This window comes from Cryptomeria japonica, chromosome 1 (genome assembly GCF_030272615.1).
Source record: "Cryptomeria japonica chromosome 1, Sugi_1.0, whole genome shotgun sequence".
NCBI classification, from domain to species: domain Eukaryota; kingdom Viridiplantae; phylum Streptophyta; class Pinopsida; order Cupressales; family Cupressaceae; genus Cryptomeria; species Cryptomeria japonica.
Genome location: NC_081405.1, coordinates 577,091,667 through 577,163,755, shown reverse-complemented (window position 1 = coordinate 577,163,755; position 72,089 = coordinate 577,091,667).

The following is a 72,089-nucleotide window of genomic DNA, read 5'->3' as shown; positions in this document are numbered from 1 at the left end:
TATTCTTTATCAAATAAAGATTACAATAGACTTAACTACATATTCCTTGTCTCTTTTTCTTTGCTACTAAGTAAATATGACTTGAAATATAGGGGTGAAGATGGACTAAATCAAAGGGGCGATCTACCATAGAAATGAGAAACAAATACATCCATAGCATTAACCATTAAATTTCATCATAAATAACAATCTCTCTCTCTCTCTCTCTCTCTCTCTCTCTCTCTCTCTCTCTCTCTCTCTCTCTCTCTCTCTCTCTCTCTCTCTCTCTCTCTCTCTCTCTCTCTCTCTCTCTCTCTCTCTCTCTCTCTCTCTCTCTCTCTCTCTCTCTCTCTCTCTCTCTCTCTCTCTCTCTCTCTCTCCCTCTCTCCCTTTTCTTTCCTTTGACTTGGTCTCTCATGACCCAAATCAAAACCCCTTATGACCCACAAAGGAAAATATGCCAATCCCTCCTTATTGCCCCCAAATTTATAAAAATAATAACAAAATGCAGCAAGGATCCCAGATCCAAGTTTCTCTCTCTTCCCCGAACAAAGATCTACACCCTAAGACTATCAAACTCCCTTCACCCCAAGACTACTTTGCCCTCCCAAGGGTGAGTGTGGTCTTAACTCCCATTTATATACAACCATATGAAATGAATACAAAAATATGCAAGAACACATCAAAATCACAATAACTCAAACTCATGAATCACACACAAAAACACTTTCAAACTTCAAGATTTAGACATAAAACAACAAGAAAACACACTTAATTTTTAAGATGACATGCATGAACCTCAACTCCTACAAATGGAATGTGGTGATGAATATTTGATGAAGACCTTCCAACCCAAGAAAATCAAACATCCTACCAACTACAAGCTTCCTTCCCTTAGCTAAATTTTTCTTCTAAAATTCAAATCCTTCAAAACTCTTGATCTCCAAGATTGGAGAGTTGGTAATGAATCTAAGTTAAGAATTCTTCCCCTCCCAAGTAGGACTCTACTCACATTTTCTAATTTCCCTAGAAGAAGATGGTCCAAGTTCATTGGTTGGTCTTCCCAATTTTCTTACAAACTTACTATAAGAGGATCAGGTTCATGATAAGATTGATGATAAAATAATTTAGATAACTCCCTTAGGCAGTGTCATGTGGTAGGAGGCACCTAGGAGATTTGAGAAGCAAAACAAAAATTTCATGTATGACATTGGTACCAATCAAATTGTTTTTATCTATGAAGTTGTTATTGTATTTGTCTCAGTGTAGGTATCAGGAATATTAGATTCGAAAGGGCATAAATTATCCTTTGACAGGTCCAAATACCTTAGCAAGAGAATGGGCAAACCAAGAGTATAGATGAGACAGAATGTTGGTGCAGGATCAAGAGTTGGTGCATGCTTTTAGTAAATAGCTCATTGGAAAGGTACACCAAATGAGTGAAAAATTTGGAGATCAGAGATGGAAAATATAAAACATTATCTTGTTTCACATCCTCACTCAAGGGACTTGAGTTTCATTTCCATGGGGAGTATGGTGCATGACCACCTAGTCACTCTTATGCCTCATGAAAGATTTATCATAATTATTTCTTTAAATGTGTCTTGTGGAAACATAATAAGATCATAAGGACCAATTTTAATACATAAAATTTCATTTTTAAGGTCATACAATTCAATTTGTAAGGCTTTCAAGCCAATCATCATATGTAGACCAACAAGGGCCAAATGTGGTCAATCATGGTCAAAGTACTCCAAGTGATGGAATTGATGTAATAAGTCCTTTTAAGTCTATTTTAATATGTCTAGGGTGAGTATAGGTGGGTTTGAGTCATTTTTTTGAGTTTGAACAAAGTTGTCAACTTTTTGCAAAAGTTGCATAGCAACTTTCACAAAATTGCCATATTAATGAGAATTTCTTTGTAACCAACAGTCACCTATTAAAAAATAAGTTAGGGACAATTGGAAATGGTTGTAAAAAAGTTTAAATAGCCTCTTTTGGGTCAAGGAATAGTTGTTAGGGAGTTTTGGTTGAAGACAAGAAGAATAATACAAAAACAAAGCCTTGTTTCCAGATTGTTTTGTGGTTTTTAGCTGCTATAACGTTCATAACTCTCTTGTAAAATTGAATCAGGATGTTAGACTAGTGCCATCTGAAATCTAGTTGAATCACCTTTCTATAGAAACCAGTTTAATAATATTTCATTAAGATTTAAGTATTTTGTGTATATTTTTCTAAAATCTGTCCTAAAACCCTACCTCCAAGGGTTTGATCGAAGAAATGAGATGGCCTTAACCCTTACATAATAGCCAACCAGGTAGACAAGCCAAAGGAGCTGATGAGAAATGAGACCCCCAAAATAAAAAGGGTAAACCTTTTTTCAAGGAGGGGATTTTGATTGGAGCAACCAATAGGTAGGACAAGGGTTTTGAAATCTCCAAAAACATGATATTTTCATAACTAAAGGGCTTAGGGAGGAATCCCTAACCATCTTCCAAAAAAAAACCCTTACACAAGAAACAAATTAGTTAAGAAAACAATAAACAAATAGCAGATTTTGAAAGGCTTTCTACAACCTTTTGTCTAAGGGCATTTTACAGAGATATTCTTAGACAACGAAGGAAACCACAAAGCTCTAAAAAATAACTAGTTTTGGAAGTTACCTAGAAACCTTATAGTAGAATAATAACCTAGTCATTTTAGACAAACACTAAATAGGATAGCTAAGGAATGGACTAGAACAAAACAACCCAAAGGGTTTCAAAAGGCACCCCTAAAATGTTTACCTATAGTGATTCATATAGATAGAACATATTGGACTATCTCAATAGGTCCATTGTCTACAGTATCACTAGCCACATTGAGATAGGAAAACATAATGACAGTGTCATCAACCTCTAAATATATGACCAAAGGATGGTCTAGAATAAAAAAGTTCAAAGGGTTTTTAAAGGCATCTCTAAACATTATACTAGTACAAATCCCTACAAACAAACATCACAGCCAACCTCAATAGGTCTATCGTTAGTAGTAACACTAAAAAATAAGAAGAAAACAACACTCTCCAAAGGAAGCTAGTGACCATAATAGAAGTAGGGACAAGGGAAGTAGATACCCCTCTAATTAATTCTCTAAATGGTAAATAGCGCACAAAATGCAACAAAAGCCAACCCACAACCGCTAGTGAAGATCCAACTCTAAAAAGAAAGTTGTCTTTCATAGAAGAATGTATATTCATAGAAATACAAAAACTCTCATTAACAATAGATAGATAAAGGGTTGAAACCATAGCTACCAAGAAGGGAAGGTTGAAAAAACAAACCCCTTAGCCCAAACAATAAAACCACCACCCATATAGGTGGTGTCCAATACGAAGGAGAATCAATAATGATAAGGGGAAGAAGAGGCAATTGATTTGAGAGGTAGAGGAACCACTACAATAGAAAGCACTAGACTTGATGCATGCTAGAGAGAAAATAGAAGAAGCTACACTAGAGGCTTTCTTGGAGGCACACAGGGGAAGAGAGCAACCACAACAACAAAGAGGAATGCCATTGTAGAGTACCCAATTTAGAAAATAATATATCTAAGGCCAAGGAAGCAATGCCAAAAAAAATCTAGTCCAAACAAGATAACCTTACAAAATGCCAGAGAGTACATGAAAACAATACTTTGAGATAGCTCCCAAATAAAGACTAGGGAGGGACTCCAGGTTGAGATCACTCATCTCACAAAAGCCCACCAACAAACTCTTCCCAAATCCTCCAAATGAATAAATATGAAAATACATACAACAACCAAAGATGGAGGGGCATCGATAAGGAAAAATACAACAAACTCAAACATCCACCCAAAATAGGATAGGATGATCAACATCGAACCAAAGGAAAGGGATAGGGGGTGTAAAACCACAACCATAGAAAAAATAACAACAACTAGAAACCCCAAAGGAACCCGTGTTTTTAAGAGAATAACTATGAGAACAGGGATGAGTAACTTAATAGCCATAACCAAGAAAGAAGAGGAAAGGCCCTCCTAGAGAATGATACCCTAGTAGGCAGTGTCTCCACCAACACCAGAAGAAAAAATATGGAAAATAAAAACCCCACTACTAACCACATAGTAGAGCCCTCTTCATCTACCTCTCCTAAAACCACTAAAATCCTACCACAACCTCCTCTGCTGCTCATTTTGTTTTTCAAATGCTATTCCTTTCTAAACATAGCTTATCAACCACACCTATTTAGGATGTGTTGCAATATTTTAAATGGAATAGTTGTTTCTATAAATGAAATCTCTTATGCTTGACCACTTGGGCTAGCTATTAAAATACTCTTGATAATTATTTTGATTTGGTCAACCTCTCTTTCTAAATTTGGTTTGATAGTTAAAGTTTATGAGAGGTATTCTCTATGTTATGCAATTTTTTTAATTTGAAATATAATATTTATGTTAGAGTGTTTATGATTTCACAATATATCTATGAGCTAAATTTTCATAATAAATTTATCTCCAATACAACATATGGTCCCATTCTCATAAGACACATATTGTAACCTTAAAGCCACAATAACGAGCTCTCTTAATTTCAGATCCTAGATATTAAATCTCTTAGATGCCACCATAGATAGGTATGCCTAGATTCCACACTTGTCCATCTCTAGATGTTTTAAATCTTTATAACAAATCATCTCTAGTCTAACTTTAACATCATCTAGAAAAGGTTGTATGACATCAACATGGTTGAGGGATTGTGCTAATCATTTCCCTAAGTTTACTGTCTTATTTTCTATTAATTTATCCCACTCCCACAATTGTACTAATCATAATTTTGGCATCTACTCAATGTATCCTTCTTCCCCCTCTTCCATTTTTAAGTCGTTAGGGCAAGATAAATTCAAGTAGTTGTCATTTCTATTAAAACCATTGTCATTAACTTTTGTTATGGCATCCTCTCATGTACCATCCCTCCATTCTATGAAGGTAGCATGTCCACATCTACTCCAACATCCTCCCCTAGCCCTCCTTACTACCACCACCCTTGCTACACACCCTACCCATCTACCTCTTAGTCTCTTAGAACCCTCCATCATTGCATCACACATCCTTCCCACAAAAGGTTGCTCCTAATCCTATAGTGAACCATTAATGGTAGTTTTTCTCCCAAACTATAATCTATACCCATTTGTAACTCTACATACCAAACCACTCTATGTATGTCATATACTATCTCATCTAAGTCACTTTAGTCATCTACCACTACTTTCCTTTTCAGTTGTGGTCCCTAATCTACAACCTCCCATGTGAAATCATGCAAACACATTAGACCATCTAGTAAAACCTCAAGTGACTCTAAACATGAGAAATTGACCACATCTCCTACACAATGCCTAATGATTATATTTAATCATGAACTACCTAACACAAATTAGATAGTCATACTAATAGAAATAGCCAAAAGAAGAAAAACCTAAGGATGATTCACATAGTACAAACAAACTTTTGAATTCCAAAAAGAATACATGAATCCTTGACTTCATTTTCCCTCAATTCTTTATTTTTTATAAATTATTTTTTATTTTAATTTATTATAATATATATTCGCTTGTTACTAGTCAACATAGGTTTATCACAAAAAATAATAATAAATTGTAAGTAAAAAATATGAAAAAAATTATTCAACTGACATATTGATTTCTTATTCACAATTAGGTAAAATTATATTTGTATATACATGAAACAAATTTTATCGAAGGGAATGGACAATGCATTGAAGTATATTGCTAATAATTAGAAATTGGTAATATAAATATTTAATTAGATATGAGAAATATAAATATAGATTCTTGAACTATCAAATTCAAGATCTATGTTCCAAAAATATTGATATTATTTAGTTTTTTTACATTATGAGACAATTTTTTTTTAATAAAAGTATTAAATTATAATAAACATTTTTTTGAAAGAAAAACATATTACAAAATTTTTAAAAAAATAGATACACTAAAAAACATATATTAAAAATGTGATAATTAGATATCAAGTGAACTCTATATTATTTTCTACGAGAGAATCATAGGAGATTCTCCCATTTGCATTATTTATCTCAAATGTTGAAATGAAATTATGTAAAAGAGCTCTTTAGTGTGTAATTTTACCCCATATTGTGTGAAGAATAGAAGGGAATCTAATGACTTCCCTATTGGTAAACAAAAGAGTTTAAACTACTTAAGATCATTCAACTTTAAAAAGATGTAATCGATTAAGAACTGTTAAACATGACATATCCAAATAAGACAATCCTAGCCTCATCTCATATGATATTGAAACTTTGCACTTAGCAAGACTTGATTTGTAGTGAGCCTTCTAAGAGCTATTCAACTTCACTAGCAAACCACATACATATTAACCAAAACCATTCTTTTGAAATTAACAACAAAATATAGTCTTAAAAAATAATGCATACTAAGCCATAATAATCTTAGAATGAGAATAATTAAGAGATGCCAATATCAAAATTACACCAAAAGAAAAAGAGACGTGTTATTGACACAATCATATTAAGAATATGCATAAGTGAAAAGTTGTGAAAACTGTAGATTCAAAAATTTATATTATAATTAATGACAAGAATAATTAACACATATTTTTCATATTAAGATTCAACTCAAAGAATGGACTATGACTGGTCTTTTTAATATGCATATTTGGGTACTAATCATATTTAGCAAAAGCAAGTGAAACCAATAAAATGACCACAATTCACATGACATGATAATATGCGTCTGTGATACTATTCACGGATAGAAGCCTACAATGGAAAAATTATTTATTTATATATCTAATAGGTATTGTCTCTGTGGTTGCGGTGAGAACGAATCCTCTTCTTTGCGGTAGGCCTTGATCCACGTCCTCTACGCCTTCGAGATTCAGGTGGTGCGCGCGGTCTTCTACTTTCTCGATTAGGATAAATCCTATTAGTATCTTGGTTAACATATCTATCGTTTGGATCTTCACATTCATAACCACAACGTATTGGCAACTCAAACTATTCCTTATACGTATGGTTTCTGTGGTTGCAGTGAGAGCATATCCTCTTCTTTGCAGTAAACGCTGACACACCTCTTTTACGCCTACCAGATTTAGGCGGTACGAATGATCTAGTTTTTGCATTAGGATCCCTCCTGTTAACATATTCATTGTTTGGAACTTCACATTCATTACTACAGCCGATTGGCAACTCAAACTCTTTCTTATTAAGATAACCAACTGAAATCGACGACCTTGGAAATGTACGCGCAGGATGTGACCATTGCCGTTTCCTCAATAAAACATGTAGATCGTCCAGATTGTCGCAGATTTTATCTAATGGTCGATTAAACGTACTCTTTGTACGGGGAGATATGGAGGCATTATCCAGTATCTGGTTACGTAAACGATGAAATTCAATTTCTGATTTGGTTGATTCTTCTTTTAAGGCATACACACGGTCGCCAAGATCTTCCAAACGCTGGTGAAGTGACTGTACAATGTTTTCCTCTTCCTGCTGGCTCTGCTCCATTTCATATAGGATCTGCTCATCGGCCATGTTTTGTTTTTGCCTCAATACTTGTACAGTGATGATACTAGTTCTAGTTCTAATAGATGAGAATTCTGTGGAGTTCTCTACGCTCTTTATGTATGTTTCAAAAGGGTTGAAAGGATATTCAAGAGGTATATGTCCTTGTCGTTTCAACTTTTGGATTATTATCTAAGGGGCCTAATAAAATTAAAACAATCAAAATTATGGTAAGAGTGGCTCTCCTTAGAATACGAGTAATTACTAAATCTTACCTTTAAGAGTGAGCTCAGGCATATATAAGAATACTTTGGGTTGTACAATTTTGCAATAGAATACAATGTGATTTTTGGGTTTATAGTTTAAGATTTTGTATATAATATTGGTTTTGTCTTTGGAGGGATCTCTATTGAAGGGGGAGAATTTTCTAATGAATGTACATTGTTAGGGGGAGCATATGCAATATTGTTTTGGATGATGTAAATATCATGTTTTTGTCCTTGATGTCAAATGGGGAGAGATGCTAGATAGGTTCTATGTGAAAGAAATACTAGATAAATAATGTTGATATTGGTGAAAGGGGAAGAGTATGTAGGGATGTAGATTTACTGATATATGTTGTAGTATTACCATCAATGACAAGCCGAGAGATTGTTGGCACAATGTGTTGTCATTGACATCAACTTGATGTATGACAATATGTGTTGCCATTGAGGAGATGATTCGAGTATGTATGGTGGCCATTGATGTATCAGATGATGTGTGTTATTAAAATTGAGAGCAATTGTGCCCCTGCAAATTGGTTAGACATAGAAGATAGTATGGAGTTACATCAAATAAAAATATATTAGTCTAAAATAAATGGTATGTATTGATACACATGATATATGTCTTGGTTATATGATGCAGTTACCTTAATTGATTTCTATATGTTAAAGAAGTCATTTGGATGGCATTTGAGTTCATCTTCATAATTTGAGGATTGAAGAAATTTGTTGATAAGTATAGAACAATCTATTTCCTTATGATTGCGTGTTGGTAAATTTCTCTGCATTTAGCATCTTCTAATTGTGTGCTTCAATAACTAAGATTGGTAGTGTGTTAGGGGCCTACTGTCATGTCTTCAAGTCATAATATGCTCTATAGTAAAAATTATAAGGTTTTGCTCCTCAGATCATTGTTTGACAGTGAAAGATGTCCAAGTAGGATCACTAGAATTGTATGCATTCTATTGTGGTGATTTGTATGATTGTGTGGTTCTGGGAGGATATTAAGGATGGTGTATTGGATAACTGATATGAATTTTTGGTGTTTCGGTGCTCCAACACACAGTATTTACTATGTTGATGTCCTACAGTATGCCTAGTTATCACAATGTTTACTAGTTGAGAGATGTTCTTTTCTATGAGAACTTGTTGATTGATTACTCTAGGAGATTTTTGTAGAAAGGTTTTAGATTATCTTAGTGCTTTCATCTTGATCCGCATAATATTTTGAATTTCTCTTCAATGGCATGAAGACAAATAGTGACCACAATGGTGTTGATATTTGAGCCGATGTGGTATGTTCCTTAAATTTCAAAAATCTTGGCCTTTTTCTTTAGCTTTGAAGGATATAGTATGACATGTTTGGTTTTTAACTAAGTATTGGATTCATCTAAAACCTATTTTTGATGATGATAAATATATTTGAGGGAAACATATGTTGTGTTTTCAAGAGCATAACTATGACAACAATGACGAGTAACACAATAACCACAACCAAGAAAGAAGAGGAAAGGCCCACCTAGAGAATGATACTCTAGTAGGCAATGTCTCCACCAACACCAAAAAAAAAAAAATGGAAAATAAAAACCCCACTACTAACCACATGGTAGACCCCTCTTCATCTACCTCTCCTATAATCACTGAAATCCTACCACAACCTCCTCTCCTGCTCATTTTATTTTCAAATTCTATTCCTTTCTAAACATAGCTTATAAACCACATCTACATAGGATGTGTTGCAATATTGTAAATGTAATAGTTGTTTCTATACATGAAATCTCGTGTGCTTTACCACTTGGGCTAGCTACTACAATACTCTTGATAATTATTTTGATTTGTTAAACCTCTCTCTCTAAATATGGTTTGATAGATAAAATTTATGAGAGTTATTCTCTATGTTATGAAATGTTTAATTTGAAATATATTATTTATGTCAGAGTGTTTATGATTTCACAATATATGTGCGAGCTAAATTTTTGTAATAAATTTATCTCCAAGACAACATGTGGTCCCATGCTCCTAAGTCACATGTTGTAACCTTGAAGCCACAATAACTAGCTCCCTTAATTTGAGATCCTAGATATCATATTCTATCTATAAATTAAACCTCTTAGATGTCAGCATAGATAAGTATGCCTATATTCCACACCTCTCCATCTCTAAATGTTTTCAATCTTTATAACAAGTCATTTCTAGTCTAACTTTAACATCATCTAGAAAATGTTGTATGACATCAACATGGTTGAGGGATTGTGGTAATCATTTCCCTAAGTTTACTATCTTATTTTCTATTAGTTTCTCACACTACCACAACTGTATTAATCATAATTTTGGCATCTACTCAAGGTATCCTTCTTCCCCATCTTCCATTTTTAAGTCATTAGAGCAAGATAAATTAGAGTAATTATCGTTGCTATTAAAACCATTGTAATTAATGTTTGTTATGACATCCTCTCATGTACCATCCCTCCATTCTATGAAGGTAGCATGTCCACCTCTACTCCAACATCCTCCCCTAGCCCTCCTTACTACCACCACCCTTCCTACACACCCTACCTATCTACCTCTTTGTCTCCTGGAAACCTCCATCATTGCATCACACATCCTTCCCACAAATGTTTCTCCTAATCCTATAGTGAACCATTTACAGTAGTATTTTTCCCACACTATCTATACCCATTTGTAACTCTTACGAAACAAACCACTCTATGTATGTCATATACTATCTCATCTAGGTCACTTTAGTCATCTACCACTACTTTCCTTTTCACTTGTGGTCCCTAATATACAACCTCCCATATGAAATCATGCAAACACATTAGACAATCTAGTAAAACCTACAAGATGCCTAATGATTATCTTTAACTACCTAACACAAATTAGATAGTCATACTAATAGAAATAGCCAAAAGAAGGAAAACCTAAGGATGATTCACATATTACAAACAAACTTTTTTATTCCAAAAAAAGAATACATGAATCCTTGACTTCATTTTCCCTCATTCTTTATTTTTATAAATTATTTTTTATTTTAATTTATTATAATATATATTCGCTTGTTACTAGTAAACATAGATATATAAGGAATGATAAATCATTAGTAGATACATGAGAGGTGATGTGAAGTGTTCTCATAGGAAAAATCAATCATACATTTGATGTGATGTGAAGTTTATCTTACGTATATGTTGGCCGAAGAGTAAGTGGTGGAAGAGAACGAATAGACCAAGGTGTTGTAGAGGTTGAGAACAGAACTTTAGAAGGAATCAAGGAGTCTCTCAAAAGTGTTGGCGTAGAGATTCAGACTCTCCATTGGAACACGAAGAAGAGGCTTCTGCCCATGGGTTTGTTTGTAAGCGTAGAGCAGGTGAATCGGGGTTCTACTTTTCTGACCGTCACAATTATAGAAGTCATCTTTGAAGCCACGGACAGATTTAATGGATATGAGTATAAGGCCATGAATAAGTTCCTTTTTATTCTGCAATATCCATCCTACACGGTTTTGAGAAAGGCCTTTTGACTACCCTTGAGGTACTTAATCATAATATACGATTGGTTACGGAGGTGTTTCAGCATCTGGGAAAGACTATGGTGTGTACGATTGGTATGGATGAAACAAAAGAAATCTGTATAGTAGAAGGATTCACAATTGCAATCGCAAAAGATCAGGCCCAATCATGCAGTTTCAAATTCACCAGCTTCCAAGCATTAGAATAATGATGCATTTCTTTATAGCACCATCCTGGAGGCAGCCGATACTGAATTTTTTAATGTAGATGAAAATGAACGATCTTATAGTGAAAAGAATGTGGTCTCATGGACTGGTATTATCGTGGCATACACAAGATGTGGGTATCTTAACGGGGCTCATGAACTATTTGAAATAATCCCCTGGTCAGCAGTTGTAGAGTATGGCATAGTTCTTGTCACTACGGCTCAGAATGTGAAGGCAAAGATGAAAAATATAATAGAAAATAAAACTAAAAACAAACAGGCTGGGCTTAACTAGCACACTCGAAGCTTTGACCGCTGAGGGTGGCTGGTGAGGGGGCCCTCGTAGAATTCCGTTTCCGTTCTGTTTTGTCACTCTCCTCTGACTCTTGGCAGTGATAGTGACTGCTGCGGTTTATTTTGAATTGAGTTTTGAATCTCTCCCGCCCATTGCTCTGCCCGCGCATATCCATTTGAATATAGCTTTTTCTCATGTCTTGGCATTTTGCAATTTGTGAAGAGGCTCACGACTGTGACTTTGCCCTTGACTTCCCAGACTCTGCAGTGGCTCGCTTTGTCTGATGCCATTACCTGTCTAGGAGGAAAGTACGGACTTGTTCCTTCGCTAGTGGAGATGCTTGTAGACGAAGGTCACAGTATTTGTGAAAGAGCATTGTTGGTGATAAACACCATTTGTTTTTGCACGGAAGGCCGAACAGCTGCTTCTACACATGCTTTGACACTATCAGTGACTGTTCAGAAGATGTTGGGAGTATTTGATTCAGCCACCGAATTAGCAAACAAGGGATAAATCAACTGAGATATTCTGTTACATTTAGCATACATAGGAGTGAAAGCTCACCAAATTGTTAAACAATCTGCTTCATTTAACATGGGTATGCCTCAAATTTTCAAATTCGTCACGGATTGAGTTCTTTTTACATTTAATTGCATATAGCATGTGTGTCCATCAAAGCTCCGAGAATTATACAAGGCCCAGAAAACTTTGATATATAAAACTAGCAAATGAACCTCCAAAAAACAATGAACTAGAAGATATATTTTTCAACTAGCCATGAAATTTTAATCCAGACGCACACATTTGCAGAGTTCACCTAATGAAGTAGATGGAGCTCCAGAATTTTTTGAAGTAGGTATTATAATTCGAATGATTAGAGTCTCCTATTTCTGGGATTGTAGATTACTTTATATTATATTTTTTTCTTGTTCTAAGGTCATGTGTTTCTTTAGTTTGAATTTTATGGTTTCTTGAATGTGTATAATCATTTCTAACATTTAAGGCAATTTATGCTAAGATATCCACAATGTAATGTCTATTATGAATTTAAGATCATATAATTCATATGAATATATATTGAGCCATTAATTCAACGGCTGTGATTTTTTAACATGTTTAATTTTTTAATATGCCTTTTAAATTTCACAATAGTTACATGATTTACAATAATTCTTATAGAAATTAGTCAATGTACAATTGCTTGGTCTAATTTGATTAAATAGAACTTTAAAAATAAGTTTTAGATAATGATTAATACCTACTTTCTAATGTTGTATTGTTACAAAAAATAGGTTGTTATTAATAATCAAGTGATTCTTCAATAGACTCTCATTGCAAATTGATCAATTTGTACTGTAATAAAAATTGTAGTATGTTTAAAATTTTATATAAAATTATGTAAAATTCATGCAACATGTTTTTGGATCTAATCATTCAATTCTCACTGGTGTTTAATAGTTTAAAATACACTTGAAGTAAAAGTTATGGGCTATTGAAAAAATCGTGGAGCGATGCAGGAGGCTAGGGCTTTGGCCCAGGGATTTGCAAGGTTTTCGAGCATAGGGAGGACATCCCCAAGAGCGAAGGTATGATTTTAAGAATACGCATCAAGGTTTCAAATAGATGCAGACTAGTAAACGACCATGGTAACAACCAAATAGGGCTTGGGAGGATCAAAACAGGTTTTTTTACCCCCAAAAGAAGTGGGGGGAGGAGAGCAGAGTCAGGGAGGCCAACTTAGGTAGAAGTGAGAATCTTAGTAGTTTTGGGCATCATAATAAAGAATATGGACCAAAAACCATATGGCAACATTTCCAAGAAAAATAATGGTGACCAAACACAAAAATGCAAAAGACGAATAGTGCCCCTGCGAGTCGAGATGAGGAGAGACCGGAGAGAGTCTCGTTGATGCTGGATAAGCAAACCTAGACTGGATCAGTGGCTTTTTTCCAGGTGCGGGGCCTATTTCTAAAATATTTTGGAGATTGGCCATCTATGTGTAAAGTGAAAGGATGCTACACGAAAAACTGGAACCGCAAGCTTGAGTTAAAAACCTTGCCAAATGGTTTCTTTGTGGTGATCACTGAGAATGAGAAGGATAAACAGTGGATTTTGAATAGTGGACCCTTTTTTTGGGGTGGTAGAGGACTATATATTCGAGATCGGGAACCTAACTTTAATCCATTGCAGGTGCCAATTGAAGAGTTACCCATATGGTTACGATTATACAGCCTCCCCAGAGAATACTAGAATGAGGAGTCTTTCCAAGCTATAGGTAATAAACTAGGTTTTTACATCAAACTTGATGAGGCTATAGAGTCCAAAGATTTCAGAATATATGCACGAATTTGCATTGCCTGGAAACCCCATTAGCCTCTTCCAGCAAACATAGAGATCATCACCAATGAAGGGCAATGGCTACAAAAGATTGAGATTGAAGAAACAAGTGAAAGATGCAAATACTGCAAAAAAGATGGACATTCGGAGGATACATGTTTGATTGGCCCAAAAGGGAAAAATGTGGAGACAACGATTCAAGAAGAGGTAATTTTTTTTGTGAGCAAAGAAAATGAAATGGGTGAGAAGGAAACAGATAATGGCATTACAAAACCTACACAGCTGCCCCTGATCTAAGGGGAGGTTTTTTCAGCTGCAAACAAGAAGATCTCAACGGAGGAAGAGATAATAGTGGATGTTTCCCTCAGAAATAAACAACTAGAGGCAGCAGTGTGGGTAGAAGAAGCTATTGCTCAGGTGGAGAAAGCAGTAGAGGTCTTGGATGAAGCGAAGTCTAGAGCCACATCCCTTGTGGGAAGGGGACAAACTTTGGAGGTGACTGAGAGGACTGAGGATCTACAGGAGGGTGCCCTCAAAAAGGATGGAGCTAATGCAAGTAGAGATATTGAGGGAGAGGAAGATGATGATGAATGGGGATGGATGGATGAGGAAGACATCTTGGAATCAAGGACAATAGAGCAGACTGAATCTGAGTGGAACAAGATTTGCCTCTAGGGGAAAAGAGCTCTAGATGTAGGAAATCAAATCAAGTTAGAATTGCAATGGCTGGAAGCGCTAAGGGACAAAGAAAACTCACAGTAGGGAAGGGAGTTACCCTTCCTGAAGGACAATGAAAATCATAACATGGAATTCCAGGGGTTGCAACGCCCCTGACAAACGTCGATTGATCAAAAGAGGTTTGGATCAATTAAGGTTGGATGTAGTCTTTTTGCAGGAAACTAAGCTTAATAAAGAGGATGCAGGTTTTCTCATGAGATCTTGGAAGTAGTGGAAGGGAGTCTTTCTAGAGTGGGAAGGTGTGTCGAGAGGTTTGGGTATACACTGGAACCCGTCCAACCATAAGGTGGAGGTAATGGTTGACTCTCGGATGTGGTAGGTGTGTAAGATCCATTCCTTTCCCTTGAATGCTGATTTCTTTTTTATTAATGTTAATGGAATGACTAAATCAAATCAACAAGGAAACTTCTATAAATCCCTCTCCTCTCTCATCCAAGAACAGGAAGGAGTTATCATTATTGGGGGAGATTTTAATGCCATTCTAGAAGCAAGTGATAAAGCGGGGGGCAAGAGATGTCCTACTTCATCCCAAGAAAATTTTCAAAATTTTGTGATTAGTAATTGTCTCAGAGAAATCAAATCCAAGGAAGGACAATTTACATGGTCAAACCAAAGGATTTTGGGGAATCATGTAGTGGAAAAACTAGACCGATTTTTCCTAGGAGGGTCTTGGGCGGAATCCCCCATCCTTTTTGTTTCAAACATCCAACAGATGGTTGCTTCAGATCATCTACCGGTGGAGCTTATTATTGCATTTGATGGCCCCCCCATAAGCTGCCCCTTTAAATTTGAAAAGATGTGGTTGAGGGATGGGAGCCTGCGAGACCTAATAGCAGAATGGTGGTCTCAGACTCCTGAGGTGCTAGGTACAATAGCATTTAGGTTTGTTAAGAAATTACAATTTTTTAAGTCTAAAGTTAAAGAGTGGAACTGCGGTAAATTTGGCAATATTTTTGCTAATAAGCAAGATTTGGAGGAGAAGCTAGCTGCATTACAAGAAACAATAATTCAAAATGGAATGTCCTCAAAGTCCTTTTTGTAGAAACATGACCTTAAAAAATAGTACAATGAGATCCTGGCACGGTGAGAAATCTATTGGCGACAAAAATTGAGGGAGTATTGGCTTAATGAAGGGGACAAAATTACAAAAATTTTCCATAACTCGGTCAAGGCCAGAACATCCTAGAACAAAATCACTTCCATCCATAACAAGGAAAATGTCCTTTAGGACAATCTGAAGGATTTCAACAAAGAGGCAGTTAGTTTCTTCTTGACTTTATTGTCTAAGGAGGGTAGTATAAGTGTGGAGTATCAACAAAATGGACTCAGTTCTATTCTGGAGTTGATCACAGAAGCACAAAATCAAGCGCTCATGAAACCTATCTAGTTAGAAGAGGTTCAGAAGGCAGTTTTCAGCATGATGGGGGACAAAACCCCAGGATTGGATGACTTCCCAACCTTTTTCTATCAGACCTTTTGGGATATAGTTGGGAAAGATGCTTGGGTTGTGGTGGAGGAGTCACAGAGAAAGGCGTACGTGGAAAAGGAGCTGAATTGCACACTTATAGCCCTTATCCCCAAAGTGGAGCACCCAACTTCTTTTAATGAATTCAGACCAATCTCATTGTGTAATACCACTCTTAAACTGGTAATGAAAATAATCTCTAATCGATTGAAACCAATTCTAAATCACATTATTTCAGAAGAGCAAAGTAGGTTTGTTCTAGGTAGATCGATTGTTGAAGGAATAATAATTGCACATGAAGCCATTCATACTGTAAGACAAGAAAAGGTGGAACAAATGTTTATTAAATTGGATATCAGGAAAGCATACGACATGGTGGACCAGGATTTCCTATTCCAGGTTCTTAACAGGTTTGGATTCTCAAAAGGATGGATTAATTGGGTTTGTGCATGTTTAGGTGGAGTGTGGACCTTTGTGCTGGTAAATGGTAGCTCACAGGGATTCTTTCAAACCTCTCATGAGATCAAACAAGGGGATCCACTATCACCCTTCTTATTCATCATCTTGGCTAAAGTTTTGGGAAGATTAATTCTCTTTCAGAGAAATCGAGGTAATTGGAAAGGAATTCAAATTGCGGAAGGAGTGGACCTGGTCACCCATCAACAATTTGTGGATGATACCTTTTTATGCGGACAATCTTCACTTCAAGAGGCTAGAGTAATTAGAAGGACAATAGATACTTTCTGCAAGGCATTTGGTCAACAGGTTAATTGGAGAAAATCAAAAGTTCTTTTTTTAAACATAGGGGGAGGTAGACATCAAGAAATTATTAATATCCTAGGAGTCAAATTGGGCACTCTACTTGGGAAATTCTTGGGTACCCCTTTATTTGGGGGGCCAAACTACATGGAATTGTGGCATAGCCTTATTGACAGTTGTGTCGATCGTCTTGAAGGATGGAAAATTAAATTGCTTACTTTGGCTAGATGAATAATGCTCCTCAAATCATTCCTTTCTGCTCTCCCTATATATTCCATGACAAGACTAAAGATCCCTGAGAAATTGATCAAATGTATTAACAGAGGAATGAATTTTTTTTTGGAATGGCAAAGAGATGAGAGAAAAAATCCCCTTGATTGCATGGGACAAAGTCTGTCAATCCAAACTGACTGAGGGTGTAGGTTTTCAGAAGTGGACTTTGCTTAATGAGGCAATGGGAGCAAAGCTGCTATGGAGTATCTACTCTCACCCAAACCAGAAGTGGGTACAAATTTTAAAACATAAATATCTAGATCAGATGAGTAGGGAACGAATTTTCACCATCAGAGTCCTCCCCAAAGGATCTTCTATCTAGAACTTCCTATGCTCTTATAGACATGCGATCACTGAGCACATCACATTGGAATTAGGTAAAGGGACAATGGCCAATTTCTTGATGGACTCTTGGGAGGGAAGGGCAACACTCAATCAGAGACAAGGGTGTGAGGAAATCAAACAGGTCATGGAAGCATAATGGGGTGTGAAGGTAGGAGATTTCATCATGAAGTGCACGACAAATGGAGTAGACCATTGGGAATGGAAGAAGATGGATAATCTTCCTATGACTCCAAACGAGAAGGTTTTGTTGAAGTCCATCCTATAGGAGTATATGCCACCTCTGTTGAACAAGGAAGATACTCTTAGGTGGTGTGGATCAAAATTTGGGCAGTACTCGGTCAAGATTGGCTATGGTATTTAGAAAATTTAGAAGCAAGAGTGGACTTGCCAACTAAATTGTTGTGGAGCTCTCCTATCCTCCTGAAAGCTGGAGCCTTCTCATGGTTGGTTCTGAGAAAGAGAATCCTGATAGAAGAAAGACTATGCAAATTAGGCTTGCTAGGTCCCTTTAGGTGCATAATGTGTAAGAAGGCAGAAGAAACTTTGGATCACCTGCTACTTCAATGCGAGGAGGCACATAAGGTATGGAAATTCCTCCGTGGTAAGATGGATTGGGCCATTCCGCTTCCTAATTTGATTTTTGACATTTTTACAAGTTGGAGAATACCTTGTTGTAAACCAGTCTTTTCTAGCCTATTCTTAGTGGCCCCTTCTCTTGTAGTATGAGAGATTTGGAAGGAGAGAAACAGGAGAATTTTCCAAGAAAATGTAGAATCAGAGGAGAGTTTGTGTGCAAGAGTGGAAAGAGCAATAATTGAAGCGGTCTTTGTGGCGGCTAGGAACCATAATTTATTAAAGCATCCATTCACAAATGAAGATAGAGATATCGAGGCAAAATGGCCTTTGGTACACTGCCAACCTGTTAATGGGTTTTTGGGGGTTGATCCAGCTCCTTCTTCAGAGATGGTTAAATGGGAACCACCTAGTAAATAGTGGATAAAGATTAATTTTGATGGTGCATCAAAAGGAAATCCAGGAACCTCAAGTGTTGGGGTGATGGCAATGGATGATAACAGATTTATCCTTTTCAAAGGAGCACAACGTTTGAAGGATGACACTAATAATGAAGCAGAGGTCCAGGCTGCTTTTCTAGCAATAGAGCTAGCTTTAAATATGAAAGTCCAATGGCTGCACTTAGAAGGGGACTCTCAGATAGTTATTAATGTAATAGCTAAAGGCAACACGCCATGCTGGAAAATAAAATGACGGGTGGCTATGATCCGAGAGAAGCTCAAAACATTTGTGGAGTTTTGTGTCTCTCATATAAGTAGAGGAGAAAATGCAGTGGCAGATTCACTATCTAACATTGGCAACGAATTGGATAGTCATGCGGCCAAGTGGTGGAAAGGAGATGGTTGTGTGTGGAAATGGTATTAATTGCAGCCTCTTAGAAATGTGCAGTCTTCAATATGAAAGCGAGAGAACATTTTGGCAAGTACTAAGACAAGCTTGCACCCGCTCTTTTAAGAAGGCAGTTATCTGTGGCATGTCCAATGATTGGAGCGGGTGGAGGATGGCAGTAAATCTTGCATGTGATCTGATGGCATTAAAGCCATATCTTTGGCACTCATTATCCAACCTATATGATGGTGGAAAAATTTATTACCCATTGATTTGGGAGCCAGGGTTTGTTTGTAGCAGAATTGATTACATCTTTGTAGCATTGTATGACATTACATTGCAAGAATTATTGTTTTAAATCTGCAGGTGACTATGGAAGCTAATTTCACTCTATGAACGACCAAGAAGCTGGTGCCATTTCTGGCCAAGGTATCGGAGAAGAGGATGCAGGGACTTTTCTGGTTTAAAGCAGAGAAGTTGTGGGCAACGGCTCACCTAATGCTTCCTGAGGAGGTGGTTTGCATCCTCCACTGATATCAGAAAAACATGGAGGTGCACTCCCTGCTTCTAGCGTGGGCTTGTGAGTTTGAGCAAAAGGTGGAGAAGATAAAATTGACAGTGACCAAACTAATCGATGGGGAGTTTTTGATAAACCTTGATTCAATCTTGGAATGGGTGGTGCCTCAAGTAGGCATCCGTATTCAGGAGGGGGATGACCAGGAGGAGTTGATACCCTTTGTTTGTGGACCAGAGGATGTAATCAAAGACCAATGCCGACAACGTGCCCAAGTGGGATGGAAAGCGATGAAGCTCTATGTGAAACTAATAAGAGTGGATGAAGTCCTAAATGCTCTATATATTGTGGCAAGGATGGAAGTTGGCAGGGAACTGAGAGACAGGTTTGAAGAAGGATGGGCCATTCAGTTACTAGCGAGTTTGGAAGGTGACCCTCAATTCAGACGTCTAGACTACATCCCAAGGATGAAAGGTGAAGTGACAAAGGGGAAAGCGTTGACCACTGAGGAGGGAGGGTAAAAGGTGAGCCAGAGTGATAACGAGTGAGTGGCCTGTTGGTCAGTGTTTTTCATATGTTCTTACATGTTTTCAGCTATTAGTTATTATTCTAAAACTTAAATTTTTTCTAGAACACTTGGGTTTGTAAGACCAACAAGGATCTGGTCTTTTTCTCTTGGATGTCATAGGATGTAGGGTTGGGTAGTTCATAAGATATGACTGTGGGTGGTATGGGGTTGATTTTTACTGCGTTTATGCATCTTAGAAGACTACAATTTTGTATATTTAAATTTTTGCATTAATATAAAGCAAAAATATTTACCGATAAAAAAAAAAAAGTTATAGGCTATTGGTTTGCATAAATAGTAGACTATTATAATAATTGTATTTCATTAATCATAGATAACTAGAATTATTTATTAGTCATTTTTACGTGAAAGTGATGAAGCAAGACTAGATAATAGCACATGTTACAATAAATATAAATGTAAAATATTATACCCAATTTTCACTATAGTTGTATTATAGATCATAAATTAAAATTTTCTCTAATGAGATTTATATAAGCTTAAGTTATACAAATTAAAAGATCACTAACCACTTTGTAAAGGAGAAGAAATTTCTTTCGAATTATGATTTAATTCTTGTATTATATTATACCTATATTAATTGGTGAGAACGATCAAGATATTGGATAACCAAACAAATATTTCAAATTTAACAATAAATAATATAAAAAATATGTCCTGACTTCTATATCATTAATATCTTATAAATATTTATATAATATAATCATATATTAATTAAATTATATTTATTAATATAATAAAATAATTTTAAATATACAATAAAAAGATATCAATAAACAATTAATTAATAAGTATTATACCAATAAGAGTCATTTTTGAATTCATAAAGGTTAATAAGAGTGATTGAGGATATAGAAGTATGAGTTTCATAAATCCAATTCTATATAATTTTATTTATAAACAAGAAATAGCTACAAATAATATTAATAGAGGATAAGATTGTTATGTTTTCCACTAGTTTTTCATCATTATAGTCATGTAAGTATGAAATAAAATAAAAAGTTTAAATAACTCATGGATTTTAATATTAAAGTAATATTAAGTAATAAAATTAGTTTGTATTTTTTCGTGTCACTTCAAATTTATATAAAAAAATATGGATCATAAATTAGAGATTTGTTTAAACATCAAAAGGCTTATAACTACAATATTATAACTTAAGGTCACAATTAATTTGAGTATCAACTCACAAGTATCTCACAATAAGAGGGTGAATTGAACAAATGATCATTTTTCAAAAAAATGTTCTAAACTATATTGATGAGAAAATATAGATGTATGATTAGTTGATACTTGACAAGCTAATTAAAATACTTATACTTTCAAAATTATAGTATCTAACATGGTCATTAATGGATAGGAATAGTATTTAAAAAGTTTTAAAAGGCTAAGATCTATGTTAAGTACTCATATAGAGAAAGCCTATGTTGTATAGTATAAGTCCATAGTCTATTCAATGGGTTTTTTATATTATTACCTTTATGTATGTTTAGTAAGTATGATAAATAAAAAATGTGATCTTATAGACAAGGAATGACCCACTCACAAAATTCATTAATTAATGAATTGAGGAGAACCTACCTATAATATAAATCCATGACAGAAAAGGCACAAATACCCCCAACCAAAAGGTAAAAGAATACTATTTCCAATGCCTACTCCATCATGGGATGAAGAATACTTACATTCTCATTTTTACCTCTAAATTTAATATTTTAGTTCCTTAATAATATACCATTTGATTAAAAATTAACTTTATTTATACAATATAATATTTCTTTGAATCACCATTTTGTTTTGCTCAACCACTTTAGACACAAAGATTAAAAAAAAAATCATTTTATTTTCTCACCTCATTGAATAGGGGAACTAAGGATCATGAGAAAAACCCTAGGAACCCTATCTTGCATGAAGGATTAATTTTGTTGATAATGGAACACCTAGAATCTATTCCTTTGCAATCCAAGGAAAGGACAAAGAATCTCTTTGCTTTGGTGAACTCTAATATTGAAGACAATATTGAATTAGAGGAGAAGGGTTTGGTGAACTCTAAGTAATAGACAATATATCCAATTCTCATCATTTATTTTATCTTCAAAGATTGTTTGAGTAACTTCTATATTTTTCCTTCAACCACTTGTTGATTCACTGGGGAGCTTTATAGAGAAAATTTCACCCTCAAATTTGGTTTCAACATTAATTGAAACATTTTATTATTAGTCATTATAACGTTTGCAAAGAAATGATTTGTTTATATTTTATCTAAAATTATATATTATTTATTTAAAAATAATACTCTAGAACCCTTTAGAACAACCTTTGTAATGCTCATCAAATTGTGTTTAAGACCAATAATCTAGTAAAACTAATATTTTGTTTGTTGAAATCAATTTTTCTTTTTACATTTATTTAAATAATGGACATAGTTTTGGAATAATGATATTGAACTTGAGATTTATTGTGTCTTTAACTTTGAGATTGATTGTCTTAAATTTTAGTTGCTACCTATTGTACTTAAATTTATTTTGTTGGTTCTTCCAACTCTATACAAATTTCTTCCTCTACCTCTAAAGGTAGATCTATGAGTAAATAACACTAATTACTTGAGGGCATGGTCCAAGGATAACTTTGATGACTAGCTTAGCCCTTTCTCATGAGAAATAATAGATGTATCAATCTCGAAAAAAAATGTCTCCTATATATGTTCATAAGAATGAATTCAAGCCTTGTGGATAAACTCAATAATACTTTTTTGGACTATGTCTTAATTTCCTTTAGTGTTGATATCACTTGACCTCTTGCAATATGAATCTTTCGATCTTCTCAACCTTTAGTTCTCATACTGCTTTGAAGGGTGGATAGAGGTTTTTTCTTAGATTAAAAATTTGTAATCACTCAAAGAAAAAAAAGACAAATAAAGGATACTATTATAATTATTTTATCACGTATAATATCATTATATTTTTCTAATTGTCTAGTTCTAATTGGATAAGGTTGTCAAGCACACAAATTGAGCATTATATTTTCTCTCTTCTTCAATTTCTTAAGGAAATTTATTCAATAAGGTGTCTCAAACTATATTTTTTATCTTTATCAAAAATATTATCTTATAATTTTATGTTAGATCCTAAGATTAAACATTTCGATGTAATTTATCTTTGTTGAAAATGTAATTTATCTTTTTAATTTTTCAACATTCCATAGAAGTAATCTTTAAAAAAATAAAATTGAACAATATTCTCCTACCTTTGCTAAGGTTGTATTTACATGATAAAAGGTTTCATTAATTTTATGAAAAGAGGAGTATCCACTAGAGATATTTCAAGCACATGGGTGATATGGCAATATACTTAGGGACAAGATTGGGGAATGAATCACACTCTTACATTTTGAAGGTAATATCACTATCTGAGTAGAAAAATCCTTTATGTATGCCTTTAAAAGGATAAATATTGAAAAAAAATTATGGTAGGAGAATTGGTAAGCCATTGAAGAATCTAAGCGTGCTAAAGGGCTCCCTAATGAACATTTTATCAGCTCTGAGGCATTTAACACACTTTCAAATATTTAAAAGAAAGACAGAGAAATCAAACTAGAATTAACACAAGGATATCCTTTAAATCATCTGTAATCCCAAAATTTTACCACTGCAATCGATACAGAACCAAGAACAACAACCTTGAAACTGTAAAATGTCTTATAAAATGGAATCCCATTGTTATGATAATTATGTGTCGTCCCTCGTTTCAAGAGATGATTTATAGCCATAAAAATGAAGATTTTGCAGGCCAAAATTGTTGAAATTGCATAAAACCCAATCGGCTAAATGCCCATAGTGGCGTCGACTAGAATGCCCAGTACGATGCCAGTTAGGGTGGAAATGGTAACACATAGGCATACATTGCGGTTGATAAAAGTGGCCTATTTGGAATTATTTTCTACAGCACTATGCCCATTGCTATCACTGCGAATATCTTGTGCACAGACAATGTCTGCAACGTTTAGCAGGCTTCCGCCTTCGTTTTTGTTTTTGTGCCACAAATCTACTCGGCCTTCCGTGCAAAACCAAAGGGTATCACTCCTATGTATGCTAAATGTAACAAAATGTCTCAGTTGATTTATTCTTTGTTTGCTAATTCGGTGGCTGAATCAGATACTCCCAGGATCTTCTGAACAGTCACTGATAGTGTCAAAGCATGTAGAGAAGTAGCTGTTCGGCCTTCCGTGCAAAAACAAAAGGTTTTTACCACCAACAATGCTCTTTCACATATACTGTGACCTTCGTCTACAAGCATCTCCACTAGCAAAGGAACAACTCTGTATTTTCCTCCTAGACAAGTAATGGCATCAGACAAAGCGAGCGACTGCAGAGCCTGGGAAGTCAATGGCAAAGTCACTCGTGAGCCTCTTCACAAATTGCAAAATGCCAAGACATGAGCAAAGGCTATATTCAAGTGGATATGCAATGGGCGGGAGAGATTCAAAACTCAATTCAAAATAAACCGCAGCAGTCACTATCACTGCCAAGAGTCAGAGGAGAGTAACGGAAACAGAACGGAAACGGAATTCTTCGAGGGCCCACACCAGCCACCCTCAGCGGTCAAAGCTTCGAGTGTGCTGGTTAAGCCCAGCCAAACAAACATGCTACAGGACAAAACAATATTTTTATTAATCATACATAGAATTGATTACAACACCTTCTTATTTATAGAGTGTTAGGTTAACAGATTTAGCCTTTCATAATTTTATGAAAAATGACTCATGTACGCCTTTAATTTTGTGAAAGACAAAAAGAACCAAATTTGGGTAATTCAATGAATTGTTTACCCTCTGCATAAGGGAGCAGCTTCCCGTATGATGTTCAATGAATTTTTAAACACACACAAATATTAGGTTCATTTTTAACTAGAAAGCAAAAGAAAAAGGCTTTTCACATTCACCATTTAACACTACATGAATGCTAGGAAGATAAACACTCTATATATAAACCCACAAATTTACCATAAAAATTAACTTTACTTGAGAAACTAAAATTACAGAAATGATAAAATCATGGACTTTGATTGAGTCTCTCTCATGTCTCTCAGGAAAAGGGGAATCAGATCCACACAATAGTAACAACAAAATTACTCATTACATTCATTTAGAGACGTATGAAATTGGATAAGCAAGGAAGCAACAGATTCAACACAAACAGATTTATCCCAACAAAGATTTTATTTTCTGCATTCAAATACACAGATTTGAAAGTTGCTGAAAATGTCTAATTTTATTCACTAATAAAAATGCCTTCCTTGACAATCCACAAGTATCTAAACAAAGTTTGTTAACCTTTTCAAAATTTCTCAGACGTTTTTAAGTCTTTTCCCACATATATATATATATATATAAACTTTCTACCCTAACCACTCGGTAACCACATAGTTACATCGCTTTGCCTGAGGATAAGTTTAAGCAGTTTCTTTTGAAAGTAACTTATAAAACCGTTTTTGGCTAAAAACAACATAATGAAAAGAAAACACGGGAACTGTTACCTGATTCATGGCAACAGGCGACCAATTTGATCCTTCTTCCACTCTATGAATGCCTCCGTGAATTGTTGGATGACAGGTTCATTTGGAATGCCTACGTGTAAAGTCCGTTGTTACCAAAATCCTTTGTCACGGTGCACTTGTTTTACCTTATCAACATGGTTGTTCAAATGATCTATACATAAAAACATTAAGGATTCGATTTTAGCAATAGTGGAGAAATCTTTCTTTGTGACCATTGTTGCATTCCTAACCATATGAATCTACACTTCATAAGATTTTCTTATGGGTTTAGCGATTTCAACGGTTTGCCCATCCTCGTTCATATATTTCAGTCCAATGCATTTCAGATCATTAAGCATGTTTTGTATTAACTCAGACAATTCCCATGCAAGTCTAACAAATTCCTCATAGTCCTGTTTGATTACAGAATTTATCCATTCAATGTTCTTCTTGCAAATATATAGAACATTGTCGTTCAATCCCTGTATAGGCTTTTTTGCAAGGAACTTCATTACGCCATGCTTTTGAACTTCTTCCATGTGAGCTATTGTTCGGGCCCATTTGGCCTCTTTGTTCTTCCAAGCTGTGTTTTTCTTTCCCAATTCTCGGATAACTTTAGCATCATCTTCATACACCTTGCTCAAATGCCCAATATATTATTTTCCCTATTTCCTGACTATATCCAAACATTCAAGGCACACCCCATGCAACATTTTGTTCCTTTGAACTTTTGCGAGCAACTTCTGATTGCTAGGGGATTTAGGATCAAAGAGTGCTGGTTGTGCAAACAATGGTTTTGTAACATTAGATTTCCTTATTGGTACTTCTTGTATTATCTAGTGGATGAATGATTTGATGATTTCCTGTGATTTTTATCCTCTAATTTTTCTCATTCAGTCAATTTGTGGTGCAAGGAGATAGATGTTAGTTGCAGGTTCTAGATTGTGTTAGTTGATTTTAATTGTTTGAAGTTGTGAAAACCTATTGTTTTCCTTCATGCATGCATTAAATTCATCCCTTTCTAGGAAATGTTTATGCATCTCCATGTTTAATTGAGTTGTGAGATTCAGGGTTATTTGTTGGAAGGTTTTTTTTGAGTTTCGTGGTTACAGATTTTAGATAAAAAATTATTTGGTGCATCACCCTATTAGGATAGATTTTCAATTACATGCAATCATTCTATCCCTTTTCATATCAAAATTATTTGCAAGAGATTCATCAAACAAGAAGCCGACCTGATCTCTGGAGATTCACCTTTACTTTGAGCAACCCACAACCTCAAAGGTGCTTCCATGTTTCATAGGATTGCTTGGTTTTGTGCTTAGCATCATGGGTGAAATCCTTCGTGACAACATGACATACTTAGCAGCCTTTAATCTCAAATTATATTTCTCCTTAGGTAATAAATGCTTAGGACATTCTCCATAAGTTAGCTAAAATGTAACATCTACAAACCAAGAACCTTTAAGACTCATAAACGGAACCAGAGCTAACTCTTCTTGCACTTCATCTTTACTTTCAGCAATCAATTTACATAAGCCTTGCCCCTTTACCAATTTGGTTGGTTTAATATCTAAATTGAAGTCATGTATCTTTGATACCCATGTAGCTCTGCTATTTGTTCCAATATCTTGTTATGTCAAAATACTTTTAATAGTTGGGAGTGGCACATACTCTATCGCATGAGAATGAAGAATATAATACCTGAAGTGTTTAACAATTTTTACCACTGTGAATTCTTGTTTCTCTATCAGTGAATATTTCAGTTCATGCTTCTTGAGCGGTACACTCATGAAGGCAATTGGAACACTTGTTTTTCACTCATCAAATTTACTATGTATTGGGTAATTTCTGCAAAATCAGGAACAAACCTTCTCAAAAAATTCACTTGACCAAAGAAGAACCTAACTCCATTTCTATTTGATGGTAAACTTATCTGTTGGATTGCCTTCACCCTCTTTGGGTCTACCTTGAAACCTTCTTTGAACACGATTTGGTCAACCAGTTTACCTTCAGTAACACCAAAAATGGACTTCTTTGGATTCAAAGATACTCCATGTTCTCTACATCTCTACAAAAAATCTCTCACATGATGCTTTCTCCTTTTCGAGAAAATAGTTAAATCGTCTAGGTACACTACAATTATTTTGTCTTTCAAGTGACCAAACGACAAGTCCATAGCTCTCTAGAAGGTTGCTCTAGCATTTATAAGACCAAATGGCATCCGGTTATATGCAAAGGTACCCCGGGGAGTAATGAAAGTTGTTTTATGATGGTCCTTTTCCGCGACACTAATTTTATTGTAACTTGAAAACCCATCTAACATTGACATAATTTTAGAACCCGAGGCTATAGGCAAAATATGATCCATAGCAGGAAGTGGATAATTATCCTTCAAAATAGCTTGATTCAAATTTCTAAAATCCACACATATCCTTATTTCTCCATTCTTGTTGCAAACTGGAACTATATTAGCTATCCGGGTAGAATGATGAATAGGATATATGATTTTTTCCTTTAACATTTTGTCCAGCTCCTTGAAGATGGCCTTTGCAACCTTGGGGTTAAAGTTTCTCAACTTCTGCTTGAATGTACTTGTTCCTAGTTTCATACGAATATGGTGTTGAAACTGGCCATCTCTGAAATTTTTTAGGTCATCATAGCACTAGGCAAATACATCCCTGTGTTCTTTTAGTAAATTGATGAATCTTATTTTTTCCTCGTGGGTACAACACCTTCCCAAATTGATGAACTTAGGATCTTCTTCATTGCCAATATTTATCCTCTCATAGTCAACAGAATTATGAGTTGCTGGCAATCGTTCATCCTTCCTCTTGATGAAATCATCCTGTCGGTCCAAAATGTCCTCTAAAGACACTAGCCCTCTAGGAATTTTGTTTCCTTTTAGCTGAACAATTTCATCTCATGGTTTCTCTCCTTGATCTAGAGAGAAATCCTTACATTCTGTTTCAGAACCTTCAAAGAATTTTGTTATGAACATCTCAGCGCAATGTAGAAATTTTTTGATGTGCTTATCATTTTCAAAGACCTCTCAAAATTTTGAGTTATCAGGGACACTTGGTCTATATACTAACTCCACCTGGTAACTATCTACTATGAATTTAGGATGGGGAATCAAGAGAGAAGCTGACATGGCTAGAAAATCAAATTTATAATTGAATTTATGTGGGATGGATTCAATAGAAAGAGCATCAAAACCTTCAATTTCATCCCATACCCTATTCTGGTAGTACTTTAATTTTTCATTCTTTACAATGAATATCCCTCTTACTTGCTTTACAATCAACTCAATATCTCCTTTTACCCATAATAGTTTCTCTCCCAATTTCTTTGCTTCAGCTATTCCCAACAATAGTTCTTGGCCTCATACTTAGCGGTATTATTTGTATTTTTAAATTCCAATTTGAAAGAGAAAAGAATATGTTTGCTAGGAGGAATAAGAACTACTTCGGCTCTAGAACCTGATATTGAACAACTTCCATCGAACTCCATTATCCATAGGTCCTCTAGTGCCTTAGGTTGAGACAAATATCCTGCAACTTCATCATCAGATAGTATCATATAATTCCCAAATTCACATTCATGGTACAATATATGTTCTTTTGGGTAATCAAAAGAAAAATAGTGAACTTAGATTTGGGCTTTGATTATAAAATGACATGTTGTTTCCCTATGAAAATGGTGGCCTGAGACTAGTCCATCTTAATCTCGCCTCCTAGGTCTCTACAAAATGTATGGCTTAGTAACATGTCATAACTTGCAGGAATAACAACTATCAAAATGGTTAACCTAACTCTTTTATCAAGATGAGCGGAAATGGTCACTTGAGCATCTTTGATTTGTCCTAGCAAGGGCATTTATTTGTAGTCCATGGAGTAACATCTAGCAAAGTTTTTTGTTAAGGATAATCCCAAGGCCTTGGCTATAGCATATGGCATGATATTATCTGAGGCATCAAAGTCTATAATATAACTATTCAGTTTATGACCATTTATGAACAGGGATATATAAGAAGACTCAGGTTTTGATTCAATGACAAACAACCTATCATCAACTTGATGGGCAACTATTTCAGGGGAAGCTTCATGAGGAGAAGGACAAGTGGAGACGTCTCACTGGGAGGACAATGTAGCGTTAGTTTATTGTTGTATCATATCAGCTTGAACATATGCATTATTTCCTTTCACGAACTTAACCAACCTAGCAAGTTCTTTAGGGTCTAATTTAATATATTTAGTTGGTGTGATTTGAATCCGAGAGGATTTACAAAACTCAACAATATAAAACAAACCCTCAATCTCTACATATTTTAATAACTAAGGTTCTTGAGGTCTGAAATCACTATTACAAAACTGGGAAATGATCTCCTTACCTTTTGGATTTACAACAAAGGATGAAGGAGCACCTTGAGGTTTGACATTCTATTGATTTCTAGTCAGCACAACACAAGAAGGATCCTCCAAGGTAACCAAAATATCACCTCCTCTTTCTAAATTTGACTCATACTTCAGGAAGTGGATTTCAGAGTCGCCAGGCTACCTGGGAGATTCTTCTTCACTTGACTACAGTAGTGTCTCCTTTGAACCCACAAGTTGAACATAACGTACTATTTCTGGGCAATAATTTCTATCATGATCATCAGTAAGATAAAAAATAGACATGTTGTCTTTAGATGGGGGTGCCTCAATTGCTAGTCTTTGTTGTGTAGGAGGCAATTGTAAAAATATATTCCCAACCCTTGTGGACTGATTAGGGACCTTCCTTGAAATATTTTGGTAAGGCTGTAGGTAAGAAGCATTAGTTTTGGGTGATTGTGTCTTCAAGGTTATCATGTCATTCATTAATCATTGAATCATAAGATCAAATGAAGTTGCTGCCTGTGATGTGGAAGTTTGAACTTCCCTCTTCCACTTTCCTACAGTGATTAGATCATCTTCTAATTCTACTACCAATGTTTTCACAGGGTTGCTACTCTTTTCCTATGGATCAAGAAACCAATTTCAGAGGGCATAGAATTGATGAAAAATTATTTCAAATTATCATCAGAAAGCCTTTGGTTTTCTAGAAACTTTATGAACAATTTTTTCAAACTTAGCCATAAAATCTCTCATAGAATCAAGAATTTATTTCTTTAACTGAGCTAATTGGGCTAGAAGAGAATGTTCATCTTTGAATAATTTAAAACTAGCCTCGAACCTAGTTCTAAGATCTTACCAATTCGTAATTGCACGATTTGGTAAATGATAGAACCAATTTGCTGCCACCTCAATCAATGTTTGAGAAAACAATCTTACAGCTACATCTTCATGCGGAACAGCTAGAACACCACAAGCAACATTAAATGCAGTCAAATACTCGCCTATTGAGATCTTTCCATCACCACAAAATTTAGGCAAATGATCTCTTGCTCCTTTTGGCAAAGGATTAATATTTTAACCAAGTGCAAGTGGTCCTACAACAAGGCCCCAGGGATTATTTGCAGCCATAGGTAAAATGATATTCAAAGGTGTAGGATTGATTATACTAGGGAAAGAAATGTTCACCATGTAATGTTAGGGCTTGACAGATAGGAGATATAGAGGATATAGAAGAGGATGTTGGACGCATACTCTTTTCTCTTCTTCTAGGTGTAAAGGAGATTAACAAGTTGGAGTGTTGGAGTTCCTTTAAAACATAATCAGCCAACCCTTCATGCCTCTCAAATCTCGTATCTCTGCTTGACTCCATCCTATTTATAATGTAGTACTCACTTCAAATAGACAACCTTACTGATTTTATGATTCAGCCTCCAGTCTTATTATTCGACTCCCCAGTCGAGTCACAAAAAATCTGTTGGTTAACAGATTTAGGCTTTCATAATTTTATGAAAAATGACTCATGTACGCCCTTAGTTTTGTGAAAGACAAAAAGAACCAACAATTAGGTAATTCAATGAATTGTTTACCCTTTGCATAAGGGAGCAACTTCTCGTATGATCAATGAATTTTGTAACACACACAAATATTAGCTTCACTTTTAACTAGAAAGAGAAAAAAAAAGGATTTTCACATCTCTCAGTCAACACCACATGAATGCCAGGAAGATAAACACTCTATATATAAACCCACAAATTTATAATAAAAATAACTTTTCAGAAACTAAAATTACAAGAACGATAAAGTCATGTACTCTGATTGAGTTTCTTTGATGTCTCTTAGGAAAAGGGGAATCATATCCACACAATAGTAACAAAAGAATTACTTATTATATTCATTTACAAATGTATGAAAGTAGATAAGCAAAGAAGAAACAGATTCAACACAAACAAATTTATCCCAACACAGATTTTCTTTTCTGCATTCAAATACACAGATTTGAAAGTTGTTGAAAATGTCTAATTTTATTCACTAATAAAAATGCCTTCCTTGACAATCCACAAGTATCTAAACAAAGTCTGTTAATCTTTTCAAAATTTCTCGAACTTATTTTAAGTATTTTTATAGAAATATATATCTAAACTTTCTAATCTAACCACTCGGTAACCACAAAGTTACACTGCTCTGCCTAAGGGTAAGTTTAAATAGTTTGTTTTTGAAACTAACTTATAAAACCATTTTTGGCTAAAAACAAGAGAAATAAAAGAAACGCGGGAACAGTTATTTGATTCATGGCATCAGGAGACCGGTTTCATCTTTCTTTCACTCTGTGAATGCCTTCATGAATTATTTTATGATAGGTTCATTTGGAATTCCTATGTGTAAAATCCATTGTTGTCAAATTTCTTTGTCATGGGGCACTAGTTTTACCTTATCAACATGATTGTTCAAATGATCCATGCATAAAAATAGTAAGGATTCAAGTTTAGCAATAGTGGAGAAATCTTTCTTTGTGACCACTATTGCATTCCTGATCATATCAATCTGCACTTTATAATATTTTCTTATGGCTTCAATGGTGTCAATGGTTTACCCATCCTCCTTCATATATTTCACTCCAATGCATTTCAGATCATTAAGCATGTTTTGTATTAACTCAGAAAATTCCTGTGCAAGTCTGACGAATTCCTCATAGCCTTGTTTGATTACAAAATTTCTCCATTCTATGTTCTTCTTGCAAATATACAGAACATAGTCATCGAATCCCTATATAGGCTTTTCTGTAAGGAACTTCATTACGCCATGCTTTTGAACTTCTTCCAGGTGAGATATTTTTCGGTTTCATTTGGCCTCTTTGTTCTTCCAAGCTGTGTTTTCCTTTCCCAATTCTCGGATAACTTTAGCAGAGTCATCATACACCTTCCTCAAATGCCCAATATATTTTCTTTTCCCTCTTTCCTTGTCATATCCAACCATTCAAGGAACACCCCATGCACCATTTTGTTCCTTTGAAAACCCTTTAGCATCAAAATTTTTTTTGCGAACCATATAATGGAAAATTCAATTTCTTAAATTCAAGTTCCAAGTTCAAGGCACAAGTAACACTAATACAAATAAAATAAGTTAATTCAATTGGAAATGAGATACCTGATTGATGTCTAGCTCTATATTTTGTGTCAATATAGGCCAATTGCATGCATATCTCCATTAAAATATGTCTGTCAAATGCAAATCTGGGCAGCCTGTATGGTTCTACTTCAAAACCCCCTAGACTTGGGAAACTGTATGGAAAATCTGCCATAAGTACCAATCAAATGCATTGCTTAATTTGACAATCTTTTATGAATGTTTCCCTTCAATTCATACACCATCTTGCCTAGGAAAATGTCATGCAGTTTTTGATAATTTTCATAGGATCGTTGTTGTTGTTGATTGAGATGATATTCAAATATTCTCATATTATCGACCCATGCTTCATGGTACAAACCAATTCATGGTCTAATGCATGCCAGGCAATGTAGACGATATGATGAAATGTAGGAGTTTTTGTTATCGAAGCAACTCATACCTCCATGCAACCTATCTGCAATTAATTCCACCCAGTCAATATATCTCTTCTCACCAAAAATAACCTATATGAATAAATACATCCAATCTTCCCAATAAAAGCCAATCTAATTTCCTCTCACTCTATGTAACAGAATGATTATGTCCCTCAGTTCTTTAGTTAGATGTTCCCAGGTCAATGGACTTGGGAGTTGAGAACTTCCTCTTTGAAACTTTAACATCCAATTCCTTGCAATAACATTCCTATAGAATGATTTATTTTCTAAGAAAAGACCTTGTGACTTACACATTGTCCAGTCCTCATATTTCTCCTTCTCTAGTATTTTCATAACAACAACAACAACCTCCCAACTAACCCTAAGCAAAAAACCACCATCTACACTTCTTACACATCTCTCAACATGGTCATATTTGTACATGTATTCTAGAACCAACTCAGGACATAACACCGCTGAAGGGAAAGATATTGCTTCCACTAACCCACTATCTAGAATCCTCTGCATTAAGGGAGAGCTAGTGTGATTCCTTGCTCTTTCATGGAACTCGTCTAGGTCCACCGATGATAGAAAAGTGTCTCCTAATTCTCGAAAGGTACAAACTAACAAAGACTTCTGGTCTATCTTAGGCAATTTAGGTCTCATTTTGAATTTACCAACAGAAAGAAAACACAACAAGGAAGACAAAATTAACCAACTGAACAACCAAGCAAAGCTTCAAACTGAACCAACTGAACAATCAAGCAAAGCTTCCATTGTAAGAAATCATAGGTATGAGAAGGAGATTTTGAACTTACCTTTCATGCAGAGCTTGGAATCCAAAGAGACAAGAATAAAACATACCTCTTGTGCAAAGCCATTACTTACCAAATTAGGAAAATTAAGAAGGCAAGTAGTTCATTTTTTTTAAAAAATAAAGCAAATCTTGAGAACATGCTTAAAAATTGGTCACATGATTCGATGTTGTTATAACTGCATGCTTATCCATGCCAAATTTAATCCGAAAAGACTTAATTCTGACAAATCATTTCTTACAAGTCTTTTCCCACCAATCTTCCTTGAAATAATTAATCTCAAGTATGGCTCTTCATCATGACACATTCTCTCGAAGTTTAGTTTTTAAATCCAGAATATTCCCTCCATGTTGATGCTTCATCATTTTCATGTCTGCCACTTTATGTCTAGAGTTAATCAAACGTTGAACTTTGAACTTTGAACTCTTTGAAAAGTAGTTGAAAATTTCAAGTTCAAAAGAATAGTATAAGGACAAACCAAAACAAAGACAACATAAGGGTCATGGCTTACATTTTACAAAGATAGGACTTAGACAAGACTCAACTCTCTCAACTTTGAACTTGAACTTTAAACTTTAGAAAAGGTTCAAGTGTTCAGGTTCAATGACAATTGACTCCAAGACCATTAAAATTTAAACTAGAGCAAAGTCGTGATACAACATGCTCCGCTTGAAATTGAACCTTGAACGTTTTTTTAAAGGTTCAATAGAGAGGTTCAGTTCAAGGCAAAATCTAACAACACCAAAGCCAAGAATTACACAAACTTGGACTAAATAAATACTCCTTATTTTAAATAACGTGAACACAAAATGCCTAGGGAAAATAAGGATGCTAACATAGAGGATTCATCATCCTTCTAGAATATCTATCTATTAATTAGCCAAGTCATGCAAAGGTAACAATTTTATGGTGGAAACTATGCATGCAAAGGTCTCAGTTGCATGGAGAAATAATTAAATGAAAACTAAATTGTATACCCTATAGGCTTTTACAGTGGTAACTAACTGCTCTAGCATGCATGCATGCATGGATACAAAACTGAACCATTTTATTACATGCGCAAAACAAAAAAATTATTTCATGCTATGTATGCATGAGAATCTGACTATGATGTAATTCAGGTTTTGACCGACTGCATGGTGGGATAAATTAACTGCATGATGAAAAATATCAGTTTTCTTACATTCCTCAATTTCTTTGACTAACAATTTTAGCTTCAATCATTCCCAAATTTTCTCATAGATATTCAAAATTCTCTTTAGATAGTGCTTTAGTAAAACTATTAGCTAACTAATCTTCAGATCTATAGAATTCAAGATGGATTTATCTATTGTTGACCAATTCTCTAATGACGCGATATCTTGCATCAATGTTCTTGCTCCTTTGGTGAAAAATATGATTTTTTGATAATGCAATTGCTGATTTGTTGTCATAGAATACTGGTGTAGAGTCTTCTTGAGCGTGCAATAGATCCTTCAATAATCTCCACGTCCAGATTGTTTGACATGTTGTTGATGTGGCTACTACATATTCAGCTTAAGCTAATGAAACAGTCACTATAGTCTTCTTCTTTGATGCCCAAGACTAATCTACCCTCCTAAGGGTGAGTGTGGTCTTAACTCCCATAAATATACAACCATATGAAATGCATACAAAAATATGCAACAACACATACAAATCACAATAACTCAAACTCATGAACCACACACAAATACACTTTCAAACTTGAAGATCTAGACATGAAACAACAAGAAAACACATTTAATTTTTAAGGTGACATGTACAAACCTCAACTCCTGCAAATTGAATGCAGTGATGAATATTTGATGAAGACCTTCCAACCCAAGAAAATCAAACATCGCACCAACTACAAGCTTCCTTCCCTTAGCTAAATTTTTCTTCTAAAATTCAAAACCTTCAAAACCCTTGATCTCCAAGATTGGAGAGTGGGTAATGAATCTAAGTTCACAATTCTTCCCCTTCTAAGTAGGACTCTTGTCACATTTTCCAATTTCCTTAGAAGAAGATGGTAAAATATCAGTGGTTGGTCTTCCCAATTTTCTAACAAACTTACTAAAAGAGGATCAGGTTGATGTTAAGATTGATGATAAAAGAATATAGATAACCCCCTTAGGTAGTGTCATGTGGCAAGAGGCACCTAGGAGATTTGAGAAACAAAACAAAAATTTCATGTATGACATTGATACTAATCAATTTTTTTTTATCTATGAAGTTGTTATTGTATTTGTCTCAGTGCAAGTATCAGGAATATTATATTTGAAAGGGCATCAATTATCCTTTGATAGGTCCAAATACCTCAGCAAGAGAATGGGCAAACCAAGAGTGAAGATGAGACAAAATGTTGGTGTAGGATCAAAAGTTGGTGCATGCTTTTAGTACCTAGCTCATTGGAAAGGTACGCCAAATGAGAGAAACATTTGGAGATCAAAGAAGGAAAATATAAAACATTATCTTGTTGCAGGTCCTCACTCAAGGGACTTGAGTTTCATTTCCATGGGGAGTATGGTTCAGGAGCACCTAGGCACTCTTATGCCTCATGAAGGATTTATTGTAATTATTTCTTTAAATGTGTCTTGTGGAAACATAATAAGATCATAAGGACCAATTTTATTACATACAATTTCATTTTTAAGGTCATACAATTCAATTTGTAAGGCTTTCAAGCCAATCATCATATGTAGACCAACAAGGGCCAAATGTGGTCAATCGTGGTCAAATTACTCCAAGTGGATGGAATTTATGTAATAAGTCCTTTTAAGTCTATTTTAATATGTCTAGGGTGAGTATAGGTGAGTTTGAGTCATTTTTTTGAGTTTGAACAAAGTTGTCAACTTTTTGAAAAAATTGCCATATTAATGAGCATTTCTTTGTAACCAGCAATCACCTATTCAAAAATAATTTAGGGAGTGTTACAAATGGTTGTAAAAAAGTTTAAACAACCTCTTTTGGGTCAAGGAATGGTTGTTAGTGAGTTTTTGGGTGAAGACAAGAAGAATAATACAAAATTAAAGCCTTGTTTCCATATTGTTTTGTGGCTTTTAGCTGCTATAACATTCATAACTCTCTTGTACGATTGAATCAGGATGTGACACCAGTGCCATCTGAAATCTAGTTGAATCGCCTTTCTATAGAAACCTGTTTAATAATATTTCATTAAGATTTGAGTATTTTGTGAATAGTTTTCTAAAATATGTCTTGAAACCCTACTTCCAAGGGTTTGATCAAAGAAATGAGATGGCCTTAACCATTACATAATTTCCAACTAGGTAGACAAGCCAAAGGAGCTCATGAGAAATGAGACCCCCCCCCGAAAAAAAAAAGGTTAAACCATTTTTCAAGGAGAGGATTTTGATTGGAGCAACCAATAGGTAGGAACAAGGGTTTTGAAATCTCCAAAAACATGAAATTTTCATAACTAAAGGGCTTAGGGAGGAATCCCTAACCATCTTCCAAACAAAAACCCTTACACAAGAAACAAATTAGTTAAGGAAAAAATAAACAAATAACAGATTTTGAAAGGATTTCTACAACCTTTTGTCTAAAGGCATTTTATAGAGATATTCTTAGACAATGAAGGAAACCACAAAGCTCTAAAAAATAACTAGTTTTGGAAGGTACCTAGAAACCTTGTAGTAGAATAATAACCTAGCCATTTTAGACAAACACTAAATAGGATAGCTAAGGAATGGACTAGAACAAAACAACCCAAAAGGTTTCAAAAGGCACCCCTAAAACATTTACCTATAGTGATTCATATAGATAGAACATATTGGACTATCTCAATAGGTCCATTGCCTACAGTATCACTAGCCACATTGAGATAGGAAAAAGCAATGATGGTGACATCAACCTCTAAATCTATGACCAAAGGATGGTCTAGAATAAAAAATTTCAAAGGGTTTTTAAAGGCATCTCTAAACATTATACTAGTACAAATCCCTACAAACAAACATCACAGCCAACCTCAATAGGTCTATCGTTAGTAGTACCACTAAAAAGTAAGAAGAAAACAACACTCTCAAAAGGAAGCTAATGACCATAATAGAAGTAGGGACAAAGGAAGTAGACACCTCTCTAATTAATTCTCTAAATGGTACCCAGGGGAAGAGAGAAACCACAACAACAGAGAGGAACACCATTGTAGAGTACCCAAGGTAAAAAATAATATATCTAAGGCCAAGGAATCAATGCCAAAAAAATCTAGTCCAAACAAGAGAACCTTACAAAATGCAGGAGAGTAGATGAAAACAATACTATGAGATAGCTCCCAAATAAAGAATAGTGAGAGACTCCAAGTCAAGAAGTCGAGATCACTCATCTCACAAAACCCCACCAACAAACTCTTCCCAAATCCTCCAAATGAATAATGCTGAAAATAAAGACCACAACCAAAGATGGAGGGGCATCAATAAGAAAAAACACAACAAACTCAAACATCCAGCCAAAATAGGATAGGATGATCAACATCGAATCAAAGGAAAGGGATAGGGGAAATAAAACCACAACCATAGAAGAAATAACAAAAACTAGAAACCCCCACAAGAACCCATGTTTTTAAGAGAATAACTATGACAAGAGGGACGAGTAACACAATAACCACAACCAAGAAAGAAGAGGAAAGGCCCACCTATAGAATGATACCCTAGTAGGCAGTGTCTCCACCAAAACTAGAAGAAAAAATATAGAAAATAAAAACCCCACTACTAACCGCATAGTAGAGCTCTCTTCATCTACCTCTCCTACAACCACTGAAATCCTACCACAACCTCGTCTCCTACTCATTTATTTTTTCAAATGCTATTCCTTTCTAAACATAGGTTATCAACCACATCTATTTAGGATGTGTTGGAATATTTAAATGGAATAGTCATTTCTATAAATGAAATCTTTTGTGCTTGACCACTTGAGCTAGCTATTAAAATACTCGTGATAATTATTTTGATTTGGTCAACCTCTCTTTCTAAATATGGTTTGATAGATAAAGTTTATGAGAGGTATTCTCTATGTTATGCAATTTTTTAAATTTAAAATATATTATTTACGATAGAGTGTTTATGATTTCACAATATATCTGTAAGCTAAATTTTCATAATAAATTTATCTCCAAGACAACATGTGGTTCCATGCTCCTAAGTCACATATTGTAAACTTAAAGCTACAATAACTAGCTCCCTTAATTTGAGATCCTAGATATTAAATCTCTTAGATGTCACCATAGATAGGTATGCCTAGATTCCACACCTGCCCATCTCTAGATGTTTTAAATATTTATAAAAAATCATCTATAGTCTAACTTTAACATCATCTAGAAAAGGTTGTATGACATGAACATGGTTGAGGGATTGCGCTAATCATTTCCTTAAGTTTACTTTCTTATTTTCTATTAATTTATCGCACTCCCACAATTCTACTAATCGAAATTTTGGCATCTACTCAAGGTATCCTTCTTCCCCCTCTTCCATTTTTAAGTTGTTAGGGCAAGATAAATTAGAGTAATTGTCATTTATATTAAAACCGTTGTCATTAATGTTTGTTATGGCATCCTCTCATGTACCATCCCTCCATTCTATGAAGGTAGCATGTCCACATCTACTCCAACATCCTCCCCTACCCCTCCTTACTACCACCACCTTTGATACGTAGCCTACCCATCTACCTCTTAGTCTCCTAGAAGCCTCCATCATTGCATAACACATCCTTCCCACAAAAGGTTGCTCCTAATCCTATAGTGAACCATTTATGGTAGTTTTTCTCCCACACTATAATCTATACCCATTTGTAACTCTACATAAAAAACCACTCTATGTATGTCATCTACTATCTCATCTAGGTCACTTTAGTCATCTACCACTACTTTCAGTTTCAGTTGTGGTCCCTAATCTACAACCTCCTATGTGAAATCATGCAAACACATTAGACCATCTAGTAAAACCTGAAGTGACTCTAAATATGAGAAATTGACGACATCTCCTACACGATGCCTAATGATTATATTTAATCATGAACTACCTAACACAAATTAGATAGTCATACTAATAGAAATAGCCAAAAGAAGAAAAACCTAAGGATGATTCACATAGTACAAACAAACTTTTGAATTCCAAAAAGAATACATGAATCCTTGACTTCATTTGCCCTCAATCTTTTTTTTTTAAATTATTTTTTATTTTAATTTATTATAATATATATTCGCTTGTTACTAGTCAACATAGGTTTATCACAACAAATAATAATAAATTGTAAGTAAAAAATATGAAAAAAATTATTCAACTGACATATTGATTTCTTATTCACAATCAAGTAAAATTATATTTGTATATACATGAAACAAATTTTATCGAAGGGAATGAACAATGCATTGAATTATATTGCTAATAATTATAAATTGGTAATATAAATATTGAATTAGATATGAAAAATATAAATATAGATTCTTCAACTATCAAATTCAAGATCTATGTTCCCAAAATATTGATATTATTTAATTTTTTAACATTATGAGACAAATTTTTTTAATAAAAGTATTAAGTTATAATAAACAAATTTTTGAAAGAAAAACATATTACAAAAATTATTTGGTAAAACAATCCAAACAAAAATTGAACAATAATATAACATTGAAATTGATATATTGTTATTTTACATCATCAATAATAATTTAATATTTATTGTTCTAATTTACAAATTAGATGATTCTTGAATTGATAACCCAAAATTTTAAAAAAATAGGTACAGTAGTATGTTGTACCTATAACTTAAAAACATATATTGAAAATGTGATAATTAGATATCAAGTGAACTCTATATTATTTTCTACGAGAGAATCATAGGAGATTCTCCCATTTGCATTATTTATCTCAAATGTTCAAATGAAATTATGTAAAAGAGCTCTTTAGTGTGTAATTTTACCCCATATTGTGTGAAGAATAGAAGGGAATCTAATGACTTCCCTATTGGTAAACAAAAGAGTTTAAACTACGTAAGATCATTCAACTTTGAAAAGATGTAATCGATTAAGAACTTTTAAACATGACATATGCAAATAAGACAATCCTAGCCTCATCTCATATGATATTGAAGCCTTGCACTTAGCAAGACTTGATTTGTAGTGAGCCTTCTAAGAGCTATTGAGCTTCACTAGCAAGCCACATACACATTAACCAAAACCATTATTTTGAAATTAACAACAAAAAATAGTCTTAAAAAATAATGCATACTAAGCCATAATAATCTTATTATGAGAATAATTAAGAGATGCCAATATCAAAATTACACCAAAAGAGAAAGAGACGTGTTATTGACACAATCATATTAAGAATATGCACAAGTGAAAAATTGTGAAAGCTGTAGATTCAAAAATTTATATTATAATTAATGACAAGAATAATTAACACATATTTTTCATATGTAGTCATTTAGGCTTGATCCCCTTTATCTAAATTGCTAATAAAGTCAAAGCATTGGACATCAAGATGGTGTCTGTCAAATAACAATTGAAATTCATTTTTGAAACGATTTTCATAAAAAAACATATTTTTCATATTAAGATTCAACTCAAAGAATGGACTATGACCGCTCTATTTAATATGCATATTTGGGTACTAATCATATTTAGCCAAAGCAAGTGATACCAATAAAATAACCACAATTCACATGAGATAATAATATGCGTCTGTGATACTATTGACAGATAGAAGCCTACAATTGAAAAATTATTTATTTATATATTTAATAGGTATTGTCTCTGTGGTTGCGGTGAGAACGAATCCTCTTCTTTGCGGTAGGCCTTGATCCACGTCCTCTACGCCTTCGAGATTCAGGTGGTGCGCATAACTCCTATTAGTATCTATCGTTTGGATAGAAGCCTACAATTGAAAAATTATTTATTTATATATTTAATAGGTATTGTCTCTGTGGTTGCGGTGAGAACGAATCCTCTTCTTTGCGGTAGTCCTTGACCCACGTCCTCTACGCCTTCGAGATTCAGGTGGTGTGCATGGTCTTCTGCTTTCTCCGTTAGGATAACTCCTATTAGTATCTTGGTTAACATATCTATCGTTTGGATCTTCACATTCATAACCACAACGTATTGGCAACTCAAACCCTTCCTTATACGTATGGTCTTTGTGGTTGCAGTGAGAGCATATCCTCTTCTTTGCGGTAAACGTTGACACACCTCTTTTACGCCTACCAGATTTAGGCGGTACGAATGATCTTGTTTTTGCATTAGGATCCCTCCTGTTAACATATTCATTGTTTGGATCTTCACATTCATTACTACAGCCAATTGGCAACTCAAACTCTTTGTTATTAAGATAACCAACTGAAATCGATGACCTTGGAAATGTTGACCATTGCCGTTTCCTCAATAAAACACGTAGATCGTCCAGATTGTCGCAGATTTTATCTAATGGTCGATTAAACGTACTCTTTGTACGAGGAGATATGGAGGCATTATCCAGTACGTGGTTACGTAAACGATGAAATTCAATTTCTGATTTGGTTGATTCTTCTTTTAAGGCATACACACGGTCGCCAAGATCTTCCAAACGCTGGTGAAGTGACTGTAAAATGTTTTCCTCTTCCTGCTGGCTCTCCTCCATTTCAAATACGATCTGCTCATCGGCCATGTTTTGTTTTTGCCTCAATACTTGTACAGTGATGATACTAGTTCTAGTTCTAATAGATGAGAATTCTGTGGAGTTCTCTACCCTCTTTATGTATGTTTCAAAAGGGTTGAAAGGATATTCAAGAGGTATATGTCCTTGGTGTTTCAACTTTTGGAATATTATCTAAGGGGCCTAATAAAATTAAAACAATCAAAATTATGGTAAGCGTGGCTCTCCTTAGAATAAGAGTAATTACTAAATCTTACCTCTAAGAGTGAGCTAAGGCATAGATAAGAATACTTTGGGTTGTACAATTTTGCAATAGAATACATTTTGAGTTTTAGGTTTATAGCTTAAGATTTTTGTATATAATATTGGTTTTGTCCTTGTAGGGATCTCTATTTAAGGGGGAGAATTTTAATGAATGTACATTGTTAGGGGGAGCATATGCAATATTGTTTTGGATGATGTAAATATTATGTCTTTGTCCTTGATGTCAAATGGGGAGAGATGCTAGATAGGTAAAATATGGAAGAGATACTAGATAAATAATGTTGATATTGGTGAAAGGGGGAGAGTATGTAGAGATGTAGATTTAATGATATATGTTGTAGTATTACCATCAATGACAAACTGAGAGATTGTTGACACAATGTGTTGTCATTGACGTCAACTTGATGTCTGACAATATGTGTTTCCATTGAGGAGATGATTCGAGTATGTATGGTGGTCATTGATGTATCAGATGATGTGTGTTAAGCAAATTGAGATCGATTGTGCCCATGCAAATTGGTTAGGCATAGAAGATAGTATGGAGTTACATCAAATAAAAATATATTAGTCTAAAATAGATGGTATGTATTGATACACATGAGTTATGTCTTGGTTATATGATGTAGTTACTTTGGTTGATTTCTAGATGTTAAAGAAGTCATTTGGATGGCATTTGAGTTCATCTTCATAATTAGAGGATTGAAGAGATTTGTTGATAAGTATAGAACAATCTATTTCCTTATGATTGTGTGTCGGTAAATTTCTCTACATTTTAGCACATTGCATCTTCTAATTGTGCGCTTCAATAACTATGATTGGTAGTGTGTTAGGGGCAAACTGTCAAGTTTTCAAGTCATAATATGCTCTATAGAAATAAGGTTTTGCTCCTCAGATCATTGTTTGACAGTTAAATATGTCCAAGTAGGATCACTAGAATTGTATACATTCTATTGTGGTGATTTGTATGATTGCGTAGTTTTGGGAGGATGTTAAGGATGGTGTATTAGATAGCTGATATTAATTTTACGTGTTTCGGTGATCCAACACACAATATTTACTATGCTGATGTCCTACAATATGCCTAGTTAGCACAATGTTTACTAGTTGAGAAATGTTGTTCTTTTATGTGAGAACTTGTTGATTGATTACTCTAGGAGATGTTTGTAGAAAGGTTTTAGATTATCTTAGTGCTTTCATTTTGATCTGCATAATATTTTGAATCTCTTCAATGGCATGAAGACAAATAGTGAGCACAATAGTGTTGATATTTGAGCCGACGTGGTATGTTCCTTAAATTTCAAAAATCTTGGCCTTTTTCGTCAGCTTTGAAGGATATAGTATGACATGTTTGGTTTTTAACTAAGTATTGGATTCATCTCCAACCTATTTTTGATGATGATAAATACATTTGAGGCCAACCTATGTTATGTTACACGTTCCATTCATTAGGTATTATTTGAGCTGACATAATTTATACTTTGGGATATTGTGGGTGATATATAAGGAAGGATAAATCATTAGTAGATACATGGGAGGTGATGTGAAGTGTTCTCATTGGAAAAATCGATCATACATTTGATGTGATGTGAAGTTTATCTTAGGTATATGTTGGCCGAAGAGTAAGTGGTGGAAGAAAACGAATAGACCAAGGTGTTGTACTAGAGGTTCAGACCAGAACTTTAGAAGCAGTGAAGGAGTCTCTCAAATGTGTTGGCGAAGAGATTCAGACTGTCCATTGGAACATGAAGAAAAGGCTTCTTCCCATGGGGTTGTTTGTAAGCATAGAGCAGGTGAATCGGGGTTCTACCTTTGTGACCATGACAATCATAGAAGAAGTCTTTAAAGCCATGGACAGATTTAATGGATATGAGTATAAAAGACATGAATAGGGGAGTTCCTTTCGATTCTGCAATATCCATGCTACACGATTTTGAGAAATGCCTTTTGACTACCCTTTAGGTACTTCAGCATCTGGGAAAGACTATGGTGTGTACGATTGGTATGGATGAAATAAAAGAAATTTGTATTGTAGAAGGGGTAGGCGATTTACAATTGCAACCGCAAAAGATCAGGCCCAATCACACGGTTTCAAATTCACCAACTTCCAAGAATTAGAATAATGATGCATTTCTTTATAGCACCATCCTGGAGGCAGCCGATACTGAAGTTTTTAATGTAGATGAAAATGAATTATCTTATAGTGAAAAGAATGTGGTCTCATGGACTGGTATTATCGTGGCATACACAAGATGTGGGTATCTTAATGGGGCCCATGAACTGTTTGAAATAATCCCTGGGTCAGCAGTCGTAGACCATGGCATAGTTCATGTCACTATGGCTCAGAATGTAAAGGCAGAGACGAAAAATATAGCAGAAAATAAAACTAAAAACAAACATGCTACAACACAAAACTCATATTCCTACAGCAAATAGAAAAACAATCCTTTTATTAATCATACACAGAACTGATTACAGCACCTTATTATTAATAGAGGATTCATCATCCTTCTAGAATATCTATCTATTAATTAGCCAAGTCATGGAAAGGTAACAGTTTTACGGTGGAAACTATGCACGCAAAAGTCTCAGCTGCATAGAGAAATAATTAATTGCAAATTTTGCAAACTAAATTGTATACCCTATAGGCTTTTATGGTGGTAACTAACTGCTCTAGCATGCATGTATGCATGGATACAAAATTGACAACCATTTTATTATATGCGTAAAACAAAAAACTATTTCATTCTAAGTATGCATGAGAATCTAAATTTCATGCAATTTAGGTTTTGACCGACTGCATGGTGGGAGAAATTAATTGTATGATGAAAAAACTCAGTCTTCTTACATTCCTCCTTAATTTCTTCCACTAACAATTTTAGCTTCAATCATTCCAAACCTTTCTCATAGATATTCAAAGTTTTCTCTATGAAGTACTTTAGTAAAAATATCAGCTAATTGATCTTCAGATTTGTAGAATTCAAGATGGATTTCTCCATTGTTGACCAATTCTCTGATGATGTGATATCTCGTATCAATGTGCTTGCTCCTTTGCTGAAAACATGACTTTTTGATAATGCAATTGCTGATTTGTTGTGACAGAACACTGGTGTAGAGTCTTCTTGAGCATGCAATAGATCTTTCAAAATTCTCCACATCCATATTGCTTCACATGTTGCTGATGTGGCTGCTACATATTCAGCTTCAGCTAATGAAAGGGTCACTATAAACTGCTTCTTTGATGCCCATAAGATTGCAGATGTATCAGAATGAAAGATATATCCAAAAGTGCTCTTCCTATCATCAATATTACATACAAAATCAATATCAATATAACCAATCAAATCAAACTCATTAGTGGTGCAATATAAAATTTCACATCCCTTGGTTCCTGCAACATATCTCAATATCCTCTTTCCAACTTGCCAATGTGAGTCTTTTGGTGACTCCATAAATCTTGATATTAAACTAACACCATACGTGATGTCTGGCATTGTAGTTGTGAGATCCATGAGACTTCCAACAAGCCTCTTAAATAAAGTTGGATAAACATTTGACCCCTTGTCCTCTCTACTTAATTTTATTCCTTTTGCAGCTAGGGTTGGTGCTAGTTTTGAATTCAACATATTAAACTTTCTCAATACATCCTTGGCATGCTTATATTGACAAATAGAAATTCCTCTATCAGATTGAACTACCTCAATGCCTAAGAAATTTCTCATCAAACCCAATTCTGTCATTTCAAATTCCTTCATCATTGCTAATTTAGAACTGTCTACATACAAATTTCCAGTGAAAATCAAATCATATTCATATAAGCACACAATCAAAATCTGACCTTCATTATTAATCTTTGTGTATAGAGTGGGCTCATTACTGCTTCTACTGAAACCATTGCTTGTCATGTATGAATCAATCCTACCATTCCATGCTCTAGGTGCATGTTTGAGACCATAGAGTGCATTCTTCAATCTATAGACCTTGTCTTCATGTCCATGCAGTTCATAACCTAGTGGTTGTTTCATATACACTTCTTCTAGAAAACTATTAAAAAATGCAGATTTAACATCCATTTGAAAAAAATCCAATTATTTTAAGTAGCTATTGCTAAAACCATTCTAACTGTATCAATCCTAGCAACTAGTGCAAATATTTTAGTATAATCAATTCCATGTTGTTGTGCATAACCTTTTGCTACTAATCTAGTCTTATATTTATCAATTTTACCTTCTACATTAAATTCGGTTTATAAACCCATTTGACACCAATGCAATCTTTACCTTCATGTAGATCAACAAGCTCCCAAGTCTGATTTCTTTCAATGGAATTAATTTCTTCATCCATGGCCTTGATCCAACGTTCCTCCTTAACTGTTTCTTCAAAACACATAGGATCACAAGAGAATAAAGAAAAATTTGAACTAAAATCCAATCATTCTTCACCTTGTTCATATATCTCTTTCAAGCTTCTCATTTTCTTACCTTTTGATTTAATAAATGTAGGAGTTGTCTCATTACCTAATTTTGGAGTGGGATGCTCTGCATGTTTTTATGATTGACCTCGCACAAGATTTCTTGGTGGAGTACTTAGTCCTGCTTGATTTGGCTGATCAACTAACTCTTCTTGTTCTTCTTCATTATTTGGTATTGCTTCTCCAATTGTGACTAATCTATCAATATTTCCATCCAATTATTCTTCCTCCATAAATATGAAATCCCTGCTAGTAATCATTTTCTTTGAAAATGGGTTATATAATCTATAAGGTTTTGACTGTTCACTATAATGAATAAAAATACATTTTTCACTCTGAGCATCCAATTTTTTCCTTATTGTAGTTGGAACTAAAACATATGCAACACATCCAAAGATTCTTAGATTCGACATAGAATATTTCTTACCACTCCGCGCTTCTTGAGGGATTATGTCTTTAACACTCTTTGTAGGACTTCTATTCAGAATGTATACGACACATGCTACTACTTCATCCCAAAAATCATATATAAATTTTTAGCTTTTAGCATACTCCTTGCCATCTCTACTATGGTTCTGTTTTTCATCTCTACTACACTATTCTTCTGTGGTGTGTACCTTGTTGTGAACTGTTTCTTGATCCCTTGATCTCTGCAAAATCAAAATATTCATTAGAACTATATTCACCACCTCTATCAGATCTGAGTACCTTGATGAAGAGTCCACTTTGTTTTTCTACCATTGATTTGAATTCCTTACATTTATTGAAACAATAAAACTTCTCCTTCAAAAAATATATGCAAGTTTTCATGTTGAAATCATCAATAAATATAAAAAAAATATAGACTTCCTCCTAAAGATGAGGTTTGCATTGGTCCACATATATCAGTGTGGACTAGCTCCAAAGGCACTCTTTCTCTATTTGAACTTCCTATAGGAAATATTTCTCTGTGTTGTTTTAACATTATACAACTTTCACAAGAAATAGTAGGGTGCATTATAGGTGGCAAACTATTTACCGTATTCTTCCTTTGCAATAAATTCAAGCCATCAAAATTAATTTTTCTATACCTCAAATGCCAGAGCCATGTTTGGTTTAAAATTTCTGCCTTGAAATTAGCCTCCTCTATTCCATGTATATGAAGGGGAAACGTCCGGTTCTTGGTCATTTGGACCTTGACAAGGAACCTGTCACTAGGATTTCTATCCAATATTTTTCAAACATCATTATTAGAGAGAACTTTGTATGATTTTTTGATTAATTGACCAACACTCATTAGATTGTGTTTTAATCCAGGCTCATAATAAACATCAGGGATAAACCTTTTTTCTCCATTTTTAGTCAACACATTTATTACACCTTTCCCCATTACAGATACTACAGTATCATTTCCTAAGTTTTTTTTCAGATTTCACAGAATCATCCAAATTAGAAAATAGTTCTCTATTACCAATCATGTGGTTAGTACATCCACTATCTAAAAACCATACATCCTTAGAGATTTCTTGTGCCACATTTCATGTTATAAATTAACTGCCTGAATTATTATCAGATAAATCTGAATATTTTGCTGCAATTTTCTCAAATTTTGCTTGTTTCTTTCTACATTTATATGCAAAATGGCCATATTTCTTACAATAGTAGCATTGAATATTGGATTTATCAAACTTTGATGATTTTTTTTTAGATTGGTTTCTACCTCGTCCTCTATTATTGAAATTATGATATTGATTGGTCATTTCTCCTTGATCTGTATTCATCTGTCCACCTCCGCCTCTTCCTCTTCCTCAAGAATTTGATCTTCCTCTTCCTTTTCTTGATGAACCCTATGCTCTGAAAAAATTCTCAAAAGAGGTATTGTTGTTTCTATTCAATCTTGATTCATGTGTAACTATAGAACCCATTAACTCATCTACTCATAACTGTGACAAATCTTGTGATTCTTCAATTGCTGTAGCTATAGAGTCAAATTTACTAGGCAAACTCCTGAGAATTTTTTCTATCACCTTTTGATCTCTTAATTCTCCTCCATTAGATCTATTTTGACTCACAACATTCAATAATTGATTCATAAACTGGTCTACAGACTCGGATTCTTTCATTCCCAAATTTTCAAAAATCTCTCCGAAGAGATTGTAGTTTAGCCAATTTCACCTTCGTATTACCTTGATAGGATGCCTCTAGAATCTCTCATGCTTTCTTTGATCTTGTTGCTGGTGAAACCTTTGGAAAGATTGACTTGTCCATTTCTTGTTGAATTAAAAATAGGGCTTTTGCATCCTTTTTTCTAATATCTCTAAGTTGATCTTTTTCTGCTTGTTGTGATCTCTGATAAGCATCTTCATCTTGTGGTCCTGCAAAACCTTTCTCTACCAAATCCCAAATATCTTGTGAGAAAAATGAACTCTTCATTTTAATTGCCCAAAACTCATAATTCTTACCATTGAAAATTAGTATTTAAGGCTGAATTTGACCATTATTTGTTGCCATGACTCGCTACAACAATATCCTTTCTCTCTTAGAAAAATTCTAAACCAAAAAATAACTTAGATTTGCACAAACATTTAGCCTTAGCTTTGATACCAATTTTGAAGGCAGAGATGAAAAATATAACAAAAAATAAAACTAAAAACAAACATGCTACAACAAATAGAAAAAAACTAATCTTTTTATTAGTCATACATAGAATTGATTACAACAACTTCTTATTTATAGAGGATTCGTCATCTTTATAGATTATCTATCTATTAATTAGCCAAGTCATGCAAAGGTAACAGTTTTATGGTGGAAACTATATATGCAAAAGTCTCAGCTACATGGAGAAATAATTAAATACAAAATATGTAAACTAAATTGTCTACCTTGAGTTTACATACAAGCAGTGTTTTGCTGATGATATTCAGTTATTAAGTTTTATTAATTCAGATTTAACTTGGAGAAGATTAATTCAAAGTGTCCATTAATAGATTAGTGAGAAGTTAAAATCCTCCAATACAGGGCTCACAATATGAGATTAAGCATAAAAATGCAGGGGATATCATTGTTCGTAGTTGTATGGGTTGGATTTCAAGTGGGAGATTGTTGATGATGTGAACTCTAATAGTTGTGACTATTCCTTTCTTCTTCTCCCAGTCTCTTCAATGAGTGTATATGTTGTATTTGATGTATCGGGTAACTGTGAATAAAGACATTCTCTGGTTGAGAGTGGACACAACCTTTATGGTGAACCACTATAAATCTTGTGTTTCGTGCTTGATCTGGTTTATGTTTTCATATCTGATTTTGTTTTCATTTTATTTGCTCTTATTTAATTAACACTTCTAATAAATAAATGAATATACAGCTTTCACTATTAATAATATAAAAATATTTTAATACTCATCTATAATTTTACAATTGTTCAAGTAGAATGTAAACAGCACAACTTATAAATCATATAATAGTCTACTATAACTGATAATTTTTACACAGTTTCAATTAATTTGAAAGACTCATGAGAGCTCTTAAAATGGGAAACATCTAAATATACAAGATGTACCTTTGACTATCTCAATTGATTAATTAAAATAAAATATTTATTATATTTTAATTTCTAAAAAATATTTTATTTTAAAATGGCATCACTGAAAAGCAGTTTTGCTGACAAGCCATGCATTTGCAAAGATTTAGTAATTATTGTTATTATGTATGCTAATTAGCAGCCACGCTTACCATTATTTTCGTTATTTTTGGTTCTATTTAGTTCCCTTAATAATCCAAAAGTTGAAGCGGCACGCATAATATACCTCTTCAATCTCCAATAAACCCCTTCGAGAGATAGATAAAGAGGGTAGAGAAGTCCAGAATTATCATACCAATTAGAACTAGAACTTGTATCATCGCTGTACAAGTATTGAGGCAAAGCCAAAACATGGCCGATGAGCAGATTTTATATGAAATGGAGCAGAGGCAGCGGGAAGAGGAGAACATTTTACAATCATTTCACCAGTGTTTGGATGATCTTAACGACCGTGTGCTTGCCTTAAAAGAAGAGTCAGGTAAACTAGAAACTGAATATCACAGTTTACGTAACTACTTATTCGAAAATGCCTACATATCTACCCGTGCAAAGAGTACGCTTAATGAACCATTAGAAAACATCTGCGACAACCTGGACGATTTACGTGTTTTATTAGGCGAACGGCAACAGTCACAATTTGCGCCGAGATTTCCAAGGTCGTCAGTTTCGGTTGGCTATGTTAATAGGGAAGAATTTGAGTTGCCAGGAATTGTTCTACTGGAAAAACTCCAAGATCCAGATGATCAATATGTTAACAGGAGTTGTTCTACTGGAAAAACTCCAAGATCATGTGTACGACGTCAAACTTGTAGGCATAGAAGAGGTGGATGAAGCCATAATCCTAAGAAGAAGATCTCTTCTCACTGCAACTACCGAAATGATACATATAAAATTTATGTTGACACGAGCTACCCTAATGAAAAATCTCCAAGATCATGCATACCACCTCAATCTCATAGGCGTAGAAGTGGTGACTCAAGGATTACCGCAAAGAAAAGGATCCCCCATGACTGCAACCACTGAGGGGATACCTATGAAATATATGTTACCAGAAGTCGTCCTAATGAAAAAAATCGAAGATCATGCGTAGAACCTCAATCTTGTAGGTGTAGAAGAGATGGATCAAGGCTTGGTGCAAAGAAGAGTATCTACTGTCACTGCAACCACAGAGATGATACCTATAAAATATATATTAGCAGCAGTTATCCTAATGCAAAAACTAGAAGATCATATGTACCGTCTGAATCTCGTAGGCGTAGAAGAGGTCGATCAAGGCTTAGTGCAAAGAAGAGGATCTCCTGTCACTACAAGCACACAAAGGACACCTATTAAATATATGTGATATGTTAACAGGAGTTGTCCTAATGCAAATACTCGAAGATCATGCGAACCACCTGAATTTCGTAGGTGTGGACGGGGTGGAGCAAGGCTTAGTGCAAAGGAGAGGATCTCGTATACTGCAACCACGGAGAGAATACCTATAAAATATATAAATAATTTATAATTGTAGGGTTCTGTGATACTACAGACCCATAGAATCACGTTTATGGTAATCAAATAATAAATTATGATTAAGAAAACAAGAATATTATAATAGAAGTAATGTAAAATTTGACCTCACTATTCTTCTTCAATTAACCATTCATTTTTAAAATATGTAAACAAACAATGGAAGGCATTACATTTGGGATTCTTATGGACAATGGTTATCATTATTACTATCGTTCTTGCGAACTCTTTTCTCTAGTCTCTCTCTAAGATTCTTTAATGACAAATAATCTATTTGAAGTATTGATTTAGTGTTTTAATCGAAGTTTAAGTACTATGAAACTATTGGTTTGCCATTTTGTGGTATCATTTGTTTTTGGTAATTAAATAACATTGGTATAACATATGTATATTATCCTTCAATGCCTCTTTCAAAAGTTTGAGGTTTGCAGGTGGAGATGTAAATGCTATTGTGAATATTCCTGGGAAAACGATTTTGTCATTTTGGAAAAGAAAATTAATTTGGAACACTTCTTAAACCAATAGGTTGGCTATTTGTTTGTGTTTCGTTAGGTTTCTTTTTGTATCCTTTTTATGGTTCAAGGATTTGACCCTTTCAAAATCTTACTTATCTTAATCGAAAGCATATGCATATAAAAAATAGCAGTAATATTCTTTCTTTTGACTTGAATATTAATACCAAAAAAGTGTTAGTTTTTTAATATGGGAAAACATGTTTTGATGGGGCCCTGAAACCCATTATAGCCAAAAGATCAAAAGATTTACATCAAAGCGTAGCAAAACACCAAAGACAACACGCTAAGAAAGAATAGCTGACGAACAAAATGCCAGCAAACAAGTTTTGAAGCATTTCAGCAGCTTCTAGCTCTAGTTGTTCCATATTATCAGTTGCCTGCTTGATATACTTAATTTCCTTGTTGTGGCTTTGCATAATTTTAGTTCTCACCTGCATTCTTCTTCCAAGCCCTGTTTCCTTATCATATGGGGTGTCGTCCTTTACATCAATAATGCCCACCGCAACCTTATCCCCATGGTTATTCTCCAGCTTACTGATAAGAGCCTTCATACTAGCCGAGGTAGTCTTAAGAATCTTATGACTTTGCTCACCTATTTTGTTGAGCGTGTTCTCAACCCCATCAAGTCTTTTTTCAGTGGCCCCTGTTGTGTTCTCGAGGATAAGAAAACTATTTTGTTTAGCATTGATAATCTCCTCTACATTACCAATAGCTTTGGTAAGCCCATTGAGACAATCTGGGAGGGACTTGAACTTTCTTGAGCCTAAACCTTGTAAAGTCATGATTTTTCTATCTTCCTAGGCTTGCTTGGTTTTAATGTCAGCAATTTCCTTATGCATCCAGAGGAGAACCTGTTTGAAGCTTTCCATGCCATTATTGATGCAGAGGTCAATATCTAGGTGATGCTCTTCTTGGGTCTTGTCACCAGCAATTTCAAGATTCACTTCTAGTCCCACCTCCCTAACATCAGAGCTCTGATCTTCTTTCATGGCCATATCCTCCCCCATCAGGCCCTTATCCTTAGACTCAGCCATGAGAGGCGACTGGTCCTTGTACCCACATCCTTAGTTTTAGGAGTCTTCTTTTTCTGCTTCTGGTTCACGAGAGTTTGCATCTCCTCTCTTTCAGTATCCATGTCATTGTCAATCTCATTATCCTCCTCATACCAGCTATCCTCATCCTCCCCTCTTTGCTTCTTTTTGGCCAATCCTTTATTTTGTTTCCCATGCTTTGTTTTTCTATTTTTCTTGCTCGACCCAAGAATTTGGGGATTGTCCTCGGTTTCGGCTTCTATGTCATAGCCTTCACCTTCCTCATTATCAGAGTCATCCAAATCCTCTTCCGACTCAGAGACCTCAACTATATTCAACTGAATGGTAGCGTTCTTGATGTGATCATACAGAATCACCATCAAACCTTCATGCATTGCTGGGTTGATACTAGGGTTGGATATAGCATCCTTGATCCCCACATTAAGGGCACAAAAAAGATAATATGGAATATAAATTTTATCTTTATACCTAAAGTGATTAAGTAAGACAAAATGGTAGCTGTAAACCCTAGTGTATCTACCATCGAGTGTGATAAATTTCATTATAGCAAGAAAAATCCTTCACCAAATTAATTTAATTACCTTTGGCGAGAAGAAGGTATGGCTACCCTTCACCAGTCTAGCTTTCTCCTCCTCATCCTTTGGAAATTTCTTCATAGTAGCGTCTGAAATCTTTATGTCCCTATAGAACTTGATGTCGTCTATCAGAAGATTCATTGCCTCCACAATCAGAGTTTCAGTCACCTTGACCTTCCTGTTGCCTATGGTTAATGTACCTTTGTTCCATCCCTTCTTGGAGATTCTCATAATTTCAGGTCGTTTCTCCTACATGCACTCCATGAAATCCATCATCTTGGTAGCTTGAAGAACCACCCAGACTTGTGGATGACTCTTCCATTTATCAATGGTCGTAGCCTCTATTCTCTTTCGTTTTCCACCCATAATGATATTGATGTCAATTGTCTGTAATTCCGAATTGATACCTTTCTTCGCTACAAATATTTTGTGAGAAACCCACAAAAATCTTTAGAAGTTTTTGATGCTATTGTTCAAGTGGGAGAAAAATACCCATAAAGAATGCAAAGTGAACCTGCATTGATTACAGTACCCCCTTCTCAGCTGCTTACAAAACCAGCTCCTGCTGCTAGGACTTCTCCTTACACCTCGGGAATTGATTTCAAATCTGACCCTTCTTACCATACAATCTTTCCTAAGTTAAGATATCACGTGCTGCACATGGTAGCTCCCCTTCGCCATTCCGAGTAATCATTAGCTCGCTTCATACTACCTCATTGGTAGCCAAGTCAACACTCCTATTAGCCTCTCTATAAACATGGGAAATATGGCATTTTTTAAACCCTTGAAGAAACTCCCTGGTAGAATAAATGATGTTTTTGGTAGTCCATGAAGGTTGATGTTTACCTAGAAGGTAGTTAATAATGTTTTTTAGAGTTGCCTTCCAACCATAGCATTTTCACTCCTAAATCATAGGCTAATTTAATTGATTGAAGGGCTCCCATAGATTCTGCTAGATCATTGGTTTGAATTCCCAAGGGATAGGCAACCGCCCTAGTGTAAAAGCCAGCCCCATTTCAGATAACACCACCGCAACTAGCAGGTCTCACGTTTCCTTTTGCCGCACCATCAATGTTGGCCTTAAATCAATTATTAGGGGGAAAGGACCAACAACACAATATTTTATTGATTTGGTTGATGTTGGAGCCCAAAAGGCTGGGATATTCTATCTTTTGAGAACCTCAAAGTCTTCCTTATTTCTACAACAATGCACCCCCTTGGCCATCACATTCTCAACACAGTTATTTTTTATCTTGACCCACACCACTTCAAAGGTGTTAATATCATTTTAGAATATTCTATTATTACTCTCTTTCCATATCCCCCAGAGGATATGGGCAAAAGAAAACTTCCACAGATTTCTTGTGGTGATGTTATTGATAGAATAATGCTAGCTTCTGAAACAATCATGCATCTCCTCTAGGAAAACCCAATTCAACCCCCACAATTGAAAAAACATCCCACAAATAGGACTGGTAAAAGGAAAGTGTAAAAAGATGTGGTTCACAGACTCCTCATTATTAAGACAGAGATAGAATATTTTTGGTTAACAAAATCCCCTCTTTCTCAAATTATCAGTAGTTAGAATCTTATTTTACAAAAGGATCCACAAAAAAATATTGATTTTAGGAATTGAGCCTGAATACCAAGCCTTAGCCTAGCAAGGAGTAGGATCTTTGGATTGTGCCATTAAAAGGACAACAAAAGAGACTGAATAAGTCTCTGAGGAAGTCCCACACCACACCATATGGTCTTCCCTTCTGGTATTTAAGACAACGTGGTTGATCATTAAATTTACCTGCTTGAGTTTGGGATCAATAGATCCGAGGTCCACCCAATTTTGATCTTTCCAATAATCAATCACTTTGGTACCTATCTTCTCCTTACAATTTTGGATGAGCATTAATTAATATATTAATGCTATCAAAAAAGTGTTAGTTACTCTTATCATTAATTACAATATAAATCTTTGAATCTAAAGTTTTCACAAATATCTAAGCTTCCTATCCTGAAAAGGATGGTATTAATAGCACTTGTCTTTTTCTTTTAGTATAATTTTGATTTTGACATGTCTAATAGTTTACCATCTTCTAAGATTATTATAATTTAGTGGACATTATTTTTTGAACTCTATTTTTTCTTGTTCATTTTAAAACAATGATCACATAATTAATATATACCACTTCTTAGCCCATCACATGTTTTCAAAGTTGAATGATCTTCTACACTTTATTATCTTTTGTTTGCCAATTGAAATGCCATTAATTATTATTGGTTCCTGATAAAATCGCATACTAGACAAATATTTGACATACATTCATTTAAATGTTTGCGATGAACAAAGGAATGAATCTCCCCTCCATCTATAGTAGAAAGGAATATAGAGACCAATTGATTTCATTCTCAATATATTTTTTTAGTTTTGGGACTATCAAAATAAAAAAACAATAAAAGAATCCTTTAAATTTGAAATTTAAAATATTTTTATTAAAAAATTATTTATTTTGATTTTGTACTATTTTTTAGATTTTTTTTTCTTTCGTAGAATGTTTAAAAGAAAATTATTTTTTGACATATATTTTAAATATGATAATTATGGAATCTAGATTTTTTCATTTAATATTTATATTATTAATTTTTATTAAAGTGCTATAATTAAAATCTATTTTTCATTCTCTTTGATGAAAATTGTTTTATATATAGTATAATTTTATGTTTTTTGAGATAAGAAATTGATGTCAGTTAATGATTTTTATTGAATATTTTTTAAGATATTATTTTCTATTATTTTGAGTGAAAAAGCTATGTCTTAAAAAAAAAATATATATAAAATAAATACAACGAATGCAAGACATTGCTATTTAATTTAAAAAAATTTAAGATATGAAACTTTTAAGTTTTTAAATTACAATTTTTTATTTATTTTTATTCATATAAATAGATAAACATATATTTAATATGAAAAAATATAAATTAACAATATTAATTTAATTATTCTCATTCAAATTAAGAGTATTAAAGTTTGATTATAAAATAATTTTATTTCTAATATAATACTAATATTTATAATAATAAATAACAACATAATAATAATAAATTTCAAATAATAAAATAACAATGAACATGTGCACATCATTACATCATAAATGGATATGGAGATGATGCGGGAAGTGGGAAGCATCGCTAGAGATAGGGTTTCAAGGGTAGTCGATGGAGGATAAGATGTGGTGGAGGAAGGAGATGATGGAGATGGGGGGTGGTTGATCCTGGTAGGGTTGGGGTCTTGGTGCAGGTCAACCTTTTTGCCAGTGCTGTGGATGCTTTGGTGTCTTCTCTGGTCATTGGGAGGGATGTGTCTCGGCTCTGCTCCCCATTGCCATGGTTGGTTGATGGTAGAATATTTTTCTCATCGGTGCTTTCTGTTATGGGCATTGTGGGCATGACTGAGAGTTTGGATGGTGTTGGGGCTCTTTGCCCTTACCTCGATGCTACTCTTCCTTTTTGTGTTGGCAATGGTGGTCATTGGATATGCGAGTGCTTGGATCTGGATCTAGGTCGAGCTTTCTTCTGGAGCTGGTCGGCCCGTGAGGTGGAGATTCTTTTGCTAGTCATATTGCTTCGCAAGAAAGTTTTGGTGGTGGCTATGGTGGCTTTGTCTGTAGTCTGTGCTCTCTTGGTTGTGCCTTGGTGTGAGGATGATATTTGGGATTCAAGTGGAGGTTTTGTTTTTCTGGAGTCCTTTTTCCCCACGGGTTATGTTTTGGCCTTTGGGAATGATCTGGTCTGGTTGGGAAACTCTATCTGGGAGGTCCTTGCATCTTTTTGGTGTGATATTTCTGAGTTTTCTCTTGCAGATTGTGAGTTCTTTTATGTATCTATTATTTTCAAGAGATTATCTGGTGTTTCCCTGGTTGTCTTTCTTCCTTTTGTCTCTATCTGTGTTATTGAGGTGGACCACTCTTCTATAGAGGGGAAGAGTTGTGGTAGAGTTTGGTGGGGTGGCTCTTGATTGGGGTATTGGATACCTTTCTGTTTGAGGTTGTATTTCCTCTTGTGATTGTCTCTTTGCTAATGGGTTTCTTTCCCTCTTCTCCTTTAGAGGTGGAGACTTTGGTGAAACTTATTATCATAGAGTCATTTTGGTACTAGCCTCTATTTTTGTTCAAGGTTTTGGGAGCCTTTTCAAAAGAATTCTTTCCAGAAAAGCATCATGTGAATATTTGTTGGCTGATGGTCTTTCTTTTGGGGTTATCTGCTTCATTTTCCCTATGTTTGGCCTCTTTCCTTCCAGCTCCTATTGAGGTGGTTTCCTTTCTTATTGAGGTGGACAGGTGTCATACTGGAAGGAGAGTGCTGATCAGATGTTGGGTGGTGACGGGTGCCCTCCTGCTGGTTATGGGAGACACTTTAAAACCCATTATGAAGGTTCAGGAAGCCTTTCAAAATCCCCCTCTTGGCTATTGTAATTTATTTATTTTATTGATGTCTAGTTCAGGTTGTGGGAGTGCTGTAAAACCCACAAGCAGGTTGGATGCTAGTAGTTTTCAAGGACCCAGCCTGGCCACTTGTTGTTTTGGTTTTTGGTTAAGGATAGGTTTTGTTTTTGGCAACCTAAGATATATGTTGCACGTTAAGGTATCCTAGGAAAACCCTTCTCTGTTGGTTTTGGGGGCTAGTTCAAAACCTAGGTTGTTGGTTAGGGGAGCTGTTCAAAACCCTCTGAGTCCTAATCCAGAATGTATTGCTACCTATTGTAGTCTAGTGTCTTTGAAGGTTATGGGTGCTTGGAAAACCCATGTTGTCAGTCGAAGGTTAAGGGATCCTTAGTAAAACTCTTATGTTTGTTTTAGAGGCTAGTCTTTTTTAGTCTTGCTTGTGGTTGGTCTAGTGGTTTTTTGATGATTATTCCTTTAGGCAACGTTGTTTTTTGGGTTCCAAATCCTGGTAAAATCTAAGGGTTTCGGGTCCCTTCAAAACCTATTGTATGGGGTTTTAGTCCCCTCAAAACCTATTTATCATTAATAAAAAATATAATATCTTTATTTTGTACTAATTTTTGTTAAACATAGTTTCTCAAACAAGTGAACAAATGCAACTTAGTGCGAGATTGAAAAGATAAACCAACATAGAAAAACATAAAAAATGGTTTACCACGCATCACTTATTCAGCTAAACTACTTACATTACATTTATTTAATATCATTTTATTGTATACATTTTTAATTAAGATTTTCTTTATTCAAACTGTGACAAGTTTAATGCAAATGATAATATTTTGTATTTCTTATGCAATATTATTATTTAATTATTAAAATACTTGTCCTTGCAAAATTATCTCTTATTCCATTAACTTATATCACTTTCTCAATCTTTTTTATTTAATTTATTTAGATTTTATAATTAACAATGTAGTAATTCAAATTACTAAAATTTAAATGAGCAGAGCAAGGAGGTGAGGTACGAGCGAGGGTTTTAGGAGGTTCTAATGGCAGAGATGATGAAGCAGACGATGATGATGATGGTTTTATCATTTCCCTTGGGCTCCACTTGGATGCTGGGCTGCACTCTACAATCTGGTCGCTCTACGATCAGAGTGTTTGGGTGGGGGCACCTTGCGATAGGACATAGGGATTTTGATGGTGAAGGGGTTGCTATAATTTCTGATGGGCTTGTGGGGGATGTGCTGAGGTCTTCCCCTTTCCCTTTCTCTTCACTATTTTTTCCATCGCTGGCGGGTGCTCTTTTTCCTATCTCCCTTTTGTGTTTAGGGTGGTTATTCTTTCCTCAACTGGGGCTTCTTTTGGAGGCTTTCCCTTTGCGGAGATGCCCTTTTTTGGTCTATTTTTCTTCCATATGGTAGGTTTGGTTCATGGACAGAGTAGGTGGGCTATGTTTTGGGTTTCTTTTGTTGCTTCTGTCATTTTGCGAGATACTATCGAACCGGTTCTGTGGCCCTATTTTTTGGAAGGAGGTCTTTAGTTTTTGAGGATTTGAGGCCTGATGTGCTTCATGGGGGATGGTAACCTTTTATTTAATATGGTTTATCCTCCTCAACTTATTTTCTTGGAGCCCGTCATTGTGGTCTCCTAGGTGTTGTTTGGTGCACCCTCTCTTTGGGTAGTTTTGAATATTTCTATCCCCATTGGCCCTTCGGTTGGCTTCTCATTTTTTTATTGGTTTTTTCCTTAGCATCTTTGGTTTTATCTAGATTTTCCTATAGAGGTGGCCCTATCTTCTTTAGAGTTGAAGATGGATGTTGTTGGAGACGACCTATCTTCTATTGAGGTGAAGGTGGATGCTATGGTTGGGACCATAAAATGTTGTAGGGAAGCTGATGATGTGTTGTCTCTTGACTGTCTGGGAGTAAAGACTTGCCTTCATGCTATTTTCCTTCCTTATTCTCCAATTGAGGTGGAGAGGATGGAGGGTATGATTTTCTCAGTATTGTTCTTCCTCAAGTTTGAGGTTAAGGGAGCCTTCTTAAAACCTCGTGTCCCTACACATTCTAGATTTGGTTGATGTTTGTTTCTGGTTACTTTTTGCCTTCATGGCTTTTTGTGGCCTACAATTTGTATTACAAGTTATGGGAGCATGGGGAAAACCCTTCTTTTTGGTTGAGGGTGCCTGGAAAACCCCTCATTCTTGGTTTGTTGAGGTCTATTATTTGCTGACTTAGACCATCTTCTTGGGCTATCCCATTTTGTAATGTTTCACTCTTGATGTATGGTTGGTGTCTGATTGGTTGTGGATGCTCTGTATTTTTATTTATACTTTATGTAGTCTTTGGGTGTTGGGTTCTAGATGCCCATAAGTCCAGAAGCTTTCAATTCCTTTCTAAAATGTTGTTCACTGTTGGGTAGTCTAGTGCATTATTTGAGGGCATTTCACTGATTGTAAAGGTTTCGAGGCCCCTTCAAAACTAGTTTTATCCTAATAAAAAATAATGTAGTAATTCAACAAAAAATTATCGATAACTTGGAACTTTAGTGCAAAAATATATTTTTAACTATTTTTTAAGTATATATATTTTTCAATAAATTTGAAAATTTATGTTTACTAAGATATAACTCTTTCCATTTAAAGTCGCCTTTTTTTTTAATTATTTATCTAAACTATAAAAAAAAATTATATCCTCTTGACATAGACTCTTTTCTCTAATGCTTTTATTTTTTCCAAAAATTTTAAATAAAATTTAGTATTTTTCCTTTACAAAATAATCGACCTTATATTTTAGTGTTGATGACGTACTTTCAATAAAAAAATATATAAAATATAAAAAATAATTGAAATATTAAAAGATATATTTCAGAAAATTCACTTATAGATCTATAAAAGGGTATTTTTGCATTTCAAAAAAAAAAAAAATTTATAATAGTAGGAGTTGTTGAAACATCAATTTTTTCAAAAAATAAATAAATTATGGTAGTTAGACCCAAAGCGGCATAAAATATTTAGTAGACAATTCTAATTGGAAAGGTTGTGGCTCATATATATGATAGCCATAATGAATCTTTAAAGACTATACGTGTGACTACAATTAATTTTTATTTAGAATTAATTAGATTAAATTGTGCTGATAGTTGTCCTAAAACATGACACAATTTTGTGCTTTAATCTATCTCTATCACAAGTATCACCTTCCCAGCATAATCATTTATCCATTTTACTAGAATTCCCAATTCAAAAAAAGGTAAGGAAGTAGCATCATTTCTATATTTTCACTGACCAATCACAACATTCTTATAGTTCTTAACAATTACGCAAAAGTTTTGTGAAGCTAAGGCTTCTATTTTTCAACATAAAATGGAACCACAAAAGAATAATTTCCTATTCTCTATGCACATTCTACATGTAGTGATATGATTATCCTAAGCAATACTTGTTTCCCATCATGATCTATCAAGCACCTAAACCATATGGACTACCTATAAAGTATATGCAAAAGTATTCCATTAACTTACTTACTTGACATGATGTCCTAATAGAGAGAACAAAATACTTTAGTCTACAATGCAAAATGAAACAAACATTCCTCAATATATGCCTCATAATATTCGTTAACAAACAATTAAATATTTCTATTTAATTTCAAATACATCATTTAGTAGCATTTCTTTGAATCTTCATAACTAGATAGAGAGAAGAGGGAGAGAATTTTTATATTCAATCCATTCATACATATGCACACAAACTAGAAAGATTACACAAGTACAATTAAATTTATCCCTATATGCCTATCATCTTTAGTGTACTATTTTTCATTTCACTACCGATATAGAAGAATGAAAATTTTCTTATCGTGATATTTCCTTATATTAAATATGGCACTAATGTCCTAATATCTAGATTAGATTAATAAAAATAATCATTCCTTACAAACTAACCCCTTAATGAAAACACTCACTACTCTTAATTGATAAAAAAATACATCATTAACTATGACCATTCATTGAATGTCAAAATATGAGGAGAAGAAGGAAAATGAAACTATCAATTAACTAATATATTGTTATGTACGCACATCAAACACGTTCTTCATTTACACATCCTATTTATTAAAAGTCTATCAGATATGTCAAATGCAAGTACATTATTCTATTGTTCATACAACTCATAATTTGAGTCGGTCATGTGAAACACATAATGAAATATTTAATGAAAATACATACAATTCCCTCCTATACCACTATAACATGATCCTTTTACACATCCAAGATCTCTTCAAACATTCAAGTACACACTAACCTCTCCAAGGCTCACATAAGGGTTTCTGTCATGCCCAAACATTAGGAAAAAAACACAACAATTTGAAAAAAAAAAGGCTTAATTACTTGTGTTTACGTAATGTGAAGATGCGGTTGCTCACTTAGTCTCACTAACTCAATTTCTTAAGTATCAATTTATAATGATCTTCAAGAGAATGAGTTAGAATGTTTTATTAAATCAAATCTAGAGGGGTAATGTCTATGTATGTTAGCTCAGTGGGGTAAAATTTAACCCCCTACGCCATTCCACTAATATTACTCATTAGGGATTAGTTCTTTAAAATTAATTAATTAATGATACTATCCCAAGTGATGACATTTATGTTTCATCTTAATTTATTAAATTGCTTATTGAATTTTCGCTAAGAGATTGAAATCGCTCAGATCACTTTAATATAATTTTCCAAAGGATTATACTCGAAACCCTTATAATAACTATTTAATCCCATTTTCGTCTAGAGTTAATTAAAATAACTCAACTAATGCCCATATGATATTGACATTAATTATGTTATTTAATTGTAGATCTCCAAATTACCATATTAATATTAATATGAATCCATTATATTAATATTAATTTAATCATCTAATCTATTTACTTGCCGACATTATTGACCCTCCCTCATTAAATAGCTAATTAAAATATATGTAAATGGGGTATAAGCTTTCAACTTATCCATTTATAAATGTTTGTGATTATATATATATATATATATATATATACATTAATATATCTTTCCCCAAAAATGATTTATAAAATACATATCCTTTAATCAATTTAAATTCTATATCAACTATATATAGATATATGTATTTATTTACATACCCCTTGTGTAAGTAAATATATAGATATAAATATATCCCAAGAGAACAACCCCTTTACAATTTAAACCTTCCTTTTGAATTTGGTGATTCCCCTCCCCTTTTCTCTTATTATATATGTAGACGTATAAAAATGACCACTTTCCTAAGTGAATATTTAATAGTCATTTTATTCTCATTCCTCTATTTAATTACATTTAATTTAATTAAAGCATTCACATTCATCTATTTGATTAAATAAGTTATTCAATTTATTTAATTAAATTCACTTAGGCCTTTCATATCATTTAATTGAATAAATCACTTTATTTAATTAAAATCCCCCTTCTACTCTTTTTAATTAAATTTAGATTTAATTAAATTGTTCACTTCAAATAAATAAATCTAATTTATTTAAATCCCCCACTTGCATCTATTTTGTTGAAATATAGCAATTTATTTTAATTAAAATTACCCCTCATCATCTTGCATTTTCCTACATCTCCTACTTGCCTCTCTAAACCCCCTTCTAGATTCTTCTAATCCCTTCTAAATTAGCCTAACCCATCTACTAAATATTGTCACATCCCTAAGCAAAGTGAAGTGACTTCTCAAACCCTCAAAGTCTTTGGAAACCATTAAAGGCTTTATCTCTTCAACAAGTTAACCTTGAAAGTCTTCCAAACCATTAATGGTTAACTCAACCCTCTTACATGATTAGAGACTTTCTCTCTAACTCAACGCTCATCTAACCTAATGGTCTCATCAAGCATTCATTGCTTTGACCATGGTTATCCCTTTAGCTCTTGCACAAGAGTTTATCCTTTGGATATACGCTTTATCCAATGGATAATCTTAACCTAACCTTAACCCTTACCTCCTAAGGTAACAATGAGTTCTTCTCAAGCATTTAATGCTTCTTACATCTCCTCTCAAGCAGTCTTATGTTGACAATTATCACCATTTCATTAGTGAGAACTGTAAACATGGATTGATAACTTTCAATCCTGACCCTTGATGGGATCATCCAATCTTGACCTTTCCTTGCACTATTTTCCCTATAAATAGAGCCATTCTTCTATCATCCAAGGATCCAAGTTTTATGCATCTAGTCTATACCCATTTTTATCAAGTATTTTAGTCTCTCTTTGAATAGAAATAATCTAATAAGCATTTTAGAAGTATATCTCTTTATCACAATAATCATATCAAGCTAGTGTATCATGTTAGGATAGTTCTTTTACTAATCCTTTCATCTTATCATCATATACATGCTAGTTTAATTCTTATTTGTTAATATCATGCACATTTAGGATTGTATTCATGTTAGATTGATCAAACATCCCTCATTCTCATGATTCTCATCCCTAAGTCGCTTTTCTCAGTGATCTAAGAGAAAAGGCATTGGCTTGAGGGGTCTTGTGAGATACACAACAATGGAACATCCCTTGGGAAGTTGAGCTATTGCATATAACTCCATAACTTTCACCAAGAGTACCATTGGTGTGTGGACTAGTCTTGAATTCAAAATATTCGTTTCATCGCACCACTTTTCCCACATACATTTCTGGCGCCCATCATGGGGCATAACCCTATTTATCAAATCATTTTGGATGTAGGATTAACTTTGTAGGTACGCAGAAAACTTGAATCAGCATGTGGATACCATTCTATAGCGCATCTGGTCTGTTCTTTGATGCATCTTGTTGACTATTTAGCACGTGCATACCATACCTTAGCTCATACCAACTTAACTTTAGCGCATAGCATTTCCACTATTTCCTGTAGGTCTTGGCTCTTTAAAACATCAGTGTAGCACATTAAGATAACAATGTAGTGCATTTGAGCTTTTTGCTAGCACATCAGCTCTATTCTTTAGCGTATATGATCTGTAGATTAGCACATGAAAGACACAAAAAGAAAAATGTTTGTTTGTAGGATCGGAAGATTTTTCTTTTACTAAGTTTAGGCTTGTGATTAAATTTTTATTTCTAACTTGGTTAAGTTAGTTATTTATAGTTTTCTTCATTTCCCCATTAGTTAAATTAAACTCATTTTCTTTTGGAGTACTTAAAAAGAAAAACAAACAAAACCTTACCTTGCTTTCATAGGAAGAGAAAAACACTTTGTTTTTGGGTTTTAAAAAGAACAAGACAAAACTTTATTTTATGCAAAGTCTTAAAAAGAACCCCACCATCCTTCGGTGTCTAAAAGGATCCATTACTTTTTATTGCATAAGGTAAAGAACCTCACTTGTTTTCAAGTTCTAGATAAAATAAAAGAGGACAATCTTTTCCCTATCGAATTCAATTTGTTGACCATCACGAAAAATCTGTTTTGTTGACCAGGATTTCATTAGTTAGCTTAGAAAATTACTTATTTGAGAGTTGCAAAGAACACCAAGCTTTTTGGAGCAACATCTCCAAATAGAAGTTAACAAATCATTGCTTTGAAGGATAAAAATAACTTTGTGTGCCTTGTCTCCAAAGTGGAAGGTATATTCTCTCCCCTTAACTGGGTGACCAAAAAGCCAAACCAGTCTAAAAATATTTCTTTACTTCAAGCCTTTTAAATCCTTTAGCAGTCTTGCCCTCCTAAGTTGCTCTTAGAGTGCCATTTAAATGGTCGGTGAGAGAGGAGCGACCTAAGTGGGAAATGACTTTATCGCCAAGTGTTCCAACCCACTATAATCAAAAGTGGAGGGTGACGAAAGTGCCTTTCAACGATTTTGTGCAATGATTGGCCTTCTGCCAGTATCTTTACGATATGTAAAGCCTTTGTTCTAAAGGTTGGGAAGCCTCCCGAGTGAGTTTATCATTGACGAGCGAACATGAAGCTTGATTACGAACCTTAGAAATAGAAACCTTGAGCCGAGTCAGTATCCAGACAACTTCAATATCATAGTGCAAGAGTGGGGAAGAATACTCCCCCAAGATTACTCACCATATATCTCTCAAGATATCTACTCAATTGTGAAGCAATAAAGTTTGGGTTAATTCCTAGCAATAGGCCAAAAAATGGGTGCCCCCTAGGGGGTGACATGGTTGTTTGAGCTGACGGAGTATCGAGACTAGTGGGCTATGGTATTGTTGATGACCTTTGAATAAAGAGTTTGTCTGAATTATATTTTTTGAATCCAAACCTGTGAAAACATTGGGGATTTGAACACATCCTCATAGAACACACACTCTTTGTTTAGAATAGGAAAAAAAGGTTGTCTTTTTCATGTCGTGTTTGCATTTTATACTTCAGAAAATCATCCTTCAAAGTTGGAAAAAGTGTTAAAATTTCCAGAAAAACAAACCAGACCAGTTTAGCGCGTAGGAGCAACATCCTAGCACATATGAAGAAAACTTTAGCACATCAAAGCTACAACGTAGCGTATTCATCCTCAAAATAGCGCATAACAGTTTGAACATTTGGTAACTAAACATTAACGCTTCTTAAGGACATATTAGCGCATTGAAACATCAGCCTAGCGAATTGGGGGCAAACTGTAGTGCTTTGAGTCTAAACTTTGGCACATATTCAGGATAGATTACCTCATAACCATTCCTGACATAGCAGAAGTCAAAACTCTAGTTTAGCGCATAGCATAGGAAGCTTAGCGCATTGATGGTTTTAAACAACGCATCTTAGTTAAACTTTAGTGCAACCAGTCTCTGTCTTAGAGCATAGTTAAAACTATGAAAAATAGAGAGCAAAATTGAACATTCTTGAAAATTTTTAACATCAGTTTCAAACACCCTTTTTGGATCTTCAGTCGACCTCATCAGGCAAAAACTTGAGTCAAAACATCAGAAACTATTCTGAACAATCAAACAATCAAACAAGTCATTATTAGAACAACAGTTGTCAAGATCTAAAACTAGCTAAGGATAACACTTTCTCCTATCAAAATCGGGTAATCTCATCACACTGATCAAAAGGCCCACCAATTAAATGAAATCCATCATCAAAGCATACCTAGTTTAAACCTAAGTTGTCAAATCAAGTTTCCATATCAGGAAACTGTTATTCCATATCATTTGATGCGCTTTGTCATGAGGGGGCATCTAAACCTTCATTTGATAGAGTAGGCTTAAGTTTTCAAACCAAGTATCATAATCCAACCAAATCAAAGGAAACCATTGATCACCTGTGTATGACCACTCATATTTTGAGAAGAAAAAGTCTTCATCACAACACTAAGTTGAAGAAACAACAATCTAGTTCCCAGAAACTTGCTAAAAGAAATATATTTCTCTACATCAATCGCCAACTCTTCAAATATCCTCACACATTTCTCTGTCATATGCGCTTATATCTTCAAGATAAGTCAAACAAATTTGACAAAGAGACATTGAGAAGTAGAGCCTTTTGCCAAAAATTAGCATTCAGTCAACGCTTAAATCATGGAGGATAGATCAATCCATCTTTCTTCCTGGAAATTTGCATCACTTATAACATAGCTTGATTTGAACCACCAACCCCCAAACAACACGAAGAAGAGGAGTTCATCCCCTTTGTCACAAAAATTTTCTATTAGATGCCTATTGTCACTCGCTCTCAACAAAACAAGCAAAGCGAACCACAACCAGAGTCCAGTATGGGTCGAAGATTATCAAATCCTTTCGAGTATCCAAATCTAGAGGACACGGAGATTACTCAAGAGCTCCTCCAAGAATGTCAAGAAAGCACCTCCTTTCAAAATCTTATGGAAAGACTCATAGAATTTGACAAAGAAAAATACATTCTCATGCTAACAAGAAAAGGAGTTAGGATTCCAGAAGACTTCGACACTGAAATCTTTAGGACAAGGTCTCCAAATTATACTTATCAAGAACAACAAAGAGAAGAGGAAATATGTGAACCTAAACAAAACATACCAGAACACATTCATGCCTAGACTAGGGATAAGGAAAGGGAAGAACCTTTCCCTCGGCAAAAAAATGTGCCCATGGTCACTCTTACACAACAAATGCAAATACTACAAATATGTCCTTACCTCTTTGACAGGAGATTGAACATGATACCTTTTCCCCCGAATTCTGATATACCTAAATATGACAAATATGATGTTAAGAGCGATCCTTGCAATCATGTTCGAGAGTTTTATACCATGAGCCTTGAATTTTCTCAATGTGACACCTATTTGATGAGGCTATTCCCAAGAAGCGTGGAAGGACAAACAATTTAGTGGTTATCCAAACTTACACCTCCCGTCAGATCCTTTGATGAGTTGGTCAATAAATTTATCACTCAATACTCCTACAATATTCAACACAAAATCACCATGCTAGATGTATGTAATACCAAACAGAAAAACAATGAAACGGTCATGGTGTTTCTTCAATGTTGGAGACGGATGGTTTCGAGATATCCTCGAGATGTGCCCAAAAAGGAAAAGATGAAAATTTTCATCGATAATCTGAATAGTGAGATGAGTTACATACTCAAGCTCCAATGCATACCATCTTTTCCCAGGTTGATTGAAAATGGAATCCAAGTAGAGGAGGCATGTATTAAGAAAGGATCATTGAAGTTATTCAAAGAAGGAGTTGATTCATCTAACTCTCATTTCAACAAACAAAACAACAATAAAAACCTAGACAAATCCAAGTTCTGGACCAGAAACAAGAACTCTAGTAATGAGGGAGGGATTGATGCTAATGATTTTAAATCCAAACAACCAATATTGGCTTTATTATGAAATCCTCAACATACCAAGAATCAAAAGGGTGCTAACCAAGGCACTAACACTTATACACCAAATACCAATCTGGGATCTTCAAATATAAACAACACCAACATTACCCAAAACAACAACACAAATTGAGGACCTAATCCAAATTCAATAGGTAGCACCAACAATTTTCCAAATCAATACTTTTACACACCATTGGGGCAATCCTTAGAATCAGAATTTTGAGAACTCCTGGCAAACAATATTATCACATTACTAGCTATAAACAACTTTGAACCCTAGGTCAAACCACCTTGGTGGAATGACTCACACTTCTGTGGTTTTCATCAAAACAAAGGACATCAAACAAATGATTGCATGAGGCTTGAAAACATTGTTCAAGACATGATTTTTAGAGGTGATTTAATGGTCGATGGTCTCAAAACAAATGGTGATCATGATGCGTTTAAAAATCCACTTCCAAATTACAACAAAGAAGGAGCTTCATCATCAAACGATACACGAGGAGCTTGCATCAATCACATATACAATAACACCATCAATCATATATCGACAGATAACAATCAAGTAAATCTCATTAAAATCAAAGACAAAAATGAACATGAATCGATCAATGTAACCAGTAGAGCTCAAAAATATGTCTTGAAAGGGCATACATAAAAAACAACTACTATTCCAAAGACTCAATATGATTTGGTAAGTCAACTGTGTAGAACCCCCGCTCAAATATCCATACTCAAGTTACTCAAACTTTTGCCAAAACATAAAGACATCCTAGAACAAGCATTATTGGAAACAAATGTACCTCAGGATCTGAATATTGACAAATTTCAAGCCATGGTGGCTTGTATGACAGGGCCTCATAATCTCACCTTTTCTAAGAATGATAATATCTCGTTGAGCCACCCACATAATACTCCTTTTCACATTGAAGTCTTAGTCTACAAACATCTATTTAAAAAAGTATTAATAGATAGAGGAGTTGGGCTCAATATTTGTACCTTAAAACTTATCGTGCATTAGGCTTCTCTGAGCAGTCTATTGGTCCGCACAAAAAGATCACCATCAAAGCATGAGATGATGAAGAAAGATCATCCAAGGGAATAGTAATATTACTTATTTAGGTAGGACTGACAGAAAGGTACACTATGTGCCAAGTCTTAGACATAGACCTGACATATAATATTTTATTGGGTTGTCCTTGGATACATGAAATGCAAGCGGTGTCGTCAACTTACCACCAATGTGTCAAATTCCCATATAATGGGGAGGAGATTTCTATATCAGCAGATAATAACCCCTTTCAACATTGCAATGCTATGGGGGCAGCCCAAGGCAACTTGGTTCCACATAACAAGAAAGCCCAAACTTCCTCAACATCAGATCATCATAAAGAAAAGCTCAAATCTTTATCCATGGATTTCAAACAAAAGATGAAAATCAAAGAGAAAGGCACAGGAGAATACTATTTTGAACCCATGTGTCTAACCAACTTACCAACATCGCCAAAATCTCATGGGCAGCCTTCTGCATCAACACATCAAGAAACATAGCCCATCACCAAGTTTGATGGAAAATTTATCCAATTAGGCACACTAGCACATGGATCGGAAGAGGACATCCTTAGCTAGCTATACAAGGATGAGAAAGAAGTCAGAGCTACTACTATGGAGGTAGCTATACCAACGCAATAGTATGGAAATGGATTCCTGATCATCTAATAGATGGGATACAATAGCAAAGGGCCTATTGGAAA